The 72,089-nt window shown below is 34.0% G+C and overlaps 4 protein-coding genes and 1 long non-coding RNA gene across 8 annotated transcripts in view; 3 read left to right on the top strand and 2 right to left on the bottom strand.

Moving 5' to 3' along the window:
- Positions 1-4,007: 4,007 nt before the first annotated feature.
- On the bottom strand, positions 4,008-5,089 carry LOC116404131. Its single transcript, XR_004217049.1, has 3 exons — positions 5,043-5,089; positions 4,907-4,957; positions 4,008-4,071 (listed from the first exon to the last, which is right to left on the bottom strand). It is a non-coding gene; the product is annotated as an uncharacterized LOC116404131 (long non-coding RNA).
- A 12,888-nt stretch (positions 5,090-17,977) lies between these two features.
- LOC101217654 lies at positions 17,978-36,121 on the bottom strand. Of its 3 annotated transcripts, none has more exons than XM_031885755.1 (7): positions 35,593-36,118; positions 35,200-35,311; positions 32,028-32,193; positions 25,741-25,889; positions 24,062-24,213; positions 19,487-19,601; positions 17,978-18,391 (listed from the first exon to the last, which is right to left on the bottom strand). In XM_031885755.1, the coding sequence occupies exons 1-7, from the start codon at positions 35,874-35,876 to the stop codon at positions 18,251-18,253; spliced, it is 1,119 nt and encodes a 372-aa protein (XP_031741615.1). In that variant the 5' UTR covers positions 35,877-36,118; the 3' UTR covers positions 17,978-18,250. The 3 variants fall into 3 exon arrangements, with proteins under 3 accessions (XP_031741615.1, XP_031741617.1, XP_031741616.1); XM_031885757.1 differs by having other exon boundaries at positions 35,200-35,328; positions 35,593-35,730; XM_031885756.1 differs by lacking the exon at positions 35,200-35,311 and having other exon boundaries at positions 32,028-32,185; positions 35,593-36,121.
- A 3,392-nt stretch (positions 36,122-39,513) lies between these two features.
- On the top strand, positions 39,514-42,237 carry LOC101211866. Its single transcript, XM_004153846.3, has 5 exons — positions 39,514-40,123; positions 41,111-41,210; positions 41,288-41,417; positions 41,561-41,656; positions 41,763-42,237. The coding sequence occupies exons 1-5, from the start codon at positions 39,775-39,777 to the stop codon at positions 41,898-41,900; spliced, it is 813 nt and encodes a 270-aa protein (XP_004153894.1). The 5' UTR covers positions 39,514-39,774; the 3' UTR covers positions 41,901-42,237.
- Positions 42,238-46,108: 3,871 nt separating this feature from the next.
- On the top strand, positions 46,109-47,582 carry LOC105436296 (exopolygalacturonase-like). Its single transcript, XM_011661553.2, has 4 exons — positions 46,109-46,186; positions 46,271-46,570; positions 46,686-47,204; positions 47,316-47,582. Exons 1-4 carry the CDS (start codon positions 46,109-46,111, stop codon positions 47,580-47,582), a joined length of 1,164 nt encoding a protein of 387 aa, XP_011659855.2.
- An 18,626-nt stretch (positions 47,583-66,208) lies between these two features.
- Positions 66,209-72,089, top strand: part of LOC101222944 (receptor-like protein 4) — a 21,330-nt gene continuing 15,449 nt past the window's right edge. For both annotated transcript variants that reach the window (XM_004140291.3, XM_031885601.1), the window contains exons 1-7: positions 66,209-66,477; positions 66,570-67,622; positions 68,081-68,231; positions 68,712-68,783; positions 69,472-69,540; positions 69,991-70,059; positions 70,410-70,487. In XM_004140291.3, the coding sequence (XP_004140339.1) occupies positions 66,405-66,477; positions 66,570-67,622; positions 68,081-68,231; positions 68,712-68,783; positions 69,472-69,540; positions 69,991-70,059; positions 70,410-70,487 (1,565 nt within the window). In that variant the 5' untranslated portion in view covers positions 66,209-66,404. The remainder of the gene's footprint in view (positions 66,478-66,569; positions 67,623-68,080; positions 68,232-68,711; positions 68,784-69,471; positions 69,541-69,990; positions 70,060-70,409; positions 70,488-72,089) is intronic.

The raw sequence follows: 72,089 nt of genomic DNA on the forward strand, positions 1-72,089 counted from the left end.
TAGTTTTGGATAATTAGTTAAATTGTTAATTGATTCTTGAAGGTAGCATTTGAGTTCTTTGGATTCACAACTAAATTGTAGATTGTTGGAGTTCGATTCGCCAATACTTTGGTAAGCTAGAATTTACATTGAGGAAATTAAACGAAAGAAAGTATTGTGAAAGTAATTGAGTTCCATATTCTTATTATTAGGTTTCTTTCGTTCGAGAAATTTGAGTAACATTAAAGTAAGGGGTTTCTATTACTGGACTCTTTGAAAGTTTTGAAATGTGTTGACTGTTTGGATCTCTGGACTTAGTATGGTTTACCAATATATGTAGAAGTAGATATGATGACAAATGTATATTATGCCAGACTGGTATAGAAGTAGATACGATGGATAATGTATTTGTAAACTGAAAAGGTGTTAATATATATATATATCTTGACTGGTGTGTTGTTATAGTATCAACTGATTTTGTGATAGATTGAACGTAAGTTGTGATGGATTGAATATGATGGAGTAGTTTGACTATACTAGGAATGGATTGATTAAATGTTTATAACGGACTAAGGGAAAATTGTTAGCTTTGTCGATTGGGTAGTGTGCCTTGCAGGTGTCCTACGGAATCACCACCTGTTGTGTATTCTTCGAGAGCACTAGAATGACATGTGCATTCTTCGAGAGCACTAGAATGACATGTGCATTCTTCGAGAGCAATAGACTGACATGTGCATTCTTCGAGAGCACTAGACTGACATGTGCTTTCTGCAGAGCACTAGACTAATATTTGTGTCCTTTAGGGCATTGGACTGATTATGTGTATTCCTACATGATCACAAGACTTTTAAAGTGCAGGGCACCTCCAATAGGAAGTTAACAATTTTATTTTTCTTCTAACAGGATCAGTAGTACTGGGTATGTTTATACTCACCCTTTTATGTTTAATCTTTTTCCGCGAAACTGCCATAGGAAATGTCCTTCAAATTGCTTCTACTTTATATTTTTTTTTATTTTGGTTTTCTTTAGTAATTGAGACTGTTTTGGGTTTCATGATTGAACGACTTTTATGTTCTTGAACTTTCTTTATTATCGATACTTTTACACTTTCAAAATTTTATTTGAAATAGAGCCCGAATAAAAACTCTTTAATGTTGTTAAAAAATATATTTTTTTAAATTATAAAGTCTTATGGTTAAAGGACGAATCTAGTCTTAAAGTAATAACTTCAGCTTAATTCGAAAAATTAGGTCGTTACAATCTATTTTGCAGAAAAGAAAATCATCGATTTTATTTTGGTTAAGAAAAGCTGTTTTCTTCTACATATTTATAACTCTCTTTCTTTCATTGAGTAGGAGACGGGGTAGGAGAAAATCATAGGATTCTATTAACTTAAAAATTATTAAATTAATAGAAGTTTCAAATCAACTAACTAATTAACCATTAATCAATTAGTTAATAATTAATTAAATCATATTTAATTAATATTTCATTTAAATCTTATTGAATGAATATCTCTCCAATACCTTATAGTTTTATATTAATTTAATTAAATCAAATTTAATTAAATAATATTAAACTAAACTATTAATTAATTCTTCAATTAATTAATAACTAAATTAAATATTTTATATTTAACTTAAGTTAAATTTGAATCATATTCAAATATAACTTTATCTCATAATTAATAATTTTAATATGAAACAAATCCACATTAAATTAATATTTGAACTCATTCAATATTTTATCTCTCATAAATTAATTTTGAACTTTATCTAAAATTAAATTTATATAATAAAGTTTCATTAACATATAAACTTTATATTATAATGTATCACTATATATTATACTAATTATACTAATTTCCAAAGTAAATTTGAATATTTCAAATTAGAACCAATATAAATAAATCACATTATCATTTTGTATCATCCATTACTTTGTATTCAGTCATACTAATTGGATCAACCTAATACATAAAACAAATATAGAAATTTTTTAAAAAAAGCATGCACAAATAGAGACAAATAGACATTGATACTATCTATCTCTATCTATCTGAAACAAGCACACATAAATTGTATATTTCTCTATCGGATGGACAAAAATAGCAGTCTATTTATATACCTGAGATACAAACATTAAAAAAAAAAAAAAAACCTTACCAATAAAATTCTTGACTTTTCATGTTATTCTAAATGCATCACGTTCTCAGCCCAAGAAGTCAAACAACTCTTCATTGTAAAAGTAGCTTTACTTCTTTCATCAAACCACTTTTGCAATACATCTCTAATTGAACTAAGCATGGTAGCTACAGGTAGTTCTCTAAGATTTTAAAAACTAAATTTACACTGTCTACACAAGTTGATGTCATCATTCTATATATGAAACTCATTATACCTGAGATAGATTCAACCAATTTATCAAAGAACCTTGGAATCAACATGTATGATTTAACTGTCTCACCTTTTAATATCTTTACTATATGTTCTTTTGCCCTCCAAGATTCTGCTAACTTATATTAACTCCAAGATTTGTACATGCCTTATGCACAATTGCTTTTGGAATGAAACGGTCAGTAGACATGAACCTGAACTCATCTATCAAGCAACTGTCAATTACTGTTGAAGAAGCTTGCATGTGACAACTAGTATTCAATGAACAGTCATGTTCATAAATGTATTTTCATAGCATCCACAACTCGCTCTTCTTATAACGAGATGTCCTAATAAACCATTTGCACTCTTCTAGTAGGCATCTAAATTCAAGAGACCTCAAATTTGATATTGTAGTTCTAAATTGAAAGTTGTTATTCACTTCTATTATGCCAAACACTTTGAAAGCATTTCTTTACTTTCAAATAAACTATTTTTCTTCAAATCACCATGATATGAGATGTCTCTTATAATTTCATCATTTGAAACATAAGAAGAAGAACCTACACAATGACATATCAACATTCTATCGTACAGTACTAGAAAAGAATACTTCTAAAAAAAATCAACAGTTACATGAGCAACTAATGGATGTATATTAGTTGCATCTTTAGCAAAAGATAAATACCAAGCCACATCATTGTCTTTCTTTACTGGCACCACAGTTGGACCTTGCTTTTACCAAAATCAAGTAAAACAGATAATTCTACTTATCCATCCAATTGAATCTGTTCACATATTAAATCAACTAGAGAATTAAAGCTGACTTGGACATCTACCAAAATTTTAGAAACTAAGTAATTCGCATAAATATTACATCCATTCCATTGACCTCCATAAAAAACAACAATAGGAAAAGACATTATAATCTGTAAAAAAAAATAAATAAATAAAATTAAGTATTTAATTGTGATAGAAAGAAATAGATAGACATAGATATACATTTATTATTGAATAAAAGAATAAAATGTACAAAATGATAATACTAAACACAATGCAAGAATAAGTAAACGATCGTGCAATGAAATAATATACATTAAACGATCCTATTAACCGTGATAAACGACCATTTAACAACGGTAAATGATAATATTGATTAAAATAAATTATCGTGTTGACATGGGTACACGATCATATGATATGGTGATCGTATTGAATAGTGTAAACAATCGTCTTGTTATCGGTACACGATCGTGTTAATATTTGTAAGTGATTCTATTGATAGTGGTAACTGATCGTGTAATTCCATGTAAATTATCGTCAAAAACTTTAAACTATCGACTTTATAATGAAGTACATAATTCTTACATTAATACTTAAAATTTGTTGTAACGACCCAACTTTTCTAACTAAGTTGAAGTCATTAATTTTGACAAAGAGACCTTGATTGACACAAAATATAGTAAAATTCACTTGAAATCATACGATCAAAGAAAACAAACTTAAGTTCGGGCCCTATTTCAAATTACCAAAACTTTAAAAGTACTATTTACAAAACAACAGTTCGTAAACTCAGTTCCATCACAAAATTTTTAAACAACCTCATGTACAAAGGAAAAACAAGAAACATAAAGCGGAAGCATTTGAAGGACATTCCCTTATGGCAATCACGTCTCCTTCTTGTCCCTCGTCGGTCTACCTCATTTGTTACCTTTGCCTGAAATAGTTAAACATGAAAGGATGAGTATAAACATACCCAATAAGAGACCCGCTATTGGTCCCGTTAGGGGAAAAAGAAACTGTTAACTTCCTATTGGGGTACCCTGCACAGTCACAGTCTTGTGATCCCGTAGGATACACATAATCAGTCTAACGCCTCAAAGGACGCATAAATCAGTCTAGTGTTCGCAGAAACACATATCAGTCTAATGCTCCCGAAGGATGCACATATCAGTCTAGTGCTATCGAAGGATGACATATCAGGTGGTGATCCCGTAGGACACCTGCAAGGTAACTACCCAATAGAAATCTAACAATTTTCCCCTCAATCCATTCTAAACATCTTAACACTCATTCATAGTACAATCCAGCTACTTCAACATATAATCCTTTCACTTAACACCCTAATAGTCAACCTATCTCACTTTAGCCCAATGTCCGCCAGTAACATATCAATACATCAGTCAATCAAACTATATAGTCATAACACCCCTCAATTCACAGTACACACCATACTTTAGTATAACCTACACCCAATCTAAACGACAATCACAAGTTCACATCCACATTCCATACAAACACAATCTACAATTGTCGTCCTGTCTACATCCATACATATATATATTATTCCAGACAATCACAATATGCATTCAACATCAAGTCTACATCAATCCATGTATATATTTTTTTTTAGTCATTCACAGTATACATTCAACACCAAGTCTACATCCATACGTATATATATCGTTTCGACATCTTTACTCAATCGGAGGTAACTATACAGACAGCACAATTCAAAACTATAGTGAGTCCAGTAGTAGAGAATCCCTTACCTTATAACCTTACTTAAGCTTCTTTTTCAAACTAAAGTGCAACGAACCGACCTAAACATAATTGAAGAGAAATCAATCACTTCCACAAACAATTTAATCCATTCAATTCACTCTATATGTAAATTCCATAACTTACCCAAATTGTGGAGAATCAAATTCTAACGGAGACGGATCGGTGCAACAAATAACCAACAATTCAGATCTAAACATACATGGCGTGACGAACCGGTGTGACTCGGGCTAACGGTGATGCGACGATAGGACAAAATTTGCTTGACGTTCGGTGTAGGTGGAAGACGGTGGTGAAGTTGATTGGAGAAGGAAAAGAGAAGGAAGAAAAGAGATGGTGGTGTGGCCGTAGGTTGAAGAGGAAGAGAAAGGAAGAAGATGAATAGGAAAAGAGAAAAAATAAGATTAAATATTATAAATATATATATGAAATAAAAAATAAAAGTAGAATAACGATGAAATTTTGAAAAATGAAAATTTGGATAAAGTAAAATTTGAAAATAAAGATTTGATACAAATCCAATATTTGGAGAAAAAAAAGTGTGTTAAGATAATGTAGGAGAAAATCAATATTTATGCTAAAATTTTGCATATTTCAAAATTAGTTACAGTTTAACTAAAAAGCAGGCGAGGAGATTTTAGGGTTAATGAAAATTCAAAACACGTGAAATGCTCATGTTTGCTATTCTTCTAATAAAATTTTGCTATTTTCTCAAATGAGTGTAATCCAACAAAATGAAGTTGTGTGTGTGTGAACAAAAATGAGGTAAATAGCTTTGATGATGATGGCAAATGGGTAAAGAAAATCTTATCTTATTCTTCACTTTTCATTTAATTGACAAAAAGTAACCAACCATATGAAGGGAAAAACAAAATGCTCTCTCAGTTACTTTACTCATTTCTTTGTTCTTTGTGTGGGAGATATTTGAAATGGAGATGAAGATCAAAATGAAAGAGAGATTATGCATACACTGTGAGAAGCACACAGAAAAATTGAAAATAAATTGAAAAGAAGAGAGAGATAAGTCTGAGGGAGAAATATTCATTTCCTTTTCAAAGTGAATTGCAAAGAAATTTTCTCAATTTGAAAAGAAAGGAGAAATATACAAAGTCAGCCACCGCTTCTCCCTTCAGTTTGCAGTTTTCGTCTCCCTCTCTTCTATTATTAAAATAAATAAATAAAATATCACAACCCGACTTAACACAAACTATTTACTCCAACTTTTTAAACTACAAATTTAATTTCTCAACTTTTAAACTATTTTAAACTTACAAATCTACTTTATTCATTTCTTCAGATTTATATCTAACAAATAAAAAAAATCAAAATTTATAGACACTTAAAACATAATCATTGGTTTGTTGGAGTTTGATTCGCCAATACTTTGGTAAGCTAGAATTTACATTAAGGAAATTAAATGAAAGAAAGTATTGTGAAAGTAGTTGAGTTCCATATTCTTATTATTAGGTTTTCTTTGTTCGAGAAATTTGAGTAACATTAAAGTAAGGGGTTTCTATTACTGGACTCTTTGAAAGTTTTGAAATGTGTTGACTATTTGGATCTCTGGACTTAGTATGGTTTACCAATATATGTAGAAGTAGATATGATGACAAATGTATATTATGCCAGATTGGTATAGAAGTAGATACGATGGATAATGTATTTGTAAACTGAGAAAGGTGTTATATATATATATATATATATCTTGACTGTCTGGTGTGTTGTTATAGTATCAGCTGATTTTGTGATAGATTGAATAGATTGAACGTAAGTGTGTTAAGTTGGATTGATGATATGATGGAGTAGTTTGACTATACTAGGAATGGATTGATTAAATGTTTGGGTCTTGAGAAATTGAAAATAAATTGAAAAGAAGAGAGAGATAAGCCTGAGGGAGAAATATTCATTTCCTTTTCAAAGTAAATTGCAAAGAAATTTTCTCAAATTGAAAAGAAAGGAGAAATATACAAAGTCAGCCACCACTTCTTCTCCCTTCAGTTTGCAGTTTTCGTCTCCCTCTCTTCTATCATTAAAATAAATAAATAAAATATCACAACCCGACTTAACACAAACTATTTACTCCAACTTTTTAAACTACAAATTTAATTTCTCAACTTTTAAACTATTTTAAACTTAAAACATAAAATTGAAAGACCTATTAAACAATTGAAAGGTTTAAGAGGTAACTAGCCAAACTTTAAAAGTTCTAAGGGAAAGAATCTTTTGTTTAACTATTACAGTAATTAATTTTGAAAATATGTTATTTTAGAAAAACTACAAGTGTTTGACAACTCTTTGAAAGATATTGAAATACTCTCAATTTGTATTTTAAGCAATTTTAATAAAAAGAAAGTCTACATAAAAAAATTACCCTTTTTAAAGGAACGTTTTTTCTCTAATCACTCCAATGGAACTCAAACACGTACTTCAAGTTAATTCTGGTATCCAAGAATCAGTCTCATCTAACATAAACAAGAACATTCAACTTGATAGAACTTCATTACCTCACTTTTACAATTCCCAAAGTTACTAAATGAAGGACCATTCCTAAAACATACTTACATCCAACTTTCTCCATGAATAAACTTATCGTCTTTTATGTACTGATGAATATAGAGATGGAGCGATCAGAGTTTGTTTATGTACCAAATTAGAGTGAGTTGAGAAAAGAGTGGATTTACCCAAGGACGAAATGTCTGGTTGCTGCTTGTTCAACACTATGCCCTTTTAGATCTAGAAGGTTCACAACAATTTCCAGCCTAAACACAACTACGAGGCAATGGAAGAATAACGACAAAGGCCTTGTGTGCATGGAATCGCTAACTTTGGTGCAAATGAGATGGTTATCGGTATTCAAAGGCCAAAAGGACACATAGAAGAGTGTTCGTCTAAGGTTGCAAGACTAACCCTAAAAAGAGAGCAATACAAAAATTTAGAGTTTTCCGCACTTTTCCTGTAATGACATGAGTGCTTGTACTCCCATCAGCAGTGAGAGACCCACCAAGCTCCTCAATCATCTGAATCAGAAAACAACTGCACATCAGAGCAGTCACAATTTGGAATAAATAGAACTTTTTATTGTTAGAATCTTAGAATATTTATGAAAGTTTATGGGAATATTTTTCTTAATTCCTAAATATTTTCCTTTTTTATTCCTCTGTATATTCTATTTATTCTCCCTTGTACCTATTGTATTTTTTATCAGAAAATATAATGGTTTTTCTCCTGGTACACAGGTTTCCATGTAAAGTTGTGTGTTTGTTTGTCTCCCTTTCAATATGGTATCCGAGCAGGTGGCCCAAGAAGGTCTTGTGTTCAAGCCTCGCATTGTCGTTTCCTCCCCAATTAAAATCCATTTCCAGTTTTTGGGCCTTGGCACCCCGAACGAGCCCCACCCGACCCCTAGGCCCTGGGCTTTTTTTCTGTGTCATACAAGGTGCGATATAGATGGGTTTCCACACCTATCCGCGGGCTATCATCGGTCTAAATAGGTTGCACAAGATCAAAGAAACACAACTCAACCATTGGAAGAAAAGTTTGGGGACGAAAATAAAAACTGAGTTTGGGCATCTCCGAGCGGTTTTTGTGGGAAAAACCTTTAATATTACTCAAAGTAGTTATCTGTGAATTTTCAATACGTTTTTCACATGGTTAAAAATCGGCCGATATTTCGTATGGTAAAGCCTTGGCCATTTTTGGACCCTTTTTGGCGCAACCGTTGTGCACCCCGAACGAGCCCGACCCGACCCCTAGGCCCTGGGCTTTTTTTCTGTGTCATACAGGGTGCAATATAGATTGGTTTCCACACCTATCCGCGGGCTATCATCGGTCTAAATAGGTTGCACAAGATCAAAGAAACACAACTCAACCATCGGAAGAAAAGTATGGGGACGAAAATAAAAACTGAGTCTGGGCATCTCCGAGCGGTTTTTGTGGGAAAAAAGTTTAATAATACTCAAAGTAGTTATCTGTGAATTTTCAATACGTTTTTCACATGGTTAAAAATCGGCCGATTTTTCGTATGGTAAAGCCTTGGCCTTTTGGACCCTTTTTGGCGCAACAGTTGTGCACCCCGAACGAACCCGACCCGACCCCTAGGCCCTGGGCTTTTTTTCTGTGTCATACAGGGTGCAATATAGATCGGTTTCCACACCTATCCGCGGGCTATCATCGGTCTAAATAGGTTGCACAAGATCAAAGAAACACAACTCAACCATTGGAAGAAAAGTATGGGGACGAAAATAAAAACTGAGTCTGGGCATCTCCGAGCGGTTTTTGTGGAAAAAACCTTTAATAATACTCAAAGTAGTTATCTGTGAATTTTCAATACGTTTTTCACATGGTTAAAAATCGGCCGATTTTTCGTATGGTAAAGCCTTGGCCATTTTTGGACCCTTTTTGGCGCAACCGTTGTTGACCCCGAACGAGCCCCACCCGACCCCTAGGCCCTAGGCTTTTTTCTGTGTCATACAGGGTGCAATATAGATCAGTTTCCACACATATCCGCGGGCTATCATCGGTGTAAATTGGTTGCACAAGATCAAAGAAACACAACTCAACCATTAGAAGAAAAGTATAGGGACGAAAATAAAAACTGAGTCTGGGCATCTCCGAGTGGTTTTTGTGCGAAAAACCTTTAATATTACTCAAAGTGAGGCCGCCTAGTAGTTATCTGTATCTTTTCGGGACGTTTTTCACATGGCTCAAAATCGGCCGATTTTTCGTATGGTATAGCCTTGGCCATTTTGGACCCATTTTGGCGCAACCGTCGTGCACCCCGAACGAGCCCGACCCGACCCCTAGGCCCTGGGCTTTTTTCATTGTCATACAGCGTGCAACATAGATGGGTTTCCACAACTATCCGCGGGCTATCATCGGTCTAAATAGGTTGCACAAGATCAAAGAAACACAACTCAACCATTGGAAGAAAAGTATGGGGACGAAAATAAAAACTGAGTCTGGGCATCTCCGAGCGGTTTTTGTGGGAAAAACCTTTAATAATACTCAAAGTAGTTATCTGTGAATTTTCAATACGTTTTTCTCATGGTTAAAAATCACCCGATTTTTCGTATGGTAAAGCCTTGGCCATTTTTGGACCCTTTTTGGCGCAACCGTTGTGCACCCCGAACGAGCCCCACCCGACCCCTAGGCCCTGGGCTTTTTTTCTGTGTCATACAGGGTGCAATATAGATCGGTTTCCACACCTATCCGCGGGCTATCATCGGTCTAAATAGGTTTCACAAGATCAAAGAAACACAACTCAACGATTGGAAGAAAAGTATGGGGACGAAAATAAAAATTGAGTCTGGGCATCTCCGAGCGGTTTTTGTGGGAAAAACCTTTAATATTACTCAAAGTGAGGCCGCCTAGTAGTTATCTGTGAATTTTCGGGACGTTTTTCACATGGTTAAAAATCGGCCGATTTTTCGTATAGTAAAGCCTTGGCCATTTTTGGACCCTTTTTGGCGCAACCGTTGTGCACCCCGAACGAGCCCGACCCGACCCCTAGGCCCTGGGCTTTTTTTCTATGTCATACAGGGTGCAATATAGATGGGTTCCCACACCTATCCGCGGGCTATAATCGGTCTAAATAGGTTGCAGAAGATCAAAGAAACACAACTCAACCATTGGAAGAAAAGTATGGGGTCGAAAATAAAAACTGAGTATGGGCATCTCCGAGCGGTTTTTGTGGGAAAAACCTTTAATATTACTCAAAGTGAGGCCGCCTAGTAGTTATCTGTGAATTTTCGATACGTTTTTCACATGGTTAAAAATCGGCCGATTTTTCGTATGGTAAAGCCTTGGCCATTTTTGGACCCTTTTTGGCACAACCGTTGTGCACACCGAACGAGCCCGATCCGACCCCTAGGCCCTGGGCTTTTTTTCTGTGTCATACAGGGTGCAATATAGATGGGTTTCCACACCTATCTGCGGGGGATCATAGGTCTAAGTAGGTTGCACAAAATCAAAGAAACACAACTCAACCATTGGAAGAAAAGTATGGGGACGAAAATAAAAACTGAGTCTGGGCATCTTCGAGCGGTTTTTGTGGAAAAAACCTTTAATATTACTCAAAGTGAGGCCGCCTAGTAGTTATCTGTGAATTTTCGATACTTTTTTCACATGGTTAAAAATCGGCCGAGTTTTCGTATTGTAAAGCCTTGGCCATTTTTGGACCCTTTTTGGCGCAACCGTCGTGCACCCCGAACGAGCCCGACCCGACCCCTTAGGCCCTGGGCTTTTTTTATGTGTCATACAGGGTGCAATATAGATGGGTTTCCCCACCTATCCGCGGGCTATCATCGGTCTAAAGAGGTTGCACAAGATCAAAGAAACACAACTCAACCATTGGAAGAAAAGTATGAGGACGAAAATAAAAACTGAGTCTGGGCATCTCCGAGCGGTTTTTGTGGGAAAAACCTTTACTATTACTCAAAGTGAGGCCGCCTAGTAGTTATCTGTGAATTTTCAATACGTTTTTCACATGGTTAAAAATCGGCCGATTTTTCGTATGGTAAAGCCTTGGCCATTTTTGGACCCTTTTTGGCGCAATCGTTGTGCACCCCGAACATGCCCGACCCGACCCCTTGTCCCTGGGCTTTTTTTCTGTGTCATACAGGGTGCAATATAGATGGGTTTCCACACTTATCCGCGGGCTATCGTCGGTCTAAATAGGTTGCACAAGATCAAAGAAACACAACTCAACCTTTGGAAGAAAAGTATGGGGACGAAAATAAAAACTGAGTCTGGGAATCTCCGAGCGGTTTTTGTGGGAAAAACCTTTAATATTTCTTAAATTGAGGAGGCCTAGTAGTTATCTGTGCATTTTCGGGACGTTTTTCACATGGTTAAAAATCGGCCGATTTTTCGTATGGTAAAGCCTTGGCCATTTTTGGACCCTTTTTGGCGCAACCGTTGTGCACCTCGAACCAGCCCGACCCGACCCCTAGGTCCTGGGCTTTTTTCTATGTCATACAGGGTGCAATATAGATGGGTTTCCACACCTATCCGCGGGGTATCATCGGTCTAAATAGGTTGCAGAAGATCAAAGAAACACAACTCAACCATTGGAAGAAAAGTATGGGGACGAAAATAAAAACTGAGTTTGGGCATCTCCGAGCGGTTTTTGTGGGAAAAACCTTTAATATTACTCAGATTGAAGCCGCCTAGTAGTTATCTGTGAATTTCCGGGACGTTTTTCACATGGTTAAAAATCGGCCGATTTTTCGTATGGTAAAGCTTTTTCCATTTTTGGACCCTTTTTTTGCGCAACGGTTGTGCACCCCGAACGAGCCCGACCCGACCCCTAGGTCCTGGGCTTTTTTTCTCTATCATACAGGGTGCAATATAGATGGGTTTCCAAACCTATCCGCGGGCTATCATCGGTCTAAATAGGTTGCACAAGATGAAAGAAACACAACCCAACCATTGGAAGAAAAGTATGGGGACGAAAATAAAAACTGAGTCTGGGCATCACCGAGCGGTTTTTGTGGGAAAAACCTTTAATATTACTCAAAGTGAGACCGCCTAGTAGTTAACTGTGAATTTTCTATACGTTTTTCACATGGTTAAAAATCGGCCGAATTTTCGTATGGTAAAGCCTTGGCCATTTTTGGACCCTTTTTGAGCGGTATTAAAGTTCTTTGCCCATAAAGGTCGAAAAAAATATGCCCGGGAGTCAGTTTTTGTTTTCGCCCCAAAACGGGTCAAAAAGGGCCAATGCGTTAGCCTACGAAGAGAGGACCCATCTTAGAACGGTGCCAAAGGTCTCGAAAATTCACACCTAACTACCCGGTGGCCTCATTCTGAGCGGTATTAAAGTTCTTTGCCCATAAAGGCCGAAAGAAATATGCCCAGGAGTCAGTTTCTGTTTTCGCCCCAAAACGGGTCAAAAAGGGCCAATGCATTAGCCTACGAAGAGAGGACCCATCTTAGAACGGTGCCAAAGGTCTCGAAAATTCACACCTAACTACTGGGTGGCATCATTCTGAGCGGTATTAAAGTTCTTTGCCCATAAAGGCCGAAAGAAATATTGCCCGGGAGTCAGTTTCTGTTTTCGCCCAAAAACGGGTCAAAAAGGGCCAATGCATTAGCCTACGAGAGAGGACCCATCTTAGAACGGTGCCAAAGGTCTTCGAAAATTCACACCTAACTACTGGGTGGCATCATTCTGAGCGGTATTAAAGTTCTTTGCCCATAAAGGTCGAGAAAAATATGGCCGGGAGTCAGTTTTTGTTTTCGCCCCAAAACGGGTCAAAAAGGGCCAATGCATTAGCCTACGAAGAGAGGACCCATCTTAGAACGATTCCAAAGGTCTCGAAAATTCACACCTAACTACTGGGTCGACTCATTTTGAGCGGTATTGAAGTTCTTTACCCATAAAGTCCGAAAAAAATATGCTCGGGAGTCAGTTTATTGTTTTTGCCCTAAAACGGGTAAAAAAGGGCAAATGCATTAGCCTACGAAGAGAGGACCCATCTTAGAACGATGCCAAAGGTCTCGAAAATTCACACCTAACTACTGGGTGGCCTCATTTTGAGCGGTATTGAAGTTCTTTACCCATAAAGGCCGAAAGAAATATGCCCGGGAGTCAGTTTTTGCTTTCACCCCAAAACGGTTGAGATAGATGATTACACGAGATATTGTTATTTTTACCGGTTGAGAAGCAAAGACGAGACAATTGAAAAATTTTATGTTGATTAAACATACATTTATTTAACCTCGTCACTTTAAGATAGAACAACCACGAACCATCAATATAATTAATTAAGTTGGATCTAAGTCAGAAATAATTTTAGGTGTAATATCACAAATATATATTTAATGACTCTATTTATTTCTATGGTTAATTTTGCATTCCAATTTATATGATTTGAAAAATTGTTCTTTCCCTATTTTTAATTAAATTGTATTATTTCAACTCTAAGATAAAGAGAAAAAGATTGGTAATAAATGAAACAATTTTTATTAATTTTTTATTTTGAAGAAACAAAATCAGTCATTAAATAAATTTATATTCAAAGTAGTTAAAAAAAGAAAAGAAGAAATTCAAAGTCGTAATATTGCATAAATTACAGCCTTTGGTTAATGGTTGGAATACTGTGGCTTTTCAAATTAACCTTTTATTTGTTTGATTGTAATAGAAGAATTTTCTGATGCCTTCTCAATTTTCAAAAGTCCTAAAAATAGTCTTCAAATTTTAGAACGACACCAAGTTTTAGCAATTCCTTGTAAAAATACTAGTAAATTTTAAAAATGTGTGAATACCTCAACCACCCTCCTCTCTTCCTTTCCCTTTTTACTTCAATGTACAACTAAACTCTTCTCTATTTGTTCTTGACTCGACGTCAATACCCTTTCGTCTTTCATCTCCCTCTTCTTATTTATATTGATATATTATATTAGTGCTTCATGTTACCCTAAACCAAGCAAGGTTTAGAGAAAGGGAAATAGAATTTGTTTTGGGAAAAGGGAAAAAAAGAAAAAGGTAAAATAATTGAAATGATAAAAGGCAGAGAAAAAGGATTGTACAAGTTGTTAGAAAAAAGAGAGAAAAAAAAAAAAGGGAAGTTGGGAAGTTAGGAGGTTGAGGTTGAGGTTGAGGGGACCAATTATGGGAAGTATGTGATGGGCAATACACAAAGAAAAAGGCAGCCTTTATTGATGTGCCTTTCTCATCATCATCTCACAAAGCTCATCCAATTCAATATATGAAGATTAAATTACCATTGCTTCTTGTTACTGTTACCATTCTCATCACTATTTGACAATAAATGCAATTAAATTTACAACACTAACAAAATTCATAAAAGAAAGGTAGAAATAATAACAATGTAAATAAATAAATAATTGAATTAAAAATGCGGCTAAATTTAGAGAAAGAGAGAGTTACTTAATATTGGCATATAAAACACAAAGTTCAATTATATGTTAACTTTGAAAACAATGTTCAATATTGTGTCAATGCTATGTTAGACATTGTTGAAAAGTTAAAAAACCTATTTCATATAAAGGTGAAAGATGATATTTATAATCATATATAGATATGGGATGTAATGGTTTTGGTTAAACTTATAATTTAACAAAAGAGAGATAAAGGATAAGAAATCACTATCCTCACCTATAAACATCTCTATTACACAAAAGAAAAAGAAAAGAAGGGAAGTAATTGTTGTGATTGATGAAGTCATGAATGCACAAGTCCATACAAATTGACTTTAGTACAAGTTTGAAAGTATAGCTCAAGTTTGAAAGTATAGCTCAAGTTTGAAAGTATAGCTTTGGCATCATTGCTATTAGAATGGGGAGCCAAAAGGACAAATAATATGTTGGTACAACAAATATATAATATCTCCTCCACTCCTAACTTTTTGTCCATTTCATTTTTGAACTATCCAACTTTAATCTTACCTTTTATCTATAATCATCTAACACACTTCTTCTTTAAGCTCTCATAAACCCATTTTTATTAGTGTTGCAATCATTGCTTTTAATAGAAATAGAAGTATCAACATTTCAATTTAGAGTAGTTGTTAATGCTTAATGCTTTTTTTTTCTTTTTTTATAAAATAATTCATGGAAGACGAATATGAGGAGTGATTCATATGGATGTAACATCATTTGAATGCCTATCTAATAAATATGACTAGAGGTTTAGAAGTGACTCAAAAATGAACTTCTGCTTGCACTAGCATCTTGTGAATTTACTAATTCATCCTTATAAATTTGCAGTACACTTATAATTGAAAAACGCTAATTGATGCACGATGTCTTATTGTACTTAATGCTCGATACTTGATGTTCTATGCTTTATATTATATTCTCTATGTTATATTTTAGATACTAGATACTAGATACTAGATACTCACTCGATGCTTTAATGCTCACTCTTCAATACTTGATGTTCTACGTTTTATTTATGTTATATATATGTTTATCACTTGATGCTCTATACTTGAAAAAAAAAAAAAAAAGCAAAAAAGAAGAAAAAAAAAAAAGCATTTAAAGTTAAAAGTGATAATTTTAGATATTTTAATTGGTTTTAAAAAAGTATGAGATATTTTATTTGAGGTGATATATGCAAAAATTTCAAATAAGGGTGTAAAACTTTATAGCTATATTTGCATTTAGAATAAATATTTTATAAGGTTATTTATCATAAGACAACAATAAAATTGGGGATTTGCCAAAAATAGGCCAAAAATGGGATAGAAAAAGAGTTTTAGGATTGATTGTAAAAAAGTTGAGATTTAGGACAAATTTGGGGTGAAATGACGAAAATACCCTTATTTAATTTTACTTCACAGCTTTACTCCAGTGTAGTTCATCTCGCAAATATCTCGCAGGTTCTTAAATTCAAATGTTTAATCTGAAATGAAATGAAATTCAAATGTTAAAAGTCACCCTAAATCAATTCATTTCAGATCAAACATTTGAATTTAAGAACATGTGAGATGTCTAGGAGATGTTTGCGAGATAAAATAACAATAACAATAACTTGCTAACATCCTTTGGAACATCTCTAAAACAACCCTAAATCAACTTAAAACAATTGAAAATTATATTTGATTTATACATTTAAGATGCAAATATATACATATAACACAACACTATTCGGATTAAAAAAATAAAATAAAACAAACCACAGTGCGTGAGATATTCGTCGGAGTAGATGATGAACGACAACGAACTAAAGCGGAAAGTTGACAAACTTTTGAGAGAGGAGAAGAAGTGCAACTGAGTTTTTCTTTTCTTTTTTACTTTACTTACTATACATTGAAGAGAGAGAGGTTGGAAGAGAAGAGCAAATATGAAGTAAAATTAAATAAGGGTATTTTCGTCATTTCACCTCAAATTTATCCTAAATCTCAATTTTTTTACAATCAATCCTAAAACTCTTTTTCTACCCAATTTTTGGCCTATTTTTGACAATTCCCCAACTTTCTTTCAAGACTCCAACTTCAAGAACGTTACGTGCTCTGCTTCCTCAAATCAAGCATAAGCATCTAAGTGAGAAAGAATTAGGAGATCAAATGCCTCATTGCATCAAATCAACATAAATACATTATTAATACAAGTTGGAGTTCACAAATTAAATTTCTCTATAAAGATCTCGTGTAAACCACAGTGAACCAAAAAGTGATTATAAACGAAATATTTCATTAATAAATTCAATCAAATAAAATGAAATACAGGAAAATTACAACTCTACTGAACTTGAGATGAATCCTCAAAATTCTAAGTCTTTTCCTTGGACGAATTCTCTAATCGTCCGTCAACACACACTTTTGTGGGATGAGAAATTTTAGAGCTACTATGCCTCCCTCATAGGAACTTTTGTACTTAAGATTAGCTACTGACTTGGAATGTTGCGGAAGACCTATGGAGTTGTTGTAAAATGGAGAAATTGTGAGAAGATGGTGATGAATTTGACTATAGTTAGTTGTTCCCCGAAATGGAAGACTTGCTATATAATGTATTAATTGACTGTCTCGTTGTTGCTGTCCATTGTTATTTTGATAAAAGGTTTGCAGATGTAAATAATTTGTAAATTTATAGATCTAAGAATGTTATCATACACTTCATATTAGATAATAAAAATCACTTGACAATTTCTCAAACACCACACCGTCTACCGCCTCAAAGTTGAGTTATTGATCATGGTCAAGACAAAGAAAATAAGGATTGAGACCACACTTGCGAAGAAGAAAAATGTTGAGAGGAGAAAAAGATCATGCATGCAAATGGAAAAAAAAAAAAAGAGAAAGTAGGAACTTTGTTTAGGTTCATCAAGAAGATAAATGGATATAAAGAAATAACCAAAATCATAACTTGAATTCTTTCTCATATTTGCAATAGTAGAAATCTGGAAGACACATTTGCAAAATATCTCAACTTATTTTGCTACCTATTACAATATTCCTAAACTTATTGTAAATGTACACAATTTTGTATCTGTGATCAGTTTCAAGAATCTCTCCCTAGAGAGAATAAGTTGCATCTTCTAAAAGTACTTGCTATGGCTCAACATCAACATACTTTAGGAAACTTTTCAATAGTTATTTACATAAAAGAAAACTAGAAGGTAAAATAGTAATGAATTTCTCCAACTGAATTTTGTTCGAGTTACAATAGTTGTATGTTTATGCGCATCTATATATATAATGCAATAATGTAAGACAACATGAGCATAATGTAATATGGAGAGCTGGAGGATCAAATAAAAATATAAGAAAATCATATTATTATCTTTATGAAAAACAATTAGTACAACAAAAAACAAAATTAGACTTTACTAATTGCAGATCAAAAATTGCATCCGCGACGCTGGCAAATCAGAGTTGCATGGGAGTTGAATCCTTAACAATCTCATATAATGATATAATGTTTTCAATGCTCAATAGGCCAATGATGCACCATTCCAAGAGATCTGATTTCCTATTCTGGAGGACTTCTTGAAGAAAATGAATGTTATGCTGCAAGGAAGGTGCAAATTTATTAGAGAAGAATTAAACACTGTTCTATCTCAAGAAATATCATTTCCATAAAAGTAAAAGAACCTCCTTCCAGTGAGTATGATATAAGTGGAAGAATCTAGGTTAAAGATTTAAATAAGGAAATCACAATGAGAATGTTGATTATTTTTTCCTTAGCTCGGCTTTTGGAAAAGGAACACACACCACTCCCTGATTTCATTTGCATTATTTTGGGTCAGCTTCAGAATACACAAACTTCAGATGGACAGCACAAACACTTGGAAACAATTTAGCAGAACCAATTTCTTAAAGAAACATTCTAAACTAATTAAATAAAGAGAGTCCTCAAAACTTCACTCCTTGAAGAACTATGAATTGATTCTCCTACAATAGTAGCTAGCTTTTGATAGGACCACGTCCCTTCACCACGGATTAGAATATTGATGTCAATATTTTAATTTTTTTTATTCTTCTTCTTTAAAAAAATAAACATTTAATTCTTGAACATTGGGATCTAAATGTCCAGGGATAATAATGCTCATACCCACGAAATAATATCCACCATCCAAACTGTTAAATAAAAAAATTCTTTTCCTAAAATTCTACCGAAGCAGTAGGAAAAGTTGTTATGTAACTTTTTCTAAATAAGTGAAGAAAGAGTGGACAAGAATATGATAAAACCAATAAAATTAATCAGAAGCTGCTAGTATCCATTTGATTTAATACGTTCCAATCCTTGAATTTAAAGCCTTGTACATGTGTGAATATTATGCATTAACGATTTAACGATTTTAAAATGAAATAAGAATGAAGGATTTAAATTCATTCACTTGTGAAAGTTGAGAGATTTAGTTAATACAACATTTAGTATAAATTGGTTTTCTTTCCCTTAAAAAGAATACTAAAGAAAATACGAAAGTTTTCACGAGGTTACACGTCCTCTCAACACATTTTCCATTGCATATAACCAAAAATAGATAATATTGCTTTCAAGTTGGCTATTGCCACGATATTTAAGAAGAACGTTCAAGAGAAGAGGCTCAACTATACGGAAAAAACCACTTTGAAGGAATGAATGGAATAGAATGAAATTACCTCCACAAACTTCAATTTGAAATCTAGATTCCCAAAGCGCTGGGTGACCTCGTACTCTTCCCGAAGGTACTCATATATTTGAGCATATTTTGCATCCCTCCACGCAATTTCTGATCTGAGTGGCAAAGGAAAAAGACATAAAAGAGCACTAAGATAACAAAATTCTACCAATTAAAGCAATATTATGATCGAATTTTCTATGCACGAATATTAATAATAATAAGAAGGTAAGAATGTATATATTTTTGTTTACTTATATCAAGCTTGAAAGGCAAACTTTTCTATGTTATGATCTTGGTTCTGTTAGGATGTCAAATACATTTCTGAACAATAGTATTATCCTGGCGCCAAGTACTGCGAAAACCACATAAGACGTAATCCAAGCTTTAAAGAGGCTCTAGATAAAATAAAAAGCAAAATGTATTTGATAGGCCACTGATTATACATCAGTATGCTCGCAGGGGCAAAAAGGGCAAAGAAGTAGTTATTATTGAGTTGGGAGAATCATCCAACAGTAAGAATGATTATCTTGGGTAGTTTTGGGCATTTATCTTGACTAGTTTCAGTCTTCAGGTGGTTAGTAGTTGGTTATGAAGGAAGTTATGTTACCGTTGCTATGTTATGTGTTTAAATAAGAAGTTAAGTTAGCAGATGGGTAGACAGTCTTTTAGTTTGAAGTGTTTGGGTTTCTCTCGTGTGGGAGGAATGGTCTATGTAATAGTAAATTATCTATAATAGAAGAACTTTACTTTAGTAACTATCATACTGGTATAAGAGCCCTCAACCTGGGGATGATAGGAAAGGTGGCACAGAAGAAAATTGAAGAACGGTTAGGCGTAACTGATTTTGAAATTGCCAGGATTTAAGTAGATGTTCAGAAGTTACCACAAATTGAAGAAACGCTGCTTGCACTTGCTTAAGATTGTTCAACGCTTTATCCTTATAGCACAGTTGGAACAACAACGAAGGAATGCAGATGACACTCAAACATTATTGGCTTCTCTAGTTTCTGGTGTTGGATTGTCAGATCGCCCTTCCAATTCGGAATCGAATGAGGAAATTAAGAATACGACAGTGGCAAACACAGTGGAACCTATTTATGGCTATAGGAGCAATGCATTCAGACAATAATGAGGGTGAACAGGATCATAGCAAATTAAACAAGTTTGAGATGTCAGTATTCAATGAATCCGATCGTTACTTACAAATCCATAAACTTACTGATTCCAAAAAATTAACAGTGACAGTCATTAGCTTCAAAGCAGCGGAGCATTAGCTTCGAAGCAGCGGCTCTCAATTGGTACCAAGCCACAGACAAACGAGAACCAATTTTGAATTGGAATGATATGAAACGAAGATTGTTGATCCGATTTGGCTCATCATGCCAAGGTTCAGTTTGTGGGCAATTTCTCATAATCAAGCAAGAAACAGTGGTGGAGGAATATTGCAGTCCGTTTTGATAGGTTAGTGGCTCCTTTACTCCAACTACCTACCAAAAAAATTAAAAAAAGAACGTGTCCTCTGCATGTCGTGTCCTATGCATGTTGTATCCTATATGTTAAAAAACTGGTGTGTCGTATCTCGTGTCGGTGTTCGTGCTTCTTAGGTTTTGAATTTAAAAACTCTTCTAAATAATTTTAAAAAAGATTTCCTATTGTTCGGTTTTTCTCTGACTTACCAATTAAATTATTTGGTTGCACTACTTATGTTCATAATCCCAACTCTACTCGTACTTCACTTGATCCTAAAGCTGTTAAATGCATTTTTGTAGGCTGTCTCCTATAGGAAGGCTTACAAATGTTTTGACACTTCGACTAAAAGGTATTTTGAGAGTATGGATATGTCTGTTTTTGGAAAATCAACCTTTTTTTAGCCAAAATTCTCTTTAGAGGGAGTCCCCAACCTTAAGATAATTTTTGGGACACTTAACCTATCCCAAACACCATTGATTCCAAAGTTATGAGCTAACTCTTGACGTCAAGTGTGGAGAGTTCTTCAGGGGGAGAACCACTATAGACTGACTTGACAAGTAAAAACCTGAACTACAGCTTTATAATAAAAGAAACTTGACTCGAAGGAATTGAGAATGATCTATCACAAAACCAAACTAATACCCCGATAAATGATTATGAAGATCCAGGTAACATACATTCTCCTTTTACTTCGTCTAATTCTCCCCGTTCTTCTCATAATTCCTTGTCTAATGTCTCTGATCTTGATATTACAATTGCCAACAGGAAAGGTACCAGTAAATTTGTCAAATATCTCATTGCAAACTATCTTTCTTATCGTAAACTTTCACAATCATAAAGCCTTTACATCCAAAATAATCAACCTGTTTGTTCCGAGGAATATACAAGAGGTCCAAATGAATTGAATTGGAAATTAGCAGTGATGGAAGAGATGAATTCTACATGGGATATACTTGAACTACGAAAAGAAAAGAAAACAGTTGGATGCAAGTGGATGTTTACGCTAAAATGTAAAGCTGATGGTAGTGTCGAGAGGTACAAGGTTGGATTGGTTGCTGAGGGGTTTACTCAAACCTATGGAGTTGATTATCAAGAAACATTTGCTACAGTTGTCAAAATCAATTCTATTAGAAATTTGTTGTCTGTTGTAGCTAACTTTGATTGGCCTCTTTATCAATTGGATGTTAAGAATGTCTTTCTCAATGGGGAACTGAAAGAAGAGGTAATTATGGACTTGCCACCTAGTTTTAAGGTAGATCTCGGGATTAACAAAGTTTGCAAGTTAAAGAGATCATTATACGGTCTCAAACAGTCTCCTAGAGCTTGATTTGAACGCTTGTATATTCCTTGGAACAAACAGTCTCCTAGAGCTTGATTTGATTCGAGAAAGTAGTCACGGGCTATGGATTCAGTCAAAGCCAAGTCGATCATATGATATTCTACAAACATACAGGAAATGACAAGGTTATGATTTTGATAGTTTAATTTGATGATATCGTTCTTACAAGCAATGATGAGACAGAACAAACTTTCGTGAAGAAAAAGTTGGCAGATGATTTCCAGATCAAGGACCTAGGAACTTTAAAGTACTTCCTAGGCATGAAGTTTGCCAGGTCCAAAAGTGGCATTCTTTTCAAACAAAGGAAGAATATTATTGATCTGTTAAAAGAGACAGGTTTACTTGGTTGCAAGGTAGCAGAAACTCCCATTGAGCAGAATTTGAAATTGAAAGTTGCAACCAAGAATGAGATAAAGGAAAGAGAAAAGTACTAGAGACTTGTAGGAAGACTCATATATCTTTCCCACACGTCCTAACATTGCTTTTGCAATTAGTATCAAAAGTCAGTTCATGCATGCTCTTGGACCAACTCACTTTTATGCCGTTTATAGAATAGAATCCTAAGTATTTGAAAGGTACTTGAGGAAAAGACACATTGTTTCAAAGACATGATCATCTAATGTTAACGTTTACACTAATACTAATTGGGCAGGTTGCATGACTGAGATCTGGTTACTGCCCCTTCCTTGGAGGAAATCTTGCTACTTGGCAAAGTAAAAAACAGAGTGCTGTTGCAAGAAGTAGTGCAGAAGCAGAATTTAGAGCTTTAACCCAACGCATTTGTGAGTGTAAATGAATAAGATTGTTGGAAGAATTGGGATTCACTCAAACAATGCTCATGCAGTATCACGGCAGCAATTTCCATTGCCCACAATTCAGTCCTTTATAACAAGACGTAACATACTGAAGTCAATAAACACTTTATAAAGCAAAAGACCAATGTGGGAGTAATATGCATACCCTACCTTCCGACAACAGAACAAATTGCAGATGTGTTAACTAAAGGCCTTCCAAAGTGGCAATTCAACAAACTGATTGACAAGCTAGCAATGACTGATATCTTCAAACCAGCTTGAGGGGAAATGTTGATTATTTCCTTTATTGTATTATATTTTATTGTGTTGGTTGTATAATATTTGCCAAATTTATTTTTTCCTTTTTTGTAATGAGTTGTTTTATTTAAGTAAAATCTTTCTATTTGTGAAATAAACAAGAAATATATTATTTTAGCATAAATCAATGAAGTCTTAATTCCAAGCGATGTTTACTGGATTTTGTTTGCCTCTTTATTTGTTTTGAGGATCTTTTTTCTTCTACTTTGTTTGCTTATTGGTTTGTATTTTGAGTATATCTCTTTTCATTTCCCTACGTGATGGGAAACTTGTTTTCATTTCCTTATGTGATGGGAAACTTCCGCAAGGAAGTCTCTTACTGTGAGGAACCAGACTATTCCTATATCTGCACAATTCCGAGTAAACGATGTATAAGAATGCTTAACGACAGATGGTCTTCCTTTTTAAGAATGTCCTGCGTTGTGGGTGGTCTCTTATTCCGCCGCTTTCTAGAGCTATGCCGCTGCCATTACCCCTTGGATTGGCCATGAGACAAACATTTTAGTTTCTTCATTGCAAGTCTCTTTGCATTTCCTTAATGAACAGTTTTTTATATTGTATCCTTTTCAAAACAATAATAAATAAAATAAAAAGACAGCTATCTGTTTAGACCAATATACTATAAGTCCAATACCAACTATCGGGGTTTTACCTCTCAAAAAGACCAACTTTGAGAATTACATCTGCTAAATTTGAATTGGCCTTTCCAACAAGTTGAAGGAGCTTTTTCTTATCCATAGTGAATGTTCCTGTTTTCTCCATTTTACGATTTATATCTGCAAACTCTTCAACCAAACTATCAACCTGAAAAAGAAAAGAGAGAAAAGAAAAGGCATGTTTTGAGAACACAAATACAAGCACTAATTGGTGCTGAAGATTAAAATGCCAAACTCGGAGAATTAGTAACTTAGATATTTAATGAGCAAGCAGATCTCATAACCTCCGTCATTCCAGCTAAGTGACAAAAAATGTCAATTATGACACGATGATGGAAAAGTTGCAGGAAATTATGATGTCACCAATCATGCTTTAGGAATAGGTCTAGAAATAATATGAGTGGCCTACTAGGTTGTCCCAGGAGTAAATAAAAGAATGTGATAGACTGCCAATGATTGTTCACATAACCAGGCATTGTAATCCCATTTTTTTATTTTGCTTCCATACCAAATCGTAAAACCAAATTGTATTTATATGTTGTCTTGATCTTTTGGGATCATTCTTTGGATTGGAGTCCTTTATTGTAGGAAGGGTTGAACTCTCTTTTCTATTGTCGGGGATTGGGCTTCTTTTTTTCTCTTTTCTATCCTCTTGAGTGCCCTTCTATGTTCTTCATTTCTCTCCAAGAAATTGTGGTTTTGAATAAAGATTAAAGAAACAAAAAATTGATAAAAATCAGTTTGACAAAATGTAATTTTTAAAAAGAACATAAATAACAATTCTACAGACATTTCAAGAGCTCCCCATCTCTCCTAATCCTAACCAAAGATAATTCTTAGAGAGAACCTATTGGCACCTACTAACCAATATATACCCATCTACTAGGAACGGGTCTGGTTTCATTAAAAGATTATAGCAATGATTCTACATGAATCCAACCAATTTCCTTAATGAACAGTTTTGTATCCTATTTGACACCTTCAATCAATTAACTACAAAAATAAATTTTTGATGGCCACATTTTTCAGGCTAAACAATAAAAAACCTCTCTTTTTACATGAATCTAGTTTTCATTTCATCTTGAAAAAGCCTTTCGTTTTTTCAACAGTGTCTTTGTACTTTGGTCCAATACTGTTTTGTTAGATATAAATAAAATTGACTATCCTTGTCGTTCTGTAGACATTTTCTATTCGGGTCTATCAGATAAGAGAATAAAAAATGTATGAGAGCTTGAATAAGAGCATTTAAAGAGGTATAGAAGAGTTCTTGGTTGATTTCGTTCTGTTTGTCAGTTGAAAAAGGAAGTCTTGAGCAACATAACTTTGATGAACATATTTGATCTTGACTGCCTCAATTAAGGTATTTCTCTTTGTTCTATTCGGCAACAAAGATCACATTATTTTCACTTTGTTCAAGTAAGAGTCGTCAGTACGATCTCTATCATCATCTCTTTTCTCCTATCCCAACTAGGTCTATGAATTTCTCTATGTCAATTCTATCACCTTGACTTTACCCATGAGATTCCAACACTTTATCCTTAATTGACCTAGGAGTTCTTCACATTTTTTCTACTTACTCCAGATTTGTGAAAATGGGAACATCTTTACCCCTAAACTTCTGGGAAGAGTTCCATGTTTCTATGTATGTAATGAGCATGTACGACTGTGAAATTACCTGTGATACAAAGTAGTCCAAAGCAATGCTTTGACCTAGCACACTTCCAATAATGCGAACACTATCCGTATCTAAACTCTTGAGAACAATGTAATCAGGACCTCCCTGCATATCCTCGACCAAATATGGCTTCTCTTTCACAGCATAATCTATCACAAAGTAAAAATAAATTATTATTCAATAAATTATAACTCAAAAACATATTTCTGAAAATAATTCAACAAGAAATTATCCAAGCACATGTACATGTTTATACATCACTCTAGAAGCACATAAATATAGTAAATGATGAAAGAAAAACTACAGATAGATAGATAGATATTAACTAGTGGAGATCATTGGTTGGTCGGTGTTGGTTTTGAGATCACCTCAAACTAGCACCAACATGTCAGAGTCTAGTAGTTGGTTTTGAAGATATGAACATTGCGCACTATTTAAGAAGCATGGGCACGGACACGAGACACACTACACAACCCGCCAATTTATGAAAATGTAGGACACGACCCGTTGAGGACACCTTATTTTATGATTGTTATTGTTATTGTTATTGTTACCATTATTATTATTGTTATTATATCAAAAATAAGGTTTTTTTATTAACTATTTAAAATATTGTTTTTTTATTAAGTACTAAAAGTAATTAATATTACTTTTTATTAGTTATTAAAAGTAACTTTTAAAAAAAATAGTAAAGGAAAAGGTTGGTCAATTAAAAAGAAATAACAAGAGGCCCAACAAACCCATTAAAGCAAAAAACAAAAAGAAAAAAAAAACTCTAAACCCAAAACCCAAAACCCAAAACCCTATTATCCCATTCCCCCTTCAACCATAATCTTCTTTTCCTTCTCCCCATATTTTGTTATCTTCTTTTCCCTATCCCCTTATTTTGTTCTCCCAGGCCACTCTCCCCCCATTCTACTGCTCCGCTATAGGCCATAAGCAGTCACTACTGCAACCAACGTAGATGCTGACCAGTTCTCTTCAACGTTAGATGAAACGACGGTCGTTCAGCAAAGGAAAAGGGAAAATCAACAAAAAGGGAAAGAAACATAAGGTTGTTTTTGGCATGTCCGAACATGTCTTCTCATGTCCAATTTATTAAAGAAATAAAAATAAAACATTTAAAAGCATGCCTAATGCGTGTCTGAGCACATCATTGTCGAATATGTGTCAGACATGAACACTCCATAAAAAATTGTGTCCATTCTTCCTTGCCACTAGCAAAATAGACATAAAAAATCCCAAAAAAAATCTCCCAACCAATCTTTTCTTTCATTCTTGTACATATATGCCCATTAAACAATAAAGGTAGTAATAAGGTCCCAAATGCTAAGAGGAAAAATTGTCGGCAACCCAAAAGCTTGAAGAACAAAGTCCAAAAGATTCTAGTGTACTTGTACCAAATAAAGAGATGTTTTGGAATTCTTCGTTATTTTTTCATAAATGCAACATTTTGGAGAGAGATCCATGGAAATTATTTTTGAAGCTTGTCATGCGTATTAAAGCACGAATGTGTTGGAATTCTTTCCTTTTTTTCTAGGCTTTTTCCTTGTTAGAATCCTAGAATAATTATGGAAAGATTATGGGAATGTATTCCTTATTTTCCTAAATCTTTTCCTTTTTTATTCCATTGTGTACTCTATTTATCCCTTGTACCTATTGCTTTATTCATTAGAAAATAATAACAACACAAACAATCGTGGTTTTTCTTCCGGTACTCGGGTTTCCACGTAAATTGGTGTGAACTCGTTGTCTCTCTTTTCAATATGGTATCAGAGCGGGACAATGAAAACACCCTAGAAAACCCAAAAAAACCAAACCACTTATGAAAATCAAACAGAAGGGACAGCCATCAATTTTAGTGATGCCGTAGCTGCTGCCATTGATGCTCGGATGAGTGCTGCCATGGACGAATTATTAAGCCGGCTACAGAAAACGTCCGAAAATAATTTTTCGTCATCACCGCAGTCGTCCGCGCCGTCACCAGACCACCACGCGCCGTCACCGGACCACCACGCGCCTGGTTTTCTTCCTCAAACGGCGCCGACTATATTGCTCCCCACGCCCCGATTTATGTTCTGCCATCTAATTCCAATCGGCTACCACCGCTTCTGCCGTCAAATCTGTATGGCCAGCCACCCAATGATCCTAGCTACCATCCCGATATTAAAAACTCTCAAATTCACTCAACATTTGAGGTTGGTGAATCTTCGGCATATTCCAACCGTAACGTGCAAGCTTCCTCGGGAATAGTTCATCAACAATTGGAAGGACTTCGACAACAGATAGCAGCACTTGAGGCTACCTTAGGGACGACATCCACTCTACCGATGTATTCTGAGAATCCGGTAAACTCGTTCCCTAATATATCCTCTCCTTATGTGACTAATACGGTGACTCAGTCTTCCATGTATCATCTTTCAGGAGAAAAGTTGAATGGCAACAACTATTTCTCATGGTCTCAGTCAGTAAAGATGGTCCTCGAAGGACGACAAAAATTTAGCTTTCTGACAGGGGAAATACCTCGCCCCCTACCGGGTGACCCACATGAACGATATTGGAAGGCAGAAGACTCTATTCTTCGATCCATATTGATCAATAGTATGGAACCTCAAATTGGCAAGCCGTTATTGTTTGCTGCAATAGCCAAGGATATTTGGGACACAGCCCAGACACTTTACTCAAAACGTCAGAATGCCTTCTCGTATTCTTCATCTTCAAACTCCCTTAGATTGTCTTAAGGAGTCCTACCCATCGACTCGTCATTTCTGAGGTTCCTCTTCGTGTGTTTGGGTGTACCGCTTATGTCCATAATTTTGGCCCTAATCAAACCAAATTTACCCCTCGGGCTCAGGCATGTGTGTTTGTTGGGTATCCCCCTCACCAGCGTGGTTATAAATGTTTTCACCCACCATCCAGAAAATACTTTGTCACTATGGATGTTACTTTCTGTGAGGATCGACCCTACTTTCCGTTAGCCATCTTCAGGGGGAGAGTGTGAGTGAAGAGTCTAACAACACCTTTGAATTCATCGAACCCACTCCTAGTGTCGTGTCTAACATCATTCCTCATTCCATAGTCCTACCCACAAACCAAGTCCCCTGGAAAACGTACTACAGGAGGAATCACAAAAGGAAGTCGGTTCCCCTACTAGTCAGCCGCCGGCTCCAGTCCAAGACTTTGAACCTCCTCGAGATCAAGGTATGGAAAACCCTACTGAACCCTGTACTAAGAATATGATAAGTGAGAATGATAGGTCTAATGTTGCTGTTCTTGAAAACGTGGAAGAAAAGGACAGTGGTGATGAGATTGAGGTCAGAATAGAAACCCGTAATAATGAAGCGGAACAGGGTCATACAGGAAAATCAGATGAGTATGATTCCTCTCTTGACATTCCCATTGCTCTGAGAAAAGGCACCAGGTCTTGTACTAAACACCCCATTTGCAATTATGTTTCCTACGATAGTCTCTCTCCTCAGTTCAGAGCTTTTACAGCAAGCTTTGACTCTACCATAATACCAAAAGATATCTACACTGCTTTAAAGTATCCTGAATGGAAGAATGCTGTCATGGAAGAGATGAAAGCTCTTGAAAAGAATAGTACTTGGGACATTTGTACTTTACCTAAGGGACACAAAACTGTGGGATGCAAATGGGTGTTCTCTCTCAAATACAAAGTTGATGGTACTCTTGACAGACACAAGGCAAGGTTAGTTGCGAAGGGATTTACTCAAACCTATGGTATTGACTATTCAGAAACTTTTTCTCCAGTTGCTAAGTTGAATACTATTAGAGTTCTGTTATCTGTTGCTGTGAACAAAGATTGGCCTTTATATCAGCTGGATGTTAAGAATGCCTTTTTGAATGGAGACCTCGTAGAGGAAGTCTACATGAGCCCTCCGCCTGGATTTGAAGCCCAGTTTGGTCAGCATGTGTGTAAACTCCAGAAATCTATATATGGTCTGAAACAGTCTCCCAGAGCATGGTTTGACAGATTCACTACCTTTGTCAAGTCCCAAGGGTACAGGCAGGGACACTCTGATCATACTTTATTTACAAAGGTTTCCAAAACAGGAAAGATTGCTGTTCTAATAGTTTATGTGGATGACATTGTTTTGACTGGAGATGATCAGGCAGAAATCAGTCAACTAAAGCAGAGAATGGGCGATGAGTTTGAAATCAAGGATTTGGGAAATTTGAAATATTTCCTTGGAATGGAGGTGGCCAGATCTAAAGAAGGTATCTCCGTATCTCAAAGAAAATACATCCTTGATTTGTTAACCGAGACAGGTATGTTAGGATGTCGTCCCACTGACACTCCTATTGAATTCAACTGCAAACTAGGAAACTCTGATGATCAAGTTCCAGTTGATAAAGAACAGTATCAACGCCTCGTGGGTAAATTAATTTACTTATCTCATACTCGTCCTGATATTTCCTTTGCTGTGAGTGTTGTCAGCCAGTTTATGCAGACCCCTAATGAGGAACACATGAAAGCTGTCAACAGAATCTTGAGATACTTAAAATCAACACCTGGTAAAGGGCTGATGTTTAGAAAAACAGACAGAAAGACCATTGAGGCATACACTGACTCGGATTGGGCAGGATCTGTTGTTGACAGAAAATCTACCTCTGGTTATTGTACCTTTGTTTGGGGCAATCTTGTAACTTGGAGGAGTAAGAAGCAAAGTGTTGTGGCCAGGAGCAGCGCTGAGGCTGAATATAGAGCTATGAGTTTAGGAATATGTGAGGAAATTTGGCTTCAGAAAGTTTTGACAGATCTTCATCAGGAATGTGAGACACCATTGAAGCTTTTCTGTGATAATAAAGCCGCTATTAGTATTGCTAACAACCCTGTTCAACATGATAGAACTAAACATGTTGAGATTGATCGACATTTTATCAAAGAAAAACTTGACAGTGGGAGCATATGCATTCCGTACATCCCTTCGAGTCAACAGGTTGCTGATGTTCTTACCAAAGGGCTTCTCAGACCAAACTTCGACTTCTGCGTTAGCAAGTTGGGCCTCATTGATATTTACGTCCCAACTTGAGGGGGAGTGTTGGAATTCTTTCCTTTTTTTCTAGGCTTTTTCCTTGTTAGAATCCTAGAATAATTATGGAAAGATTATGGGAATGTATTCCTTATTTTCCTAAATCTTTTCCTTTTTTATTCCATTGTGTACTCTATTTATTCTCCCTTGTACCTATTGCTTTATTCATTAGAAAATAATAACAACACAAACAATCGTGGTTTTTCTCCCGGTACTCGGGTTTCCACGTAAATTGGTGTGAACTCGTTGTCTCTCTTTTCAATAGTTCAGATAACAGGTGAAGAACTGCACCTTTTTGGGATACAAACCTTTCCAAACGAAGAGGTCTATCTTCTATGCATCCAATATCTCTCATTGATTTATTTGTATGAAAACCACAACTTTCATGGAGAGAAAATGAAAAAAAGAAACAAGGGCATACAAAAGCCAAGCCCACAAAAAGAGGAGACCCTCTTACAAGTAGGGATTCCAACTATGTAAGACAACACTTGTATTATTACAAAAAAACCTTCGAAATCGAAGCACAAAGGGAAACATGACAACAAATATCCCCCACTGGCCACTGATGATAAAGACAGAGATGAGAATTTCAAAGAAAATGCCCCATTATTTTCCAAATTCCAACACCACAATCTTTATTTGAGCATCCCATATTTTGATTACAAAACATGTTTACATGCACAACATACATTTATTTTTATAAAAATAACATATCTCTATTGTGTCGTGTCCTACTTTTCTAGAACTTGACGTGTCGTAGTGTTGGTGCCATATTCGTGTCGCGTGTGAGTGCTTCGTTGTTGAAAACATTGCCTGCAATTTTTAAGTACCCACATAACCATGTTTACCTTTCATTTACCTCCATCGTATCCATAACAGGGTAAAAAATGAGTAGGCAGTGAGAAAGATGGTCCCTTACCAATTACATCTTGACGTTTCTTTTTAAGAAAGCAAGCTTTCATTGAAGAAAAAATTAATTATTTCAAATTTATCGGATGTCCCCAAGGCCAAAGGGACAGAAATAAACAATTGCGTATAAACATCATATGCATATGCATGCAGGTACTAGACATATTTTGGTTTACTCAGCATTTTTTAAACGATCTAATTCATAGTAAATATACTCTTATAAGAGCGATCAGATGCTTTATTACAACGGTTTAAAGGGAGGAGCTTGATTTGCAAGGTCACAGCAAACATAATAAATAATCTGAGTAGGCAGAAAGAAATTACCATCCTTCTTTATTTCTGGAAGCAAACCAGAAGCATGTCTTCTGATCAAATCTAGAAAACTTTCAACTTCATGATCTTCAATGTTAAACAGAACAGCAGAGCCATATTGAAATACAACCATGTATCTGTAGCAATTTGTGTTCCCTCCTCCTTTAACTCTAACATCCTAAAATATAAGTTAGAGATTACCAAAAAAACAACAGAGTGTAATTAAATAAAATTAAGATCAGTACGCTATCAAACACTTTTTCTTAAGCATGGATTGCTTGAATCTATAAACTTGTGTATCGCCTCTAATCTATTGAGCATGACTGCATGAGGAATTTAATGTTCATGTATTGCAGTTGAGTTAGTGGCAGGGACTAGTTTGCATTGGCTTGCACTTTCTTATTCCTGGCTAATTACAAAAGTTTAACAGTTTGATTATAGTGCAGAACTATATTAGAGCAACTAATGATAGACATGTAAATGCATTCTTGATAGGAAAAAGAACTCGTTTATATGGCAAAAACGTATGGTATTACATAATGTGATGCATGCATGACTTTATCATGAGATTTCTTTTATGTATCTTAGCTAGGAGTGGAGTGGAATGTGGTTCGGTTTTGCTATGCTTTCCCATTGATCTTTTTTTTCTTGTGATATCCATGAGTGTTCGGACTGACTTACAAAACACCTTGCCTAATCTCACGAGACAACTTACCTGACTCTACAACATTTGGGTGCGAAGGAAACTTGTAGGAAATTAATTCCTAGATAGGTGGCTACATGAATTGAACTCATTTAGCCATTTATTGAGACTTTGTCTCCTCTTTTTTTACCACTAGGCTGTTAAGACTTTTCAACCTGAAACACGGAAAGTTCCCAACAATGGTAAAACAAAGACAGCACTCTGCTTAAATATATCGCAATATCAACCGGGGTTCTACCAGCCAAAATAGAGTCTAAAGATGAACACAAATGGAAAGCAAAATACATAACAAAAAGTCTTAAAGATGAACACAACCGCTCCTTCATTCGAGAAGGCTGGAATCCTCTTCCCTAGAAGCTTACAGCAGCTTTTTACCAAAAGAAAAGCTCAATGATCAATCCCAAAACATTCCCTATTTAAACCAACAACCTAGTGGGACGCTTAGGTATTTCCTTCCTCTCCAATGTTCTCTCTCATAGTATTATTACATGGATTTCCTTTCTTGCCCCTCCTTTTATACGTCTAGAGGACTGGTGGTCTAACATAGGCAAACCTTTTATGGTTCTTGTACATTGATCTTTTTACCATCATTTACAAGATTTTGATTGCTTTGACTTGTGTTATTACTCATTAGTTTGCCTTGTGTTCAATTATTTTCACTCCTTATGTGATGTATGTAGCCTAAAGAGATAAAAGAAACTTTCACCAAGAACCAAATCAAAATCTTTATTATTTATCAAAAGTTGTCTAATACAAGAGGGGACTCACCATTCATAGAAAATTAAAAAAAATCCTAAAAGGATAACTAAGAGGAAACTAAAACCTAAATGGGTAACTAAAATGTAAGCTTCTTGAAAGTTAGGATTAACTAGGATTAATTTGAATGTACAAAACTATCCCAATCCTATTGCATCATATCCAATCACTCCCAAAAAAACTCGCCCTCTAGTTTTAAAATGAACATGAAGATAGAGATGAAAAAATTCACTCAAACCAATTTTTTGATAATCATCCAATGCCAATAATAACCAATTTTCATCAGAAACAATATTTTCAAGACCTCCAAAGTAAGATCCAATGGCTTCAAAAGTGCATCTGCTCCAGTAGTCCAGAGGAAGATTTTTTTTTATAGAAAACCAACGTCCATATCCATTCATAGCAAGGGCAACTATGACGAAATTTGTCCCATTTTTTGAACAAGCGAAAGGGACCAAAAACATGTCATTTACATAGGGACTCGATCAATTCTCCCAAATCACCCTGATCAATTTTAATCAGCGTATTGCCTGCAAACAGAGGATTGATAAATACTTGTATTTGAAAAAAAACTTCCAACAATTTTGTTATCTTCTTCGAGTCGGAGTCGCTAAACACAAACAGTCTTGAAATAATCCAGAGATTATTGAAATCTTCCACAAGAACTTCATCATTCTTTTTTAACCCAAAATGAATTCATGTTCTGTTTTTCCATACCTAAAATAGAGTGTGCCTATCATTTTTATTCCTTCATAATACATGCTCTGTTTTCTTGTATGAAGAACAAAGGAATTACAATCGCGACAATCGCTCTTTACCTGCACTGTCTCCACATAAGTAGGATTCTGGTCTTTCAGGATGAAAGAAGATGGAATAGCCTTGCTTAGATATTGAGGCTTAAAAACCGGTGTCTGCCTAGTTTGACGAACAAAAGACTCCTTGTTCCTTAAATCTCTTTAGCATTCCTAAGAAAGAGAGACCACCCTTCTCTGAAGGCCCCAAAGGTATGTGAATAAAGAATCCACCACCTGAGTTGGCCAAACTACAAATCTTAGAATCCAATCTGACAAGCCTCTGAATTATTCTTGTAGGTGTGTTCTCTGCAGTATTAATACTTATAACAAGGTGCAAAGAAGATATCCATTATCCCCACGTAAATATCTCCCCCAATTTGTGTGTTCTCAACAAAGGGAGTGAGGAAACACTCTCTCCCTTTCGCTTTGTTGTATCTTCAGCTAGAGAGTGTGGAACTGTTCTGGTAACTTATTTGGTTTGCAGTGATGTTAACCTTTGGCTCTAGAACGGTGGAAGGTGAGCTCTTTTGGAGTTTGGAAGACAAAGGACTGTTGTGGTCAAATACAACGAAGGCTTTTTGTAGCTTATTTGGAAGCTTGTAAGGAAATAAATGCTAGAATTCACTTGGATAAGTACAATTCTTTTTATTATTTCTAACTTCTTCCAGTTTACGACTTCTAACTGGGGTAGCCAACACAAGTTTTTTTGTATCTGCTCCACCTTCCACATTAATTTACATTTGAAGGCTTTTTTGTAATTTTGTATTAGGAGGGACTCCTTGTCCCTTGGCCCGTTAGGTTGTTCGGCTCCGCTTTTTTTGAATGAATAATCATCCGTTTTGTATCAAAAAAGTAGTAATAACAAAAAGAGTAGCTTGAACAAAGCATGATATTTAAGCATAAAGAATATACATATGTTTCAATTGCTTACGGAGGTTTCTCGAGGGAAATCAGTGTATCTCAGAGCGATATAATTTGACGAGCGGGAGGTAGGAGGGACAACATTGCTTAGATTCTCAGATTGCATATTCTTCAAATTTATACTGCCAAAATCACGAATCTGAGAAAGGCAACCCACGAATGACCAGAAAAAAAGAAAGAAATAGAGAAGCATACACCAACTAGGCAGCCAAAAAAAATAATTAAAAAAAAAATCAGCTTCGGTTTACTTCAATACCAACTTGTCGATGAATGAAGGAATGGCGTTTAATTTTAACAAGTTCCAACACTTAATAGTCTAATATACAAGTGGAGACAAATGAAGTAGAATAAACAAGATAATCTACGAGTAATACATCAATCCAAAGGTCATACAGTGACAAACCTGGTGCAAAGGAAGTAAGCTTTGATGGGAATTTTCCCAATTTCGTCATCATCTTCCGGCTCGAGATCGTAGGAATGATCAACCTCGGATTCAAACTGATTAGCAACAAAAGAAATCGGAGATGCAAGAGCAGAAAATGACCCCAAACATCGAAAACGAAACACGGGGTTTGAAGAATGAAAGAAATGGGAAGGTCTTGAAGTGGCGAAAGGAATTGGAATGGGAGATTTAGAAGCTAACGATATGCGGCTCAGAAAAACTGAAGCAGCCCTTCTCCAGCCCATTCACTGGAATATGGTTCGAAAATCAACCGCGTCTGTGATTCGTGATGGGAAAACTGGCTTCGAGGCCGCCATGTTTATATGGAAGCATTTTGGTAGAGAGAAGGATGTGGGTGAGGAAATAAGAAGTCCTCTTCTCAAGTTCTCAATGGATCATTGGCTTCGAGCACGATGAGTTTACTGTGCACAACGGTCCTAATGGAAGGGAAAGAAGGAAGAAAGAAAGATGTGCAGTCGTAGTTGCCGCCATCTACTAGGGCTTTTGGGTTGTGTGGGGACATTGCCAACTCGTCCATGCCTCTTCCATTCCTCTAGTCACACGTGTCACCCAACTTTTATCTTACGTACTTTTATTTAAATAATTTGTGATTAAATATTTTAAAACGGAACCATTCTCAACCGCGGCGGATTCACGGACACGGAACACTATATAATAAACACACTAAAAAATATCAGGGTCACGTGGAGGGGCACAATCACTAGAGCATAAGTAGAAATTAGGGAAAATGCTAAATTTAATATATATTATAATATAACACTTAAAAATTAATATTATAACATAAAAACCGATAATGTATGGGGCGCGTGCTCCTTGGCCCCTTGATGGATCCGCCCTTGATTCTCACTCATCTCACATCCCGCATTCTCTCATCCCTCATCTTCCTCTCCGTCCGAGAAAATATTCGTAAAAAATATCAAAATAATCATTTCCTTCCCTTCACAACTTGTACACAACTTCCATAACTTTTTGCTTGCATTCCCTTTCCCACAAAGCATTCTAAAGCCATGTGAATTAATTGCAACAATGCCTACTTATGGAAGTATTAAAAGTACATACATAGGCTTAATCTATCATTAAGTTGACAAAGAACAATGGGATCATCTAGTAGAATAAAGGTGAGTCATAATGGTTACACATTTCACTCACACAACTTAAAAGATATGAAAGATTTTCTAACAAGAAACTTTCCCCTATACACAACTCGAACTCGAAGTATAACAATAACCACACTCTCAAGTCTCCTACGAAATTAGATTGTTTACTTTTCCTTTTTGTAAAAAAATTAAATTTTAGTTGTATAGATTTATAATTTTACTCATAAACTTTAGAAAATTATTTTAATTGACATATCTACTTAAAATATTTACCGCCTCTTTAACTCATATAACATGAATTGCTATATGATATTACACTAAATACCCAAATTACTAATAAATTTCACAAAAGTTCTAAATAGACAATATATTTACCGCCTCTTTAACTCATATAACATAAATTGTTATATGATATTGCACTAAATACCCAAATTACTAATAAATTTCACAAAAATTCTAAATGGACAATATATTACACAAATATAGGGCTCAAATTACTTTAATACTCATTTCTATTATTTAATTGATTTATAACAAATATTTAAATGGAAAAAATTGTAGGATATAGTTTTAGAAAGAACTGGCGCCCAAATTAATTTAATATCAATTTATATTATTTAATTGATTTATAACAAATATCTAAATGGAAAAAATCATGGATATTGTTTTGGAAATAGGTGGGAAAACCTTTCATGTTTTCCTTCTACGAAAACGGTCGTCTACTACTTCTAACATGGATTATGGTTTTTAATTCGAAACTTTAGAGAGTTCGGAGGTGAAAAACAAGACATACGACGGCCGACAAATATAAAACTTCTCGAACATAATCTAGTTAGAAATTTTGAGGTCAGTATTATATATATTCAACACATACGAAATATTATGTATATTTTAGATATTCAATTAAATATGTAATCAAATGAAAACGTAGTCTTGAATATGATACATTTTAGGGTTTATTGAGATTTCGACAGTGAAGAATAAAACTTTCGACGATCGACAAATACAAAACTTATTTGATAAAATCTAGCTATAAATTTCGAGCTTAGTATGTATATATTCAAAACATATGAATCATTTGGTATATTAAGTATGTTTTTTATATTTGATTAAATGGGCAAACAAACGAAAATCTAGTTTTGAATGTGATGCATTCTAGAGTTTATTGATAATTCAACAGTGAAGAAGAACTACATTTTGGTCATCCAATCAAAAAATAATAGAACTATATGTCAGTATATAGTATTATTGTATATAATATGAGGTATATATATACTAAAACACATAACAAAACTATCATAAATTGCAGATATATTAAAATATAATGTAATCAAATACATTTAGAAAGGAAAAATATATATGTATGATCATGTCGTTTACTACTCTTTTAGTAATATTTACTATATAAACAAATAATTTAAACACAAACTCTATAGTGTTCTGTATAAATTATGTATAAAGTATTATTGTATATAATATGAGGTATATATCTAAATAACATATATAAATTTAGACTTCTTACTGTACATAATTATATATGTCATATTGTATATATAATGTTGTATATATGTGTAAGGGCTATCGGTGATGGATGAAATTTTTCAGATTGTTCACGTGATGAAGATGAAAGATTGTTAACGGTTATAATTAATTAACATAAATTCCATATTAGAAAAGATTTTGTGTTATACTTAGTTACTCAAATATTTATCTACGATGACACTTAAATACTTAATTAAAACAATATTTTCAATTTATTACCATAATAAAGATACAAATTTAAATAAAAAGTTACTAAAACCATGATAAATTGAAAGTAGTGTGAACAAGAAAATAATTTAAATATAATTACGAATATAATATATAATTAACAATTTAGGTATTTCGTCTAAATTTTTCTTTATCATTTGTAAAAGTCCATATCCAAATTACGTCTAATTATTACTATTACAGTTATAACTAGGGGTGTTCATAAAATATTAAAAAACGGAACCGAATTGAAAACGAACCAAAACCGATTGCATGCGATTCAATGCGGGTTGTGTTATGTTGAAACCGCTTATTATGCGGTTCGGTTCGGTTTAATGTTTTAAATCGATTTTAAAATCGAACCGAACCACTTCATTTAAAAAATCAAATAAATTTAAAGAAACATTCATAAAAGTTTTGTTTCTAAATATCGATTAAATATGTTGACCCAAGATACACTAAGATCTAAAATAGAAAAGAAAATTTTATATAACTTGATGGTTTGGTGGCATAAGATTTTTTGGAATTTAAAACAAAAAGGTAAATTTTATCGAACTCAATACTCTAGTGGCCTAAGATTCTATAAACAGAACCGCATACCAATTTTGATTCGGTTGGACACCAAGGTGCTGTTGGATTCGGTTTCGTATGAGATTTTTTTGCATTTTACGGTTCGGTGCGATTTTAGCTTGAAACCAAACCAGACCGAACCGTGAACATCCCTAGTTATAACTAGGACTACAATTGTTACTAATAAAAGTGAAAAAGGACAGATTTTGACATCTTTATTACTGATTTTGAAACGGTTTGAGCTTTAAAGAAATAAATAGAGGTATGGGTGTAACTCATAAATTTGAGTAAAAACAATGAAAAGTGACTTCAAGTTTAATACCATTCACCCATGAGTAAAATTGTATTAGGACTGCACCACCCATTTTCATAACTCAAACTGAAACGTTGATTCGGACAAAAAAATAAAATGGGACCTGATTCACATTCATCGGGCCCCATCGAAGTCTCGGTTCTGAAAAATATCTCCGCCATTTTCTTCAACTTCAGGAAACCAACTTTTCCTTCTCTTCTTCTTTCTTCTTCTTTCTTCTTCTTCCTCTCTCCACTCTCAAGTTGGACAAACTTTCACGCACAGAAGCTCTTCCCAAAATTTCTTTTCAATCAAGCCACCAGCTCTCCGATTCACATCCCCTTTTGTCAGACTCCATTTTCACTTAATCAACACAACTCACTGACGGACTCCCGCTTCAAATCTGCTCCTCCAATGGATTCCCTCTCATCCGTCTCACCTTCCTTCGTTCTCCCTTCCAGAAACCCTCTCTGCTCTCGCCGCCGTCGAATCGCCGTCTCTTTTGGGGACCTTCGGTACCCTCTCCCACGTGTTCGCTTCTTGTTCGGTCCTCGATCGACGAAATTGCGGGAAATTTCCTGTGGAGTGGGCGGTGCCGGCGCTAACCAAGGCGACAGCGATGCTGAAGATGATATGGAGCGGGCACTTAGCTTAGATGGAAATATTCCTGGTACTTCGAATGAGTTTGTGAAGCGTGTTTCTTCTCGTGCTTATGATATGAGAAGGCATCTTCATCAGACGTTTGATAGCAGCAGTTATGACGGTATTTTATTTCTACATAATTCAAATTCCTCACCCACCTTCGTCTTAAAATTAGTGTATTGATTTATTTGAAGGCGCGGTTATGCCTTAGCTGTTGCTGCATCCTGCATTTTGCTCTGTTTCCTTTTTGAACTTTTTTTAGTATGATTTCAGATAATACTACCGGATGCTCTTTTCTGGAGCCAAGCAACTTATAGGGTTTAAATTTGGTAGAATGATTATATCTATTTGGTGATAAAGTTTAAAAAGGTTTCATAATGTTCTTCCATTTTCAGTTTTGATTGCTAGTTGGAATTGGAATAACCATTAATAATGTTCTTGAATTTTCAACTCTCAACAATTTGTGAGGACATCGTACTGACCAATTTTACTCATTGGAAAAGACTATTCTGGCTGAATAATGATAAGGTATTTTAGGTCCAATTTGATAATCATTTGGTTCTTTAAAAAAGTGTGTTTCTTTCTCACATTTTTTTACAATGGTTTTCATCTTTGTTAAGGGAACCTTGAATTCTTAGCTAAAATTTCAAAACAAAAGAAAGTTTTATAAAACCATTTTTTCTTTTCAAAACATTTGTAATAAGTAGACAACCAAACAAAGATGGGTGGGACCCCAAAACCCAAATGAGTATGAAATAGGGCACTAATCTCCAATTTTTGTCAGAGTTTTCAAACAGTTCATCTTTCATGTATTGCAAAATAAGCATCATCTAGGTACTACATGACCTCCTCCAAGAGGTGTCTATTTTTTTCGTTGGTGAGGTGGGGTGACTGGACATGGGTAAAGTTTTTTAACTTAAAGAAAGGGAAAACTGTGCGTGTGGAATGGTTCATTACAAGCTAAAGATATTAATTTTTCGATTCTCTTGTATTTGGAAGCTGGTTTGCTAAATATGAGTAATATGTTCAAATCTATATTTTTGTGGTGCTCTTTTCATATAAGAACATTTATAGTTTAATCTTACCGTTCTTCCATCATCTCACTCAGTGTTGGAAGCCAATCCGTGGAGAGAAAGTTCGAAACCTGTATACGTACTAACACACAACGAGAACCAAATATGCACAATGAAAACTCGGAGAAATAGGAGGTATATAGCTGTCTTTGTTTCCTTGGTCTTAACATTAAGTACTCACTACTCAAGTCGACGTTTTCTTTACTCAACAGTGAAGTAGAAAGGGAACTCGGATTGTTGTTCTCTAAAGGTGGGAAATGGAGGCCTGAAAATCAGAAAAAACAGTCCAAAACAGGAATTAAATTTCAGATGCTTGTGGAAGATATCAGGGAGGGTGTACTTGTAAGTGCACATTTGTTCTCATAGATGTTGTAGTACATGTTTTTTTGCAATATCAGTAATACGGAGTCTTAATATGTAAGCTTTGAGTCAATCTTGTTAAATCTCTAATTATTAGTACAAAAATAACTTGGTTTCTGTTTCAGGTGTTTGAAGATGAAAATGAAGCTGCAAGATATTGCGACCTGTTGCAAGGTGGAGGCAAAGATTGTGAAGGTGTATTTGAGATTGAAGCCTCCTCGGTAACAGATAGCGATATTATCTCTTTTGAATTCATATAACATGATGCTTTGACTTATGGTTATTATACTTTCTGAATTTGAAATCTATATGTGCATGTTTGTTCAGGTGTTTGATCTCTGCAAGAAGATGAGGGCTCTTGCTGTCCTGTTCCGAAGAGGGAGGACACCTCCTTTGCCTCAAAGCCTCGAGCTTAACCTCAAAGCTCGTAAACGATCACTTGAAGATCAGGACGAGTTGATATGAACATTTTATTTTCACAGGAAACAAGGAACAGTTGTGACATGAAATGCTAATGGCAATCATACAGAAAAATGCAATGGTATGCATACATATTCTCTTGGTGTAATATAAATTGATTCTCTAATGATATAGTTCCAAGCAGTGTCTACAAGATAAATTAGAAAGATTTAGAGCGAGGAAGGCTATTTTCTTCCTTGATATTTCTGCTGGATATGATGAAGTTCTCAAATAATACAAAATTACACACGTTGTCCAATTACTGTTTTATATGTACCTATCGTTAAATGGATGAATTGTTCATTTGAGGAAAAGGAAAAGAAACCACACTTTATAATTTTGACATGTTCAGGACACATACTATGAGCCTAAAAAGGGACATTTTGATTGATTTTTATATCTGGGTTTAATTGTATGTTTGCATTTTTTCTTTGCTACTAAGTTTTAAAAATTTTAATTTGGTGTTTAATAGAATTTTGTAAGTTTAATTCTTTATCTAATAGAAAATCAAAAATTGTGAAATCAATTGAATTATTATATATCAATTTGAATTTGATGTTCAATAGTACTTGTAATTCATGTTCAAGAAAAACTTTTTAAGCGTTTTACGATTGATCTAATCAAATAACTTTAAAATCTAATGCCTAAATATGCCTAAACAATAAATTTTCCAAACCGTAATTAAAATTTCATGCATCAAATGTATTAAGAATTTCAATCCCAATCAAAGATACCAATTGAAGGGAATTGAATCTCAATAGAAATATGCGATCACACTTTTTTATTTCATGACGTAATTAAAAAGCAAAATCTAAAAGAGAAAGTCAAGAATCGTACATTTGTTGATCTACAACTTCATAAACATCTTTTCCTTGAATCAGTAGTCTTCTCCTTGGAGTTTTTGAAATCCTTCCTACTGTGACCATTTGAAAGATGACTTTTCTAAAACTTGTAAAACAAAGACTGCCTTCAAATATGATTAGAGATAGTTGCAAATTTAGCGATTAGATTCAAAATGATTGATTATATAACAACATTTTAAAAATTTACAAATATAGAAAAATTTATCAACTTCTATAAATGATAGAAGTTTATCACCGATAGATCATGTTATAAATATTGGTGTATCATTGATAGACCATAACGAGTCTATCATCGATACAAGTCTATCATCGATAGTTTTGCTATATTTGTAATTTTTTTTAAATGTTGTTATATTATTCATTATTATTCTTTAGATGGCTATCAATTATAATTACCAATATGATTAAATACTTTTTTGGTTAGTTATTTAATTAATTAATTAGTAAAATTGGATTTTAATTAATTAGTAAAATTAAATTTTTGACGTTGTCGTTGTTGTGATTGAATTAAATAATTTGGATGTTTACTTAATTAAATTGAAAAGTGAAAATCTTGTTAGAGATTTGATAATTAATGTATATGGGGTTATATATATAATTACTATGAAAAAGTAAAGATAATTTTATCAATGAAAAATAAATAATTATTGTGGAAGATAATTAATTATTTTGAGAAAAGATAAATATTGACTGCGAAAGAGAAGTTAATATAATTTGATAAATAGGGAAAGAGAAGGAATATGATTTATTTAAAATGAAAATGAATAATTATATATTAAAATATAATTATTGAAAAAAAATGTAACATAGCTTTTATTGATTATCTTAATTATTTGAGAGTTATCTTAAGGTTTGAATTTGTAATTAAATAATTGAATTAGGATATGTAAGTGATTTATAGGAGAAGATTTTGTTAATTAAAAGAATTAAAGATTTGGGTTAATTTCAAATCTTAAAAGGAAAAATAAAATTAGTATATGATGAAATACAATTATCATTATTTTAAAATAAGATAAATCAAGTAGGGAAAGATGATTGATTTGATTAGACGATAATATATATATATATATATATATATATATATATTTTAATTAGAGATAATTATGGTTTAAGTAAATATATATGTTTATATATTTTGGGGAGAGAATAATAAAGGACTATGAATATTATTAAGGATATAAATGACTAATATTGTGTGCATTTAAGAGATTGATTGAGGAAGTATAATTAGAATAAAAATACATATATATTCAATTATAAAAGGAAAAGAAAATAATAATGATAGATATTATCGTTGTTATTATTATTATTTGAATTTATAAATAACATTGAAATGCTTAAATTGAGAAGGAAAACAGAAAGGAAAGCTCCTCATTTTCTTGACTAAGTTAATTATTGGAATTAATTTTAGTTGCATGTTTTTTGAAAAATTCATTTGGCAAATTTTAAAAATTAAGTGATGAATTTTTTTTCACAAGGTTGAATTGGTTTCAACCTCAATTTTGGATAAGTTAATTTGAGAGAATTTTGAATGTAAGTCAATTGTTAATTTTATTAATTAAGATACCAAAATTTCATTTTATTAGATCAAATTAATTATTGGAGAAATTTTACTGTCATCTAGGGAGTATTTTGTTTGGCTAATTTCTTAAGTAAGAGATTCTACTACTGGACCTTCGAACATAAATTTAAGAGCTTGCATGTATTTACACGGTTATGCACTAATGGTAGCTAAAATACATAATATGACTTTGATGATGATGATTAATATTATATTGATGATGATGATGATTGATATGTTTATGATGCATGATATATTAAATACATAATTAACAACGTTGTGATTAATTTCTATGTTATGTTTACGATACGTGATTAAGGACATTATGATTAATATTCATGTCATGTTTATGATGTTTATGTTGATGTTACATGCTATGGAGGGATGTTCTGTTAACTTTATCTATTATGGTTGTATCTATATGGGTCTCTCGGGATCACCACTTTTTCACAGTTTTATGACTGTGTGCATCGGCCACTAGTTTGTCATGTTATGTTTATATATGAGTGGTCCAACGAGATCACTACAACCCGATATCATAGGTGTTCCTTCGTGTCACGTTAGATAAGAGTTCCTTCGGGATCACTAGATTGCGTGTGTTCCATCGGACACACGATAGTTACAACCCCATATCATAGGTGTTCCTTCAAATTCACCGACAGATTAGAGTATTCCTTTGGGATCGTTAGATTGCACGTGTTCCATCAGGTATATGATAGTTTTGGGGACCTCCTCATGAAATCTTAATGGGGAAGTTAGTAGGGGACTAGTAGTGGGTCCTTTATTGGGTATATTTTATATACTCACTCTTTTCTATGTTTAATATTTGAGGCAAAAATAAAGCATCTGGAAAGTTGGCGAGCGAAAGGATGAGTAACATGCTATATGGGGACATTTTATTTAAAGTTTTGTCTTATTTATTTATTTTTGTTTTCTTTAAAATTGTTAGAACCCGCAGGACACGTTTCAAAATTATTGTTATCGATTTTGTGGATTTATGTCTTTCGAACATTTAATTGAAATTAATTTTTTCCTATTGGTAAGAACGTGACTTTTATTATTGGTCATTTGAGTAATAACCTCAAATTAGTATAAAGAGTTGAGTTGTTACATTCAATTTCGCGATTCTCATTCACTTTTCTTGTGATCAATTTCAATTTAAAATTTTTTATATTTAAGTATATATAATATTGTAACCTATTTTAAAATATGTATTCAAATATTCAAATCAACTGTCACCGAACATATTAACTTGATGTTCAGTTTATTTATTTATTTATTTTTAAAATAAAAATTGTGGAACAAAGGATTAAACCTTCAACCTCTTCGACCTCTTAGAACGTAAACTCACTTTAGTGGTTAATTAAAAGTTTCATTTTGTTATATAGCCAATAACTTGTTATTTCAATGACTTATAGTCCCTTAAAAGTCTTGTATTTGTTCTTCATACTTAAATTTAGCTATTGGTTTTTGTTTAGTTTGTTGTTAAGAAGTCGTTTTTACTCCGACAAAAAATTGAGAAAAATATTTGTTTAAATGAGTTAAGGAGAATCATACTTTTTTTTAGGTTATATTGGATTTTTTTTTTATAACACAACTAGTTATAACTAATGGTGTAAAAGAGCTAATGACAATTTTCTCTCGTTCTATATAAGTAGTTTTAAACCTAAAAAGCTTTCAAACGTTTGCCTACACATTTTTTATAACAAAGAGTTACAAGGCGGAAGAAGACGAACACCGTACTCATGTTGAACTTTGTGATTCTATTTTCTATATCACTATTTGTATACATGGGGAAAGGACAATCTAATGATGGCGATTTTGATGTGACCAAATTCGGTGCTATGCCTAATACTGAAATATTTCAGGTAAAAATGTTAAATAATACATATACTAGAGACTAGAGAGGTAAAATAAAATAAACCAAAATTATATTTTTTGTTCATAAATAGGCCCTCACAGATGCATGGAAGGCGGCTTGTGGGTCAGCAAGTCAAAGTCAAGTACTTATTCCACAAGGAGCCTACAAATTAAGTAAAATTCAATTGACAGGTCCTTGTAAAAGTCATATCCAAATTCAACTCCAAGGAATATTGCAGGCTCCTGTAGATCTTGTCGGAGACAATTGGATTAGTTTTCAAAATATCGATCAATTTACCTTGACAGGTAAAGGAGTTTTTGATGGACAAGGAAAAATAGCTTGGGGGAAAAACGATTGCAACAAAAACCCAAATTGTGCCAAACTTCCCATAGTAAGAACAATATAATAATTTAGTTAATGTTTTGGTAACTTTTATCTATTTTCATTTAAAAATTTTAAATATATCAAGCTAACATATCTTATTACATTTGTTTTAAAAAATGTAGAATGTGAGGTTTGACTACATCAAAAATTCCATCGTGAGTGACATAACCTCAAAAGATAGTAAAAGCTTTCATTTTAATGTATTGGGTTGTAAGAACCTTACCTTCAAACATGTGAACATAAATGCGCCACAAGATAGTCCCAATACAGATGGAATTCACATCGGTCGTTCGATTGGTATTAATGTTATAAATACAAAGATTAGTACTGGAGATGATTGTATCTCACTAGGAGATGGTAGTCAGCAAGTAACAATAACTAATGTAACATGCGCTCCTGGACATGGTATAAGTGTAGGAAGTTTAGGAAGGTATGTTGGTGAAACACCCGTTCAAGGAGTCATAGCTAAGAATTGCACATTGATAAATACAACTAATGGTGTTAGAATCAAAACTCGACCATCTTCTCCTAGTTTTGGAGTTGCTTCTGATATCCATTTCGAAGATATAATAATGGTTAATGTCATTAATCCACTTGTCATTGATCAAGAGTATTGCCCCTGGAACCAATGTGATAAAAAGGTATTGAAATCGCCATTCTTCTTCATCTTTTTATTTTGTATTAATTATAATGAATTTGGAAGGTTTTTTAAACCTAAAAACTGATGTTTGTCTTTTTTTTTCTTTTTCTAGAACCCATCAAAAGTTAAGATTAGCAATGTTAGCTTTATAAATATCAGAGGTACTGCAGCGAACACACTTGCTGTCAGTTTTGTTTGTAGTTCGCAATTTCCATGTGAAGATATAGAGGTGACTGACATTAACCTCACTTATAATGGAAGTGGTGGCCCTATTGCATCTATGTGTAAAAATGTGAAGCCCAAACTTTCAGGAGTACAAAACCCTCATATTTGTCCTTCCAGTGCTCTGAGTCCTTCCTTTGCCCCGAGTCCTTTTTAACTGCTTAACATATTTCCATGTGGATCTAAGTCTTAGTGCTGAAAATTTGTAAGAATAACTATTAATGTACAAATTCTCTACAGCTAAATCTAAATAATTATTTTATAGCTAATGTTTTGTTTGTTTAAGTTTTTATCAATCTAATTTATTAATATGTCAAAAAGTTAGATTTCTTAAGAGTTTGAAATATATAACTTTATTCATGCGTTTAAGTACAATTACCCTATTTCTCACCGCTAATGGTACGTTGTAGCTACACAGGAGGTAGGAGGTAGGAGGTAGTTTAATCCTGGTGTTCATTCAATCATTGAATGCCTAACTTTGTGTAACGTCAAAAAAATTAAGATAATTTTGAAGTTAATTATCCTAGTTTTGTTTAATTTAATTTAATTTGTTGGATGCTATTTTGAAGACTAATTGGTTTTTTGGAAGTTGAAATTTAATTAAATAATTTTAGGTGTTATTTAATTAAATTGAAGAATTGAATTTTGTTGAAGATTTGATAATTACACGTATACATGATATATACATACATGTATATGTATAATTATTATGGAAAAGGAAATGTTAATTATATTTGTTAAAATATAATTATTTAAGGAAGAGATATTGTAATTTGGAAAGAAGAATATAAAGACAAATAATTTTGAATGATAATGATTTGAAGGAAATATATTCATTGAGAAAAAAGGAAAATAATTATATCTGTAAAAGTATACTTATTTTGGAAAAACAAAAAGTGTTAAAAATTTGATCTGAAATGAAATAATGAATTAGTTGAGAAGGGAGGATTTTATTTATCTAAGTTGGAAAAAGAAAAGGAAAAAAAATTATTAAGGAGGGTTGCTAGGTTTGCTTGTGTAAGAAAAAAAAAAAACGAAATTCCCTTGCCGTCGTTCACTGCAGCACCTTCACCACCGTCGACTGTATCGCGTAGCACATCGACCGTAGCAGTTGTTCTCCGTCCCACATAAAGCCTCTACAAGAAATTCGAGTCACGTCTCGTTCCAGCCATGCCAGAGCTGCTATTGGTCAAACCTCGTCTACTTCGGGCTGCCGATCGTCGTTCTCTCCGTCGAAGCCTTCGTCCAGCCGTGCTTCACGTTTGTCGGTCAGTCTCTCGCACATATCATAGACGAGCCGTCTTTCACCTTCAAGTTCTCGAGTCGTTCCCGGTTCATGAGCCACCCCACCCAGTCGACGCCAGCTCTCATTCGTGAAGTTTCCTCCACTGTTTGACCCGTCCAAGCCACGTGTAAGCCGCCCCTTTAGTCGAGCCTATTTGTTTCTTTTCACCTATTTTTTAGCCACTTGTCGGTGATTTTTGATTAGTTTTATCAAATATTAATTTTGGTATAGAATAAAGTAATTTTAGATTAAGTTGAGTTATTTTCTTAAATTTAGATTTTTCTGATCTCCACGTTAATTTGGCTAATATTTTGGAATGTGTGGAATTTTTTTCAATAACATTCAATTGGTTTCAACCTTAACTTTCGGTAAGTTTATTAATTGGAAAACAATAGTAAACGGTTAATATTTATTGACTAAGCTATTTGAATTTTCTTTACTAGCTTTGATTGTGACAGATAAAGATTTGACTTTTAAGTTCGTATCTCACATAAGAGATTCTACTACTACACATTCGAAAATAAAATTAAGAGTTTGCATATATTTTCCATTATGCATTGATGTAGTTAAAGATGGATAATGTCACTGATATGGATGATTGAGATGTTATGACTGATATGACTATGTTATGATGTATGAAATATTAAGCACATGATAAAGATGTTATAATTGATATTCATGTTAAATTTATGATGTTTATGATATGTTACATGCTATGGATGAGAGTTCTGTTAACTTTGTCTATTATGGTTGTATCTATATTGTAACGACCCAACTCTTTATACTAAGTTGGGGTTATTACTAATAAATAAATAACAGTTGATACCATTTAAATGAAAGAAAAGGAAAACAAGTTCTAAAATAAAATTAAAAATTTAAATACTATTTCATAATTCATAATTTGAAAAGATAGAAATAAATATTCGAAATTTCATAATTTAGTCCTAGTTCGAGCCCTATCTAACTTTTAAAGAAAAATAACATGAAAGTAATTCATAAGTTCAATAAATTTAAATTAAAATATTAAAAGTCAAATTTTGGAAGGTGGAAGTGACATAAGATTTCTCCTGTGGCAAATCACGATCACTTCTTGTCATTCGCTAGCTTTCCTCTACCACTGCCTGAAAAGTTAAATATAGAAAGAGTGAGTATAAACATATACTCAGTAAGGGACCCACTACTAGTCCAACTAGGTGTCTGTTAACTTTTCATTAAAGTTTTGTAAGGAAATACCCAAAATCTATCGTGCTCCCAAACACACGCGCTATCCAGTGATCTCGTAGGGACACATATGGGCTCTCGGTAAATGGTATTCAATAAACTCAAAGGAACGCCTATGAAAATCGGGTTGTAAGTGACCCCGTCGAATCACTTATAAACGTTAACCACACAGTCATAAGAGATGGTGATCCCGAAGGACACCCATATGGGTATGACCCTAACAGACAAAGTTAACATAACACTACAGTCCATAGCATGTGATATGTCATTAACGTTTAACATGACATGAATATTAATCATAAGTTCCTTATCATGTTATTAACATACCATACATCACAACATATCAATCATCTCGGTAAGAACACATCTCAGTCATATCATAGATTAGTCATAATACATAAGTCATAACATATTAGGTTATAGTCATAGCCTATCATCCCTATCCGTCATATTATGCATTTTATCTCCATCAGTACATAGTAGAAAACACATGCAAGCTCTTTAATCTACTTTCGAAGTTCTAGTAGTAGAATCAATCCAACATTTGATTGGAAAACTTATACAACTCAAATCTTCCAATTTAAGTTTAGCCAACATTCCAGAACAAAATGATCCAACTTAATTCCAATATTAAATTATTCCAAGCCACGAATTACCACTTGATGAAAAAACCAAAACTCACTAAGACTTACCAAAACTTACTCAAAATAGGTGGAAAGAGGACAAAATACTGTTAGCGGCTCGACTCAGCAAGGGATAACTCACACGACTCAAGGACAGAGAGGGACAACTCAAGTGGCTTGGTTGTCAAATAATTGGACTTAATAATTTCATTCATGTATACTATGATTGCAATACATCACCGAATCAAATAATCGCATGTAATATGCTCATTGTAACTATTTGTATTGCATGCTTCCATTATAGGCAATGAGTCATATTTCGTTCATGTATATTAATTCCAACATATCATGGACGAAAATTCCACAAAAAGTATTGCGTTACTTTCTGCTGGTGCCAAGATTACAACGATTGTCTGTATCACAAGAAAGTTTGGCAGACATACGATAGCATAAGAATAAACAAGTGGAAATAGAGGATGTGTTGAGACATCTAATCGATGCAAAGGGATGGAAGCACTTTGATTATGAATTTTCCAATTTAGCTTTAGAGTCACGTAATGTTCGTTTGGGGTTAGCTTCAGATGGATTTAATATGTTCTGTCATATAAGTACCTCGTATAGTATGTTGCTTGTGGTGTTAATTCTGTTTAATTTTCCACCATGGAAATACATGAAAAGGTCAAACTTCTTCATGTCAATGCTCATTCTTGGTCCAAAATCTCCTGGTCGGGAAATTGGTGTGTACCTACTGCCTTTACTTGATGAACTAAAAAATCTATAAATGTTTGGTGTGCGTACGTATGATTTTTTGGTGGATCAATGTTTTCAGTTGTATGCAACCTTGTTGTGGACAATTAATGACTTTCTAGCATATGATGATTTATTGGGTTAGAGTACAAAACGATATCAGACATGTCCCATTTGCATGGGGGATAGATCATTGTTCGGGATACGCAAAAAGATAACATTCAGGGGAGATCGAAGGTATCTTAAAGATAACCATGTTTGGCGTAGAAATAGGCTGCATGATGGAAAGGTAGAGCGTAAAGCACCTCTAGTGGTAAGGAATGACCAAAAAATCTTGAAACAACTAGATTAATTGAAGTTTCCAGAAATGAGTAAACATCCTTCGTTAAAATATAGAAAAAGAAAAAGAGTTCTTAATTGGACTAAGAAAAGTATTTTTTTTCGATCTTTCTTATTGGTCTAGATTACTTATTCGTCACAAACTTGATGTAATACACATAGAAAAGAATGTTTGTGACAAATTGGTCAGTACGCTGATAAATATTGAAGCAAAAATAAAAGCTACCACGAATGCCTAGATTTACAAGATTTGAAGATAATAAAAGATTTACATTTTGTAGAAGTGGGTAACCGATTGGTGAAACCACATGCAAGCTATATCTTGACTAGCAGCCAACAAATTGAGTTCTGTAAATCCTTGAAAGCAGTTAAGTTTCCTGATTGATTCATTTATAATATTTCACGATGCGTGAATGCAAACGAGGGGAGAATATCAGGTCTTAAAACGCACGACTATCATGTTTTGCTACACCGACTTCTTCGAATCAGTGTTCAAGCATTTTTACCAAAAAAATGTATACACAACAATTATTGAACTGTGCAGTTTTTTTCGTATTTGTGCGCTTGGACGATAAGAATAAGTGATTTGGACAGATTGCAATCAAATATTATAATTATATTGTTCAAAATTGGAAAGAATATTTTCACCTGCTTTTTTCAGCGTCATGGTACACCGTGTAGTTCACTTGCCATATGAGACGAATATTACTGGTCCAGTTTCTTTTAGTTGAACGTTATTGGTCCGGTTTCTTATGGTTTGTAACAAAGCACGTCCTGGGGGGTCTATTGCAGAAGGATTGATGGAAACAGTAGACATGCAGCAGAATTAGGATCAATTTTCTTTCTTACTCTAATTGCAACTAAACAAGTATAATGATTAACATGTATAAAAAACTCTAAAATAACATAGATAAGGTTAAAAAAAACTTACATTTGAAGTTTTTCTTCTCTAGTATTCTCTTTACGAATTTGAAGTCAGCAAAACCACTAGAGTTTACCAGCTATTCTCCGAACTTGGAACTGAGTTGTGGGACTAAAAAATGGTGGAGGAAATAGAGAGAAATGATATCCTTTGGGGGAACCTAACCTTTTGTTTTGTTTTGTTCTTTTTTTTTTTTTTTTTTTTTTTTATGTTGAAGACTCTCAAATGAGAATAGTTCTTGGTTTTATTTTTGTAATTCTCAATTACAAAATTAATTTTCAATTTCAAATCCAAGATTCATTTCACATTTGCATAAAACTTATTTACAAGCAAACTACATGCGAGAGCTTTCCTATCTCACCACTTGGCATTCTAAGTGGGGTAGGCATCTTGGATGCAATAAGCCATTTGCAATCACATGCAAGTGATAAACAAGTGATAAGCTTGCCAAGTCTCAACAAGTGTTATTATTTAAATTAGTCTAAAGGCAATATGGTAATTCAACATTTAAATCAAATATAAAGTTTGACTTTTGAAGTCCAAAGTCAACATTTTGACTTTTAACCATTTTGTCCGTATTAACTAATTTCAACCTCTCAAGCATGAATCTGTATTCATTTATCCAAAATTCAAATCACATTTGAATATAAAATCGGTTAAAGTTTGATTTTTCAAAGTCAAAAGTCAACATTTTGACTTTTTACTTCTTTGACATTTTTCATCAATTCCGAGCTTCCAAATATGAATCCATATTCATCTTTAAATCATATTTAAACATGAAGCTTTATCTTAAGTTATAACCGACGATTATATCAAATATATTTGTCAATTTCTCTCTCTTTACCTAATTTGAACAATTCAAATTATTCAATCATAATGTTCTAAGTTGATTCTTTATGAGCTAGCGGGGGAACCTGATAGACCCATAGATCATGGGCTCCAACGATTCGAGATTAATTGACTAAACTCTTTTAAACTGTTAATCAACCTTTGTTAATTAACATGCCATTCCACTAAGTCCCGTAGTTGCGCTCCCCTCACTATAGATATATTTGTGTCCATGTGATATAACCATGATAAGTAAGTTAATCCTTCATAGGTTGTTCATAACCCCAACTGGGTCAAAGTACCATTTTACTTCGAGACTATATCTTTCTCTTTAAGTCCCACTGATCCACTATTGAACAATTGGTTTTAGGTCCAACTTATAAACCGAATCCCTCTCAGGTCAATGAGAGGGTGAAACCCCTTGTTCAAAACTTGGATTCAGTCTTTAAAGGAACAACCTATCTACTAACCCTAAAATGGGTAGGAGAGAATTTCATCTAGTTTTACCCCTAAAATGGGAGGCTTATTGGGTTAGCGCTATTGAGCTGCCCTCACCTATGCAGATCTAAGGATAATTCCGTGTGAACAGAAGTTCATAGTTAGCTCAGGATTAAGATTAAATTATATTGGATATCTATAAACGAAATAGTTAATATTACAAAGTTAATGGTGTTATAACTTAAACGTGACTATTTCATGCTTGGATGCCCTCACTTTCATGTCTCTACATGAACGATTCAGGATCACATCGTTTGTACTAACTACAAAGCAGGCCACATCCATAATGTCTCCAAAATAAGGTGCCCAACCATATTTGTATACCATAAACTATTTAGGCTATATACTTTAACTTGATCCACGTTTATGTCTCAACATGAAGTTCAAGTTTACTATATATAATAGCCTTGGGTCCATAGTTTATTGGCTTTAAAATTATAGTATCAATAACGATTTTATTGAATAGAATATGATTACAAACTACGAGTTTTCTGACATAAATTCCAACAAACTCCCACTTGGACTAAAGCTCATAGTGGGATAAAACAAGCTGAATTTATTCACGAGAGAATTACTCATATCAATACAATAAACATATGAATACAATAAACTAGTGCACATGCCCAATAAGTCTTCCACTTGTCCTAGTTTACACACATCGTAGACCTAAACTCTATAGGTGACCCTCAAACACTTTAGTAGTGATAGCTTTTGTAAAAGGATCAACAATATTTTGCTCATAAGGTATTTAGGTCACTACAACATCACTACGATGTACAATTTCCCTGATAAGATGGTACTTGCGTTCGATATGCTTTTCCCGTTTATGGCTTCTAGGTTCTTTTGAATTTGCAAGTGCACTATTGTTAACACAATATAAAGTAATTGGCAGATGCATATTTGGAGCAACTTCCAGATCTGTCAAGAATTTTCTTAGTCATACTGCTTTCTTTGCCGCTTCGCAAGCTGCTACGTATTCAGCTTCCATTGTGGAGTCAGCTATACAAGTTTGCTTTACGCTTCTCCATACTATTGCTCATCCATTTAGAGTGAATATTGATCCTGATGTAGACTTTCTAGCATCTTTATTAGTTTGGAAATCAGAATTAGTGTATCTAGTAAGGATCAAATTCTTAGTTCCATACACGAGCATGTAGTCTTTTGTTCTTTTAAGATATTTTAGAATATTCATAACGGTTGTCCAGTGATCACGTCAAGAATTGGACTGAGACCTACTGACTATTCCTACTAAGTAGCAAATGTCAGGTCTAGTACATAACATTACATACATCAAACTCCCAACAGCGGAAGCATAGAGAATATTTCTCATATCCTCAACTTCTTGAGGTGTCTTAGGATATTGTTCCTTTGACAATTGAATTCCATATTTGTACGGCACCAAACTCTTTTTGAAAGTTTGCCATATTCTATCTAGACAACATTTTGTCTAATATAAGATGCTTGAGACATGGCTATTGTTCTATTTTTACGATTTGGAACAATTTGAATCCTGAGAACATGTTGTGCATCTCCCAAATCTTTCATTTGAAATTGCGTAGATAGTCATTTCTTGACGTCATTAAGATTATTCACATCATTCCCAATGAGTAGAATATCATCGACATATAGAACTAGGAATGCTACAATGAAATTGAAAACCCTTTTTTAAAAACAAGGTTCATCAACATTTTGCTCAAAGCGATAAGGTATCAAATCTTATATTCCAAGATCTAGATGCTTGCTTCAAACCATTCATAGATATTTGAAGCTTACAAACTTTTTATTCTTGACCTTGTTCTATAAACCCCTATGATTGAGTCATATAAATACTCTCCTCAAGATTACCATTCAGAAATGCTGTCTTGACATTCATCTGCCAAATTTCATAATCATAAAGGTGGCGATGGACAAGAGTATTCTAATCGACTTGAGTGTAGCAATTGGAGAGAAAGTTTCTTCAAAGTCTATTCCCTCTCTTTGGCTATAACCTTTTGCCACAAGTCGATCCTTAAGTAAAGTGTCAAGAATTTTAGCCTTTAAAACTCTCTCTCTTCATAGATATGTGAAGAAAGGGAAAGGGATGGGTAGAAATGGAGTCTGCTAGGGTTGCTCATACCTCTGCTATCAGAGTCGTGCATCATCGTTGTTAGTGGTTGTTGGATCCATCGTCGCCACTCCCCCTTCATCTTCGTCTCTGTCTTGGTTGGAGTTAATTCAAAATTTAAAACCCCAAATATAAACCCATTTGAATTTGTTCTTAATTTCCTTTTCTATCAATAGGTTTCTTTTTTTATTCTAACTCTCTCAATATTTCTTCTTGATATATGTTTGTATTACATTCAAAAGTTTAGAATAAGTTATTTTATATTTTTTCTTATTGTTTACTTATTGCTCATGTTGTTTGCATGGTTTGGATTTTTGCCTGAATCCTTATATGTTTATGCTTGTTTACACACAGAAGTTGCAAAAGAGGAGAAGGCTGAAGAAGATGATGAAATGGATGGTTATCCAAAATAAAAAGATGATGACGATGAAGAGGGTTCTGATAAGGAAGTGGATGGTTACCCAATATGTATTGTCAATATACCTTCCATTTACTAATGGATGATATTTTTTTTTAAAAAAAAATAAAGGATCTCCCTACACATAAAACAAAGCATAAAAAAAACTTAAACATCTCACGACGAGTCTATATGGCGTTAGGAAATGTCTGAGATCTTCTGACACTTTGTTTTATGCATCGAGAGATCCTCTCCCGACTCATTTTGCGTGACCTTCGTCACGGCGTGAGTTTATGCTTTCGGAGATCCTTTCCTAACGATTTTGAGTATTTCTCCCAATGATTTTGTACGTCGGGAGATCTCCTTTTCTTGTAGTGCACATGGTTGCCTTGACTCTAATATATATGTTCACATAATGTCTAGCTCATGATAGGAATAAAGTTAATGAATGTCTCACATACAAGCATTTCATTCATTAATTATTAACTTGGAAACTTTATTTGAAATGAACATGCTTTTCTTATTAAACATATCAAGATAATACATGCAATTAGCTATACATGACATTTAACATGACTTGAAAGATAATTTTTAGAAGTCTCCCTTCTTCCTATGGAAGGGTCACTCACAAAGCCAAAGTTATTCATTTCCTTCTACATTCTTCTTATTGCCTAGCTTCAAGGTCTTTTCCTGCCTAATGTTTATTTGATAGAGTTTCAACTCATGAAATTTTCTATGTCGTTCTCTGAACTCTCAAGGCGTATTTATATGTTGGATTTTTTTGTCATAAAACTCGTAGTTTGTAAATCATATTCTGTTCAATAAAGTTGTTATTGAGAAATTAAATATTATAATCTTAAATCCAATAAATCAAGTTCCAAAGCTATTTTAGACATGGTTCAGAAAGAAGAAACCGGACCTTGTTAGACATGGTTCGCTCTATGATGAGTTTTTCTCAAATGCCAGATTCTTTTTGGGGATATGCTTTAGAAACATCTGCTTATATTTTGAATAATGTTCCCTCTAAAAGTATTTTAGAAACACCTTATGAGCTATGGAAAGGGCGTAAAGGAAGTTTACGTCATTTTAGAATTTGGGGTTGTCCAGCACACGTGTTGGTACAAAATCCAAAGAAATTGGAACATCGTTCAAAATTATGCTTTTTTATAGGTTATCCAAAAGAATCAAGAGGTGGTTTGTTTTATGATCCTCAAGAAAATAAAATATTTGTGTCAACAAATGCCACATTCTTAGAGGAAGACCACATCAGGGATCATCAACCTCGTAGTAAACTAGTATTAAAAGAAATTTCCAAAAGTGCTATAGATAAACCTAGTTCATCCACTAAGGTAGTTGATAAGACTAGGAAATCTGGACAATCACATCCTTCTCAACAGTTGAGAGAGCCTCGACGTAGTGGGAGGGTTGTTCATCAGCCTGATCGCTATTTGGGTTTAATTGAAACTCAAGTCGTCATACCTGACGATGGCATAGAGGATCCATTAACCTATAAACAGGCAATGAAAGATGTAGATCGTGACCAATGGATCAAAGCCATGGACCTCGAAATGGAGTCTATGTACTTTAATTCTGTCTGGACTCTAGTAGATCAACCAAATGACGTAAAACCTATTGGTTGTAAATGGATCTACAAGAGAAAACGAGACCATGCCGGTAAAGTACAGACTTTCAAGGCTCGACTTGTGGCAAAGGGTTATACCCAGAGAGAGGGAGTAGACTATGAGGAAACTTTCTCTCCTGTTGCCATGTTAAAGTCAATTAGAATACTCTTATCCATCGCCACTTTTTATGATTATGAAATTTGGCAGATGGATGTCAAGACAGCTTTTTTGAATGGTAATCTTGAAGAGAGTATCTATATGTCTCAACCAGAGGGGTTTATAGAACAAGATCAAGAACAAAAGGTTTGTAAGCTTAAAAAATCCATTTATGGATTAAAACAAGCTTCTAGATCCTGGAATATAAGATTTGATACTGCGATCAAATCTTATGGCTTTGAACAAAATGTTGACGAGCCTTGTGTTTACAAAAAGGTCGTCAATTCCATTATAGCATTTTTAGTCTTATATGTAGATGATATTCTACTTATTGGAAATGACGTAGGATATCTTACTGATATCAAGAAATGGCTAGCTATGCAATTTCAAATGAAAGATCTGGGAGATGCACAATACGTTCTCGGAATCCAAATTGTTCGAAACCGTAAGAACAAAACACTAGCCATGTCTCAAGCATCTTACATAGACAAAATGTTGTCTAGATATAAAATGCAGAATTCCAAAAAGGGTCTGCTGCCGTACAGATATGGAATTCATTTGTCAAAGGAACAATGTCCTAAGACACCTCAAGAAGTTGAGGATATGAGAAATATTCCCTATGCTTCCGCTGTTGGAAGTTTAATGTATGCAATGTTATGTACTAGACCTGACATTTGCTACTCAGTAGGGATGGTCAGTAGGTATCAATCCAATCCTGGACGTGATCACTGGACAGCCGTTAAAAACATTCTAAAATATCTTCGAAGAACAAAAGACTACATGCTCATGTATGGTACAAAGGATCTGATCCTTACTGGATACACTGATTCAGATTTCCAAACTGATAAAGATGCTAGAAAGTCTACATCAGGATCAGTATTTACTCTAAATGGAGGAGCAGTAGTTTGGAGAAGCATAAAGCAAACTTGTATAGCTGATTCCACAATGGAAGCTGAATACGTAGCGGCTTGTGAAGCAGCAAAAGAAGCAGTATGGCTAAGAAAATTCTTGACAGATTTGGAAGTCGTTCCAAATATGCATCTACCAATCACTTTATACTGTGACAACAGTGGTGCAGTTGCAAATTCAAGAGAACCTAGAAGCCATAAAAGAGGAAAGCATATTGAACGCAAGTACCATCTTATCAGGGAAATTGTACATCGTGGTGACGTTGTAGTAACCCAGATTTCTTCTCAGCAAAACATTGCTGATCCTTTTACAAAAGCTCTCACGGCTAAAGTGTTTGAGGGTCACCTACACAGTTTAGGTCTACGATGTTTGTAAACTAGGACAAGTGGGAGACTTATTGGCCATGTGCCCTAGTTTTATATTCTATTCTCTCATACCACTAGGAATTTTAGTCCAAGTGGGAGTTTGTTGGAATTTTTGTCCTAAAACTCGTAGTTTGTAAATCATATTCTGTTCAATAAAGTTGTTATTGAGAAATTAAATATTATAATCTTAAATCCAATAAATCAAGTTCCAAGGCTATTTTTTAATAAACTTGAACTTTATGTGTAAACATAAACGTGGATCAAGTTCGAGTATATAGCCTAAATAGTCTATAGTATATGAAATAAAGGTTGGGCGCCTTATTTAGAGAAACTATGGATGCGGCCCACTTTGTAGTACAAACGAGGTGATCCTAATCGTTCATGTAGAGACATGAAAGTGGGGGCATCCTATGTAAAATGTTTACATAAGACTGAACCATGAATTAGTCATTTTTACGTTATAACACCGTTTACTGTTTAAAACTGACTATCTCAATTATTGATGACCTAGGTAACTTAGTCTTAATCCTGAGTTAACTATGAACTCCTGTTCACATACGAGATTATCCTTAGATCTGCATAGGTGAGGGCAGCTCATCAGCGTTGGCCCAATAAGCCTCCCATTTCAGGGGTAAGATCGGGTGGATAGCTGGGAACATAGGGTACAAGATGGAATTCACTCCTACCCGCTTTAGGGTTAGTAGATAGGTTGCTCTCTTAAGCACTGAATCCAAGTCTTGAACAAGGGGCCCCACCCTCTCATTGGCCCGAGAGGGATTAAGTTTATAGGTTGAACCTTAAACCAATTGTTCAATAGTGGATTAGTGGGACTTAAGGAGCAAGATGTAATCTTGGGGGTAAAACGGTATTTTGACCCAGCCAAGGTTACGAGCAACCTGTGAAGGATTAACTTACTGATTATGGTTTTATCAAATGGACACAAATATATCTATAGTGAGGGGAGTGCAACTACGGGACTTTAGTGGAATGACCCGTTAGTTAACGAATGTTGATTAACTCGGTTTAAAAGAGTTTAGCTAGTTAATCTTGAATCGTTGGAGCCCATGATCTATAGGTCCATTAGGTTCCTCTGCTAGCTCATATGGATTAAACTTAGAACAGTGTGATGAAATAAGTCGAATTGTTCGAATTGGGAGAAGAAAGGAAACCGACAAATATAGTGATATAGTCGTCGGTCTTCTAATTAGAAATAGAGCTTTATGTTTTACATACTATAAGTATGAATGCGGATTCATACTAAGAAGCTCGGAATTGATGTCAAAAATAGTAAAAAGTCAAAATGTTGACTTTTGACTTTGAAAAGTCAAACTTTGACCGGCCTTATATTCAAATGTGATTTGAATTTTGGAAAAATGAATGCGGATTCATGCTCGGGAGGTTGGAATTAGTCAAGACGGACAAAATGGTAAAAAGTCAAAATATTGACTTTTGACTTAGAAAAGTCAAAGTTTGACTTTTGACTAGAAAAATCTAATGACCATTTTACCCTTGGACTAAGTTAGTGGGAAAATCCAACATTTTGTTGGATAATCCCACTAACTCTTAGTGGGATATGTGGCTATATGAGATATAGACACCTAGCCCACTAAGTTCCACTAATTGTTAGTGGAACATTAGGTGTTGAGATTTGGCAATGAATTGCATGCATTTTTGCATGTAATTAGGTTATAAATAGAGGTGTTTTCAAATGTTGAAGGACTTTTGCCTCTTTTATCATTTTCATCATCTCAACAAAAGAAAAAAAAAAACTTCCAATCTCATTTTATCTCCATTACTTTCTACACCAAAATTGGGTCCCACAACCCGGTTCTTTGTCTAGAGGATAGCAGTTGAGTACTAGTGGTGGTCTCGGTTAGAATTGGTAAGAAGATATCAAACCTTTTGAAAGCTTCAAAGGTAATATTTCTTAAAACCCTAATTTGATTAGTTTATGGTTACATGTTAATTGTGGCAATTAGGGTAGAAATTCGATTCTTTTTCCGCTGTGCATGACTTAGTTCTATCATTATACTGGTCCTAAAATGAATAAATCATCTTTATGCTCTTCTTAGCTTGCCAACCAACTTACACGTGTAAGTTTTATATTTCATTTAAACATGCTTAATTTTAACCTTACACTTAACCTACTAACTAATATGGATTAGTACGTTCTCTTAATTTTCCTAACATTCCTCCTTGCTTGGCCCTTCCTTGCCCTTGCTCAAAATACAAACTTCCCTCGCATCACTTAGTTAGAATGCGTAGTTCGTTCTCACAACAAGTCATCCCTATACTTAGTCAATTTAATTATCTTTACTTCATAATGGGTAGTACCTATATTTAGCTTCCTTCTTCACAAGCTTCTTCTTCACATTCCTTCTATTCCAAAATGCGAGTTTCACATAAGGAGTTAGTCGTTGTCGATGTTGAGTTTACTCCACGACAACGAGGCCATCGACAGTCTTAGATGTGCCCCACTATGACAAAGATGTTGGGAGTACTGGACGTGCCCTGCTACAATGTAGCAAATGAGTATTAGAGCAATGAGAAAATTTTACAAGTTTATTTAAATATATTTCTTTGCTATGATTTCTTTACAGTTTATTTACAAGCTTGTTTTATAAATTGTCACTCACTGGAATTTCAGCTCATGGTTTTAAATGTTTTTCACTTTCCAAATAGAGATTGTGATTCTCGAGACTGATCTACTACTACCAGTATGTTTTCTTGTCTTCTAGGTTTTTTTTGTGTCTTCTGCTTAGTTAAACCATGTAATGAGTTTATGTTTTGGCATGTTTTAGAGAGTAGGTTGTTTTGTTTATGTATTTTGAATTATGGTTTTAGTTTTGTATGTTGTAAGTATTGTTTAATGTCCTAGGTGTCGTAAGTGTAGAGTGATAATTGTCAGCCTCACACTTTCTCTTGGAATAGAAAAGGGGTGAGGAATGAGGTGTGACAACATAAATATATCTATAGTGATGAGAGTGTATCTACAAACAATATTGGACAGCTCCGTTAGTTAACGAATGTTGATTATGTTAGATTTTAATTATGTCCAAAAACTTGTAATTTTTTAATGTTAAACTATTATATTATTCAATAAAGTTGTTATTAAGACATTGTTCAATAAATTGTTAGAATAAGAGATTTACATAGAATCCAATAAACTAAGATTTCTTGACTATAATATGAGTACTTTAACTTTATGTAATGATATAAATGTAGATCAAGTTTGCGTAGATAGTCTAAATGATCTATAGTATATAAATAAGGTTGAACGTCTTATTTTAGGGACACTATAGATGTCACTCGTTTTGTATTTAGTACAAACAATGTGAATTCAAATTGCTCATGTAGAGACATGCTAGTATGAGGCATCATATGTAAAATAATTTGTATAAGACCAAACTATGAAGTAGTCCCTTTTACATTAGAACACCTTTTACTCTTTAAAATTGACTATTTCAATTTTGATGACTCAAGTAACTCAACCTTAGGTTTGAGCTAACTACAAACTCATGTTTACTTGGGATTATTTTTATATCTGCATAGGTGTGGACAATTCATTAATACTGACTCAATAGACCTCTCATTTTAAGGGTTAGACTAGGTAGATAACTAAGGAAATATAGTGCAAAATGGAATTCACTCATACTCATTTATAGAAAATATTATTCCCCTAAGTATGGACTCCATACTCATTTATAGAAAATATGGTTCCCTTAAGTATTGACTCCAAGTCTTAAACAGGCGGCCTCACTCTCTCATTGGCCATTGATGTGATGTATAGCCACACACACTCCTATGCTTAACTTAGTTTTCAATATGTGAGTAACTGGATTGCAGAAAATAGTAATTAAGGTATTTCGACGTAACTTCAATTAATGAATTTGATTACTTATATAGAATAATAAAGTGTAACACTCACTTAAGCTCACAATGGCCCTATTAAATTCTTAGAATTGTCGAGTTAATTTGATGAGTTGTTACATCATAATTACTACAACAGATGACTCCATTCAAATTCTCAACATCTACTTCATGGTTTATCCATTATGATTATGGATGACTTCAACTTTAATCTCTCAACCAAGCTTTCTCAAGTTCTTCTAAGCTTCACGAGTCTTACGACCTCCCCTATGCTCAGACTTCTCATGCCTCGATTTCGTTAGATTCTCTTAGACTCATCATGTTTAAGTCCCTATAAGCTCTCCTAGGCTGCTTTGAGCTTAGACTTCCCATGTCCAAGTGTCCTTAGACTCCCCTAAGCTCTCTTAAGGGTCCTCTTGAACTATTTCTCAGACTTTCATGAGCTCCACAAAGCTTACTTTATGAGTTTTACCAAGCTCTCTAAATTCTCTTAGGCTCCGTCATGGATTCTATTGAGCTTTCACTTACACTCTATGAGCTTCAGTAGGCTTTCTCCTAGACTTCTTTGAGCTTCATTAAAACTTAACTTATTGGTCACACCAGACTCTTTTAAAATTCCCTTAGACTCTCTAATTCTTTAAGAATGTGGAAACTAAATTTGGCCATAACAAAGTATCATCATTTAATTAAAAGGGAATTGTTATGAATAGTGAAAAAAATGAAACTATTTACAAAATATAGCAAAAATTTCAAATGTGTTAAAGAGAGTTCGATGAATTTTGTTATATTTTTAAATAGTTTCAATATTTTGCTATATGAAAATAGAGGAATTGTCAAAAATAGCAAATTTGACAAAATATTTACAATATAACAAAATTTTCAGATTCTATCAATAATAGACATTGATAAAAAGTGGTATTGATAGACAATAAAAGAAGTTTATCCGTTTCTATCATGGATAGAATTCAAAATTTTACTATAACTTGTAGATATTTTAATTTATATTTTACTATTTTAAAAAAATGCTCGATGAAATTACCCATTATTTATTAAAAGAAAAAATTGTTAAAAATATTATATTTGATAAAATATTTATACTTTGTAGTAGAGTTGCTCTATCTAGGATTTTTTTTAAAAATAATGTAAAATTTGAAACATATTTCAAAAATAGGGTAGTTGCAAAACTATTTTCAAAAATAGGTGTTTTGAGGTGAAGTCGTGGACGGGGTACACGACTTCCATGCAGTGGCCCCCACATACTCTATTTTTTCCTTATTTTTATATTTATACTACACTGGGCCCCACATTTTTTAATTTTCTCATTATTTATATACGTGGGTCCCACACACTTCATTTTTTCTCATTATTTATATATACATACTCACATATAATATAATATATATATTATACATTCAAATTCTAAAAATATCTTTCTTTATTAAATTAATTTATTTTTTTATTTTTTTCTTTATATATATTTAAATATCACAATCTTCAATCTTCAATTTTTCTTATTAAATTCATTTTTCTAATTTAATTTAATTCTTTCTTAATCAAAATTATACATATATTTTTTTTCCAATTTTCAATTTTTTTTAAAAAAATCTCATATATTAACAAAACATGTTATTAAAAATATATTAAACAAATTAAAAGAGTAATAATAATAATAATATTATATATATATATATTTATTTAATATCTCAATCTTCAAATTTTCTTATTAATTCATCTTTTCTAATTTAATTTAATTATTTCTTAACCAAAATTATATATATCTTTTTCTAATTTTCTGTTTAAAAAAACACATATATTAACCAAATATGTTATTAAAAAATACATTAAACAAATAAAAATAATAATAGTAATTGAAAGAAGTTGAAACGTACTCTAAAAATAATAATAACAATAAATTTGCAATTCAAAATTATCCATTAAGTTTTTAAATTTAATTTGTAATCGAACTAATTCTTGTTTTTTTCCTTTTACCATAAACATGAATTTCTTTTTATTCAATTATCAATGTGTGTGGCTTCAAGTGTTATTATTATTTTTTTTTAGTAATTTTAACTTATCTCAATTATTATTATTACTCTTTTAATTTGTTTAATATATTTTTAATAACATGTTTTGTTAATATATGAGATTTTTTTAAAAAAATTGAAAATTGGAAAAAAAATATATGTATAATTTTGATTAAGAAAGAATTAAATTAAATTAGAAAAATGAATTTAATAAGAAAAATTGAAGATTGAAGATTGTGATATTTAAATATATATATAAAGAAAAAAATAAAAAAATAAATTAATTTAATAAAGAAAGATATTTTTAGAATTTAAATGTATAATATATATATTATATTATATGTGAGTATGTATATATAAATAATGAGAAAAAGTGAAGTGTGTGGGACCCACGTATATAAATAATGAGAAAATTAAAAAATGTGGGGCCCAGTGTAGTATAAATATAAAAATAAGGAAAAAATAGAGTATGTGGGGGCCACTGCATGGAAGTCGTGTACCCCGTCCACGACTTCACCTCAAAACACCTATTTTTGAAAATAGTTTTGCAACTACCCTATTTTTGAAATATGTTTCAAATTTTACATTATTTTTAAAAAAAATCCTTTCTTTCTAAGGTAAATAGTTTATAAATTTGTTATAATTTTTGAAATATTCCTTATTAAAATCATATTGAGTAAATATATGCTTTATGAGGTAGAAAAAAATGGAGAATTAAAAAAGAAAAATGTAAAATGGAAATAGTGAATAGTGATAGAAGATTCTAAATGGGAGAGAGATGAGGTAAGTGAGAGTGGGAAAGATTTGATTCCCAAGATTAGAGAAAAATTGAGAAGCAAAATGACCAATTTGGATTTGGATTGAAATGTGAAAGTTAACCCATCATCCTTCTGCTTTCAAGTTTCAACTACTCACACTCCGAGTGCCTACCACTCAGTCGCTTTTCTTCTTTTTCTTCTCCACCAATTTCGCCTCATTTCGCTTCTCTCTTCTCTCTCCTTTTACTTTGCTTTTTCTTACTTATTTCCCACTTCCCTCTCCCATCTCCCCGTTCTCTCACCAAATCAACATGGCATTCTTTCTCCTCTTCTTCTTCATCTTCGTCATCACCCCTTCTTCCATTTCTGCTCCTTATCCCTTCAGTAACCTCCATTTCATTGCTTTTACTTACTGACTATTTCACCTTCTTCTCCAACTCTTCAACTTCCACTGACTCTGATTTATTTGATTTCAGGCATTTCTTACCACATTGATTGCGGTGGTCTAATCAACTCCACCGACCCTTTTGGCACTACCTGGCTTTCCGACCGATTCTACACCGGCGGCACCACTGCTATCGTCTCCGAGCCCCTTATTTTCCGACACCCACAAGAAAAGAATCTCAGATTCTTCCCTCTATCCTCCGGCAAGAAAAATTGCTACATTATTCCCAATTTGCCCACTGGCCGTTACTACTTTCGAACATTCACTGTCTATGACAATTACGATGGTAAATCTCACCCTCCTTCCTTTGATGCCTCCATTGAAGGTACCCTTGTCTTCAGCTGGCGTTCTCCTTGGTCCGAGGACCTCGCTCGCCATGGCGCCTACTCTGATCTCTTCGCCTTCATTGGCGACGGGGAGGCTGATTTCTGCTTCTACAGCCTTTCCACCGATTCGCCAGTCATTGGATCATTTCAGCTCGTTCAGGTCGATCCCATGTCATATAACTCAACCGCCATTGGAGAGAACTTCATTCTTGTTAACTACGGGAGGCTTACTTGCGGGTCTGAGCAATGGGGCCCTGGGTTTAGCAATGATACCGATGTTTTCGGTCGCTCGTGGCAGTCGGATTCGATTTTTATAATCCCCAGTTTGAAACAATCAGTTAGAGTTTTGTCGACGGCTAAATCCGTAAGTGGGGCTGATCAGCAGCCGAATTATTTTCCGATGAAATTGTATCAGAAGGCGGTGACAGTTGGGGGAACTGGGGTTCTTGAGTACGAATTGCCGGTGGACGCCAAATTGGATTATTTAGTTTGGTTGCATTTTGCGGAGATTGATTCGAGTGTGAAGAAGGCAGGGCAGAGAGTGTTCGATGTGGTTATTAATGGGAATAATGCGACTAGAATAGATATCTTCGCGAAAGTTGGAAGTTTTGCAGCTTATTCATGGTCTTATACTATGAAGAATTTGAGCAGCTCGGCTTTGAGTGTGAAGCTTGTGGGGGTGGTTGGTTCGCCGCTACTCAGTGGGCTTGAGAATTACGCTTTGGTTCCAAGAGATCTTTCCACCGCGCCAGAGCAAGGTATGTGCGTTTTATTGTTTTATAGGCACGATTTTCTGGGTATTGCTCTGTATTGTTTTGTTCTTCATTACTTCAGTGAGATGGGCTTGTGTATGAGCTCTATCAGTGGAGGGTTTATAACATGCTTCCCTTGTTATTTGTGGTGGAACTTTGAAAATTTTTCCATATATAGAGAATTTGAAAGTTAAACTAACAAAATTAGGTAGTTCTGGCGTTTCTTTAGGTTTGGATATGGGGAATGTTTTAGCACATAAGTGTTGATGAGTTCCCAACGAAAACGGATTGCAAAAAACAGTGATATGTTAGTTGCGTGGTTAAAACTGGAACTTTATCAATCAACTCCTTTTGAAACTATATAGAGTGGAAGTTGAAGAAGGGAATGACAAATCCTTTTGGAAAGGCATCGTTATCAATCTTAACACCTTTATTATTATTATTATTATTATTTATGGTTGTAGTATCTGCAATGAGAGCATTGAAAGAGTCCCTTCGAGTGCCTGGTAGAATGGGTTGGAATGGCGATCCTTGTGCTCCTACAAATTGGGATGCCTGGGAGGGAATTACATGTCGTCCCAACAAAAATGCAACTGCCCTCGTCATATTTCAAATGTAAGCATCTTAAATGATTTTTTTCTTTGTGAGCAAGTGTCTCAAACATTTAAAATCTTGAAATGATCTTTTAGTGATTTGATATGATGCACGGGGATTTTCATTAAAATGTTAAAATAAATGAAAAATTGAAGTGATAAAGTCTAAATGAACTGAACATAGTCAAAATATCGTATAGGTGATTTAGTTTTTAACATTTTATACTGGGATTCTAGCCAGTTGTGAAAAAGTAGGAAGGCATCTATCGATGCACAAAACCCCACATTTTTAGAAAGGCAGTACCAAATTCGTTTTTCTTCCTTTAGATGCATTTCTTTTTTGAGTTAAATCTGATATTATATTACTTCAAACCCATCGTTTCTTCCTTGCACAAGGCATTCCGTCAGTTCTCTGAGAGGAAGAGATTGTTGCTAAGTCTCTTATTCAATGCTTTATTTTGATCCCATTGAATTTACCTTTCTAAATCATTTATCATTTCAGTGATCTGGGAAGCCAAGGCTTGAAAGGGTATATCAGCGACCAAATTGTTCTTTTGACAAACTTGGTAAGCCTGTAAGTATCATCTGAAAATTCTTCTTTCTTCCTTTTAATCTTTTCTATAATATCACCCAACATTTTTCATTTTGCTTTCTTATTTAACCGCTACTATAAATTGAGCATGGTAGAATAAAAAGTTTATCACCATGTGGTTTATTATTCAATTAACATTAAATTTCTATCCAATCTAACATGCTACCGGAAATTAAATATATTCATTATGGATGATGCTATAGCATGTTAATTTTACGTCTTTCTCCTAAATTGACCGCACTAATTGGTATTGTTTCATAGATTCAGCCACATCTTTCAACTTAATTTATAAATTGACCCTACTAATTGGTATTATTTCATAGATTCAGCCACATCTTTCAACTTAATTTATAAATTGACCCTACTAATTGGTATTATTTCATAGATTCAGCCACATCTTTCAACTTAATTTATAAATTGACCCTACTAATTGGTATTATTTCATAGATTCAACCACATCTTTCAACTTAATTCATTGTAGAATCGTCAATAATCTTAGGTTGAATTGCTGGTCGGTTATAACATCTGATTAACTAGTTTGTCTCATCTCACTTTTTCTTTATCTGTCAAATCTAAAGAATCAGTCCTTGCATATAAATTTTAACTTCTAATAGGTCTTCTTAATCTTATTAGATTTTGTTTTGTTTTCTTATTTCCCCCGAATCTGCAGAAATCTTAGTTCCAACTCATTGGGGGGCACAATACCGCCTGGGCTAGGTGAACATTCTCTCACACGGCTGTAAGTATGTTTGTTTGTGTTTACTTGTTCAGTTGCAGTTATCTGTACACCTTTACAGTATTTTATATTAATTTGTTGCTGATGTAACCCTTTTTTGTTCTGTTGATTTTGATGTGCACACTGCACACTGATGCTGATGTTACTAAACAAACTAAGCGATGTCAAAGTGTGGTTTTGAAATGGTTAAAATAATTTGTCATTTTAAATAACTTCAAAACATGTTTTTAACCATTCACAATCAATTTCGATGATATGAAAATTGCATTTAAAAGTCTAAAATTAAGCACTAAATTTATTTCACATCAAATGTCTGTTTTAGAGTGATTTCAAACCTGACAAAAGTGATTTTAACAATTTCAAAATTACTTTCAAGCATGCCTTAAGTTGTTATTTTTTGTTCTTTTTATTTCTTTTAATGAATATTTATGCTAGTTTTTATGGACTTTGTAGGGATTTGTCAAAGAATCAGTTAACAGGATCCATACCAGATAGTTTAGCATCTCGAAATTTGCAGCTTGTGTGAGTGAATGCTCACCTAATTATATCTCTTGTTGGTACTTTCTCGCTTTTTCTGATGCATGAGTTCTCTTCCTTAAACTATGGAAGAACATTTTTAACAATAATTTTATTTAGTATGTAATTTTATCATGCACTGTAGAAGTTCACATTTTAGTTCAAATGTTATCATTGGTTGAGGTAATAGTGAAAAAAATTGTGGGGAAAAGTTGCAAACGTTCAATGTAGTTCCTGGATTTAGGAGATATGCATGATCTTCGAGGTGGTCTTGATTTTGTTTGGTTTATAACTTTTCTCTTAGTGGTCTTACTTTGGTTCATCACTTTTCTCTCAGTAGCTCTCCATCTTATCAGGATATTAAATGACAACTTATTGGAAGGAAGGGTGCCCGAAGAACTTTATTCTATTGGTGTGCATGGTGGAGCCATTGAGTATGTGAACTTCAATTTATATATTTCAACGTGCTTACTGAGCTTTTAGTGTAGTAACATTCTTGTATTTGGCGTGATGCATATTCCTCATTCATGGCTGCCTAGTTTGCTTGTAGGTGTAATTTTTTGGTCCTTTTTCTGAACTTTTCCATGATCAATGAAAATTTCAGTTTTAGAAGAACTGTTCTGTTTTAGATAAAAAGGGAAGTCACATAGCACATAATTGACAATTTTTTTTTCTTCTTCAATTAGGGAGCTGAAAGCAGAGGTCGTTGCACTCCTGTTTTGTTAACTTATGTCGTAATTAAATTATACCAGGAGAATATAATCTATCCAGCTCATGATAAAGTACACCTCTGGAGAATTCATGAACCTTTAAGTCTAACTAAATTGAAAGAGGAAACTTCTAGATAAGTCTAACGAGTTAAGTTGGTAACCAACCATGGGAAAGGTTTAACCTTTGTAATTTTGACCTTCCACACCTGCCTAAATAATATATTTCTTGTGTATTTCACAAAGAGAGAATAGTTTTCTTAAATAGAAGAACAACCCATTCTGAAAAAATAAATTTGGCAAATATAATACAACCAATACAATAAAATATAATACAAGAAAGGAAATAATCAACACTCCCCCTCAAGTTGGTTTGAAGATATCAATCATTGCCAGCTTGTCAATCAATTTGTTGAATTGCCACTTTGGAAGGCTTTTAGTTAATGTATCAATATGTTCCATCTTGTCATGAAGGACTGGATTATGGGCAATGGAAATTGCTGCCTTGTTATCCCAATAAATACGCATGGGCATTGTTTGAGTGAATCTCAATTCCTCCAACAATCTTCTTATCCATTTACCCTCACAAATACCATGGGCTAAAACTCTAAATTTTGCTTCTGCGCTACTTCTCGCAACCAAACTATGTTTTTTACTTTGCCAAGTAACGAGGTGTCCTCCAACGAAGGAGCACTATAGAAAGGGGATCTTCTATCAGTCATGCTATTCGCCCAATCAGCATAAGTGTAAACTTCAACATTGAGATGGTTGCGTCTTTGAAACAATGACTTTTCCTGGGGTACCTTCCAAATATCTTAGGATTCTATAAACTGCATCAAAGTGAGTTGGTCTAGGAGCATGCATGAACTGACTTACCATACCAACTGCAAAAGTGATGTCATGACATGTGGGAGAAAGATATATGACTCTCCCTACAACGCTCTGGTACTTTTCTCTTTCCTTTATCTCATACTTGGTTGCAACTTCCAATTTCAAATTGTGCTCAATGGAAGTTTCTACTACCTTGCAACCAAGTAAACCTGTCCCTTTTAGCAGATCAAGAATATACTTCCTTTTTGGTTAACAAGAATGCCACTTTTGGACCTAATAAACTCCATGCCTAGGAAGTACTTTAAAGTTCCTAGGTCTTTGATTTGGAAATGCTAACAAGAATGCTAACTTTTTCTTCACGAAAGTCAGTCGTCTCATCATTGCCTCTAAGAATGATATCATTAACAGAAACTATCAAAACCACAACCTTGTCATTTCCTGTATGTTTGTAGAACATTGTATGATCGGCTTGACTTTGACTGAATCTATAGCTCGTGA

Source organism: Cucumis sativus, chromosome 5 (assembly GCF_000004075.3).
Source record: "Cucumis sativus cultivar 9930 chromosome 5, Cucumber_9930_V3, whole genome shotgun sequence".
Lineage (NCBI taxonomy): Eukaryota > Viridiplantae > Streptophyta > Magnoliopsida > Cucurbitales > Cucurbitaceae > Cucumis > Cucumis sativus.

Coding starts and splice junctions, on each gene's coding strand:
- LOC101217654 (XM_031885755.1), bottom strand. CDS start 35,876: ATGGGCTGGAGAAGGGCTGCTTCAGTTTTTCTGAGCCGCATATCGTTA. Junction 25,890..32,027: donor TCCAGAAATAAAGAAGGATG/GTAATTTCTTTC, acceptor ACTTTGTGATAG/ATTATGCTGTGAAAGAGAAG. Junction 19,602..24,061: donor AAAGTTGGTCTTTTTGAGAG/GTAAAACCCCGA, acceptor TTTGCCACTCAG/ATCAGAAATTGCGTGGAGGG.
- LOC101211866 (XM_004153846.3), top strand. CDS start 39,775: ATGGATTCCCTCTCATCCGTCTCACCTTCCTTCGTTCTCCCTTCCAGA. Junction 41,211..41,287: donor AAAACTCGGAGAAATAGGAG/GTATATAGCTGT, acceptor TTTACTCAACAG/TGAAGTAGAAAGGGAACTCG. Junction 41,418..41,560: donor ATATCAGGGAGGGTGTACTT/GTAAGTGCACAT, acceptor TTTCTGTTTCAG/GTGTTTGAAGATGAAAATGA.
- LOC105436296 (XM_011661553.2), top strand. CDS start 46,109: ATGGGGAAAGGACAATCTAATGATGGCGATTTTGATGTGACCAAATTC. Junction 46,187..46,270: donor CTAATACTGAAATATTTCAG/GTAAAAATGTTA, acceptor GTTCATAAATAG/GCCCTCACAGATGCATGGAA. Junction 46,571..46,685: donor ATTGTGCCAAACTTCCCATA/GTAAGAACAATA, acceptor TAAAAAATGTAG/AATGTGAGGTTTGACTACAT.